Source organism: Patiria miniata, unplaced genomic scaffold (assembly GCF_015706575.1).
Source record: "Patiria miniata isolate m_02_andy unplaced genomic scaffold, ASM1570657v1 HiC_scaffold_25, whole genome shotgun sequence".
NCBI classification, from domain to species: Eukaryota; Metazoa; Echinodermata; class Asteroidea; order Valvatida; family Asterinidae; genus Patiria; species Patiria miniata.
Window position 1 is genome coordinate 13731053 of NW_024037064.1, and position 72089 is coordinate 13803141.

The window sequence follows — 72089 nt, forward strand, 5'->3', positions numbered from 1 at the left end:
ACTACAATGGCAATTAAATCTCCACACAACTCTTTGATTTACCATACACATATGTTGGTTGTTTCTAATTGTATTTTTATGGATAACAATTCAATTTAAGTCTGAAAAATTACATTTTTACATTCATTCAATTCCCTCTCGACCTATTTTACCATTATCATAGAATTTAACAACCAATAGCCACGCATCAGCATAACCTTAAAAAAAATAGTCATTTCACCCTATTTGAATTTCAAGAAGTCAGAAATGTATTTATTTGAATGCATTACAAATGTTACAAATGGAAAACAACGACATATGGCACTTACCATTTCAAAACTGATACCTGGTATTGTATGCAGGGTTTCAAATATTCAATAATGTTTCAATCAAACCTTTTAATAACATGCACATTTAAATGTTTTAAACAGCAACATTGCAACGGCATCAATCATAATCTTGCAACAATGTACATAAGTAAATCTTGCCCCCCCCCCCCGACTTTTCCCGAAATACAGTTGCAAAATAAATTTCCAGACCCGAGCTTCCTTGGCTTTTTAGCCTCGAGTTTTATGCATACAAAGGATCAACCCTCTTCCCTTCAACAATTAGTTTTTTCCATTGAAAATTTAAAAAAAATGGTAAAAATGGTAAAACACCCCCCCCCCCACACCCCCAAAAATTATGACAATTATTGTCCTCCGGAGGCGTAGCCAATAGGCCTCACTCAAATAACGTCAAAACGATATACCGTAAAACGAGGTGAATATATAGGAACACAGAGGTGAATAAAGGGACAAAAAGCAGAAAAGTTTTTGAAATAATTTTTTGTCTAAGTAATAATGCAGATTCTTTTCATTTCTTTTATTTATGTACAACAGGCATACAGCTGTCCAACAATGACTCACAAGACTGGAAACAACTAACATCTACCCCTGTGTGGAAGAAACTCCGACGTCTTGGAATATCTCTCAAATCTCGATGTGGTCAAAACTTTGCATCTATCTTCGGACCCACTGGAGATAACCGTCAGATTTCACATCAAGACCTCAAAAATATGGTCTTGCATGTGAAGTTGGAGAAGGAAATCATTCGCATTAGTCCTTATATATTTTTTTCCTTTTCTTTTATATTTTCAAATTGTTGCTAAACAAGCCAGGTGAATAGGGACAGGATGCCACGTGAATATAAGCCGAAGCCCGGGGCCAAAACATATGTCAAGCACAGTGAAGTGGACATACAATCGGCCGTCGCCGCTGTAATCATGGAATAGCTTCTCCAACTTCACATGCAAGACCATAATGTGAGGTCTTGATGTGAAATCTGATGGCAACCTCCAGTTGGTCCGACGATAGATGCAAAGTTTTGACCACATCGCGATTTGAGAGATATTCCAAGACGTCGGAGTTTCTTCCACACAGGGTTAGGTGTTAGTTGTTTCTTGTCTTATGAGTCATGGTTGGACAGCTGTAGGCCTGTTGTACATAAATAGAAGAAATGAAAAGGATCTGCATTATTACATAGAAAAATTCTATAGATTTATATAATGATCGACATCTGTTGTAAGATGATATTTTTTGTTACTCTTGTTAAAACCATTGTGTCAAAGTACCAAAGTCAGAAGTACAGAGCTGAGTTTACTTTCTAGTATTTTTACCATTGTGATTACCTTACAAGTACCATCAACTTACCATACCATTCATCATTACATTGCCATCACCATAGAAAACCATTCTGATGTAGCATTACACACCAAACAAAACAACTAATTTACCATTCACAGTTGAATTACCATTCAATCCACCACAGAATACCACTGAAATACCATACCATATACCATTCATACCAGCAATACCATTAACTTACCACTAGCCACCATTCATGCTGCCATTCATCTTCCGTTACCATTGCCATCACCATACAAAACCATTATAATCGATGTGGCATTTCACAATGTTAAAATTGCAACTGAATTTCCAGGTATAGTTCCCTTACCTCCTAGTCCACCACAGAATACTATCAACATACCACAGCACATCTTCCACACCAGCAGGTCTATCACTTGTCATTATATCACCATGTGCCATTACCATAGAAAACCATTCTGACACACCACTGAAATCAACGTATTTACTCCACCACAAAATACCACTAACATACTATAGTACACCACTCGACCATATATACATACCATTAAATTACTGCTTACCACCATTCATGCTGTCTGTATTACTGTATATCATTATGATGAAGCATATTTCACACTACCTAAAACAACTTATTTACCATTCATTGTTCCATTACTATTTAGGCCACCACAGAATGCCATTGACATATCATAGCAATGATTTACACCAGCAGGTTTACCACTTGTCATTACATCACCATTTGCCATCACCATAGAAAACCATACTGACACACCATTTGAAACAACTCATTTACCATTCATAGTTCTATTACCATTTAGCCCACTACAAATTACCATTAACATATCGTAGTACACCACTCACACCAACAAGTTTATCTCTGGTCATTTTATTACCATTCACACTACCATACAGATACCATTAACTTACCATTTAGTCAACCATATACCATTTAGGTCACCATGACATACCTTAGCACACCATTCACATCAGCAGTTTACCACTTGTCATTATCTGACCATTAAGACTACCATTAACTTACCATTTAGTCAACCATATACCATTTAGGTCAGCATGACATACCATAGCACACCATTCACATCAGCAGTTTACCACTTGTCGTTATCTGACCATTAAGACTACCACACAAATACCATTAACTTACCATTTAGTCAACCATATACCATTTAGGTCACCATGACATATACCATAGCACACCATTCACATCAGCAATTTACCACTTGTCATTATCTGATCATTAAGACTACCATACAAATACCAGTAACTTACCACTTGCCACCATCCAAACTGTCTGAATTACCATTCATCATTTCATTGAAATTGCCATCACCATTCTGATGTAGAAGTACACACCATTCAAAACAACTTATTTGCCATTCATAGTTCCATTACCATTTACTTTACCACAGATTACCATTCACAATTGCCAGTTTACCACTCGTCATTATATCACCATTAAGAGTACCATATGCCACCATTTGCAATGGCTGAATTACCATTGATCATTGCACGGCTACCACACGACACCATTGCTTTACCATTACATACCATCACATACCACACAATACCACTGAATACCATTGGCCCTTTTTTGTAAGGGTTACAACTTTTTCCTGAAATAATCACCCGTGGATTGATGACATCACTTGAGTGACTTTGTAACTTAAATTCCAAAACATTTTTCTCTCTCCATGTCATTGTTAAGGATACTGTGTTTAAACCAGATTTCCACCCCCAACATTTGCTAAAGTTAAGGGATAAATAACAGTTTTCACACTCTTTCATAAGGTATTCACAGGTAAATCATTTTTATTAATATAATATTATGATTTGATGTGTTATACTAAAATTACAGTTAAAATGTGAAAGTGGAAAGCTACTGTGTCACGCAAGTCACGCATTTGTGCAACGCGAGTCACATTTTCTTCAGGCCATTTCTTACAACAAGGGATATTTGGCACAATACAACTTATGCATGTATTTGGTGAGGGTATTAAGTTCTAAGTTCAGTAAGAATAATTTTTAGAACACTGGTAGATCCATAGGAAAAGCTATTTAAATCAAGGGATGTCAAAAATCCCTTGTTCTATCCTGTCACGCAAGTCACGTCAAAGAAACTGTGATACATGAAAAAATAGCGATTTTAAAGTAATCATATCAAAACTAAACCATAAATTCACAAAGCCCTTACTCAAATACATGCTAATTTGAGTTGAATAAATGCCAGGTTAACGACAGTAATGCATTAACACTTTACATTTTGTTCAAATGTCACGAAAGTCACCATGGAATGGCTGTCATTAGTTGTGTTTGCAGCCAAGTAATCAACAAAACTGCCATCCTGTGATGATGCTTGGTACTGCTGGTAGAGGTCCTTGACAGAAGGTACAAGTGCAGGAGACTGTGCCACTGGTGGAACGTTGACTTATGTCAGGAAAAGGGCTCCTGGATGAGACTCTTTACAAACTTGAAAAAAAAAAACACACAAAGAAACACTGTCTTATGTTAACTTCTAACTAATCATCAAAAATAATTTTCTATATTCCTGACTTTCACTCCAGATAATGGTGATCAACTTTGGCCATCGACAAACCCATCCCTTGCCACCTCATCTTAAAAAGACTTCTCCCTTGACAGTGGCAAGGCATTGAGCAAAGGTTGAGTTTATAAGGGGTAAATTTGCCTAGGGTTGAGCTTACAGAACCCACATACCATCATCTCCTCAACACAAAATATATGTAAAATAAATAGACCAAGAAAGCAACAACATCATGCAAATTTAAACAACTTTATGCAAATTATGATCTGATTTATGTGCATTAACAGAAGTTACCGTTTTCTAAAATGCTGTGAGGTTGACCGATCATGGAATGTAAAAATTTGCAAAATCATAAAAGGCTGTAGTACTGAATGTGAGCATCCTGACTTTCACTCATAAACAGTTTTCAATGTTACTGACTGGCTTTTTGTATCATTAAAACTCGCGTTTGAAATGACATCACCCACACTCTATCCACCTCCTGGATGTTAGCAATAGATGTGGCATTTATCATTTTGGAGGGGGTGAAGTGCTCCGGAGTTGAACCAGGTTTCCTTGGCATTTATCTAACTCGTCCATTTTCACAGGCATTGAGGACTTGCGAGGCTTTGTCCACAGCTCATCGGTGCCAACAGCAGTCCCCTTGTCCGCTCGCCTTTCAACAAATTCACTTATTGCAAACAGTAGAGCAACCACATGTAGAGCAACCACATGATTACACGAACCATAATTTCTATGGAAACAACAACGAAAATAAAACCAATACACACTTTAAAAACTGTAACTGTATAACAGGGGCATCAAAACGCTGCATGTACATTTGTATATCTGTCTCCCTTCAAGTTTAGAATGGTAACACTCGAAAGCATTATGATATAGACATGTATAGAGATGATGGCACACTAGGAAGAACGGTCTTAGTGATTTTACCCTAGTGCTATAGTGTAATAGAAAAAAATCAGGATCTTTAAAGGTTTCCAATGTTAGAGCTCATTCCTTTGAAATTAAAATGGCCGGTTTTAATGCATTTCTATATGCTCCAGACGGATTGCACATAATGCATTTGAAGATATGAATTTTCCCATTTAAACCTCATGGGACATTTTAAGTAACCAAAATTAGGAAGTGAAATGTGCTCAAGCAGACTGGGTCCCCAAGTGCACAAACATACAAAATGAGGCTAATGTTATGCATTCTTCAGGCAAGTTAATAAAATCTGTCTACGTTATTAATAAAAGCATAGACAGATTTTATAGAGACATTGTTCACTTTCGTCTTGTCTACAAATAGAGGAATAGGCCCTAGCCTACTTCCTGAAAAACATATCCAACATATTAATGGGCAAAGAATGTAGTGTCAACATACCATCATTACTTATCTGGTCATGTAAATTCTTTTGAGATGACTGGTCATGATGGAGATCCAAGCAAATGGATGTAGGCTAGGCCTAGGCCTATTTCTTTTTCTCACAAAATTTTATTATTTTTTTCATCACTTCAACTTTCCAGATTCTGTTTTGAAACATTAAAAACAAATATAAATTGTGTCAAAATGTCGATTATTGATTGTTACAACTTCATTGACGCTTTTTTTCAATAACGAAAAATGTAAACTTGGATTATCGTATTATAACTATAGGCCTAAGTATCAGCCTATTAGTAGGCTAGGCCTAAGCCTACTGCTAGTCTAGGCTAGGCCCACCTGAGATTACGCTTTCCACATGACAGTCTTTGAACATCAGAAACCCGTCGTCGCTTTTGTACTTCGATAGCCTTTGTGGTGTCCATGCACAATTCTTGACAAGATATGCAAAGACGTCTCCGAGAGACACGGATGCCATCTCTGTCAAATCAGTACCCAACGAAATATCACGGTCATTCAGGTCCAACACCGTCCCGTCACTCGTCACAACTCTCCGACGTGCCTTCACCGACTCTTCATGATCACTCCCTCAAAAATCTTATACCTCTCCGACGCCTTTTTTTGCCAACTCTTCTAACTCTCCTCTCTTCTTTTGACTGAATTGAATACGCCGCTCTAAAAAAAATTCTTAAGTTGTCTACTGACATTCGCTTAAACCGCGACAAGTAGGGCATGTTTATTTTTTTTGTCGACCGGATGGACTCTCCGTGGCAACCTCTAGGTGGCGCCCTGTATATGGAATCGCCCGCATTCGGTTATTGGACATCAATAGACCGCATAATTTGGTCTGGCAACCAGGTTGCGCACATTGCAGTGATATTTTGCGTGCGTGGAACCAGGTACCATACGTACGTGAACAATAGCCGACTTGGCACCAAGTCTAACAGCCAGGGGGATAAACATTTAATTGCCTAAAATTTCATCCTCTACAACTAGAGGCAGAGGAATATGTAATTGACACACATGCATGCAGGGTTGGAAGAGATCTGGAATCATCATCAAAGTTACAGCCAAGGAAGATCCTCGTGCAAAAATTATGCCAAGACTATGACATCATGATGACGTCATCATCAAGTGATTTATTATGGATTCATGAATAATTAATTTTTCTCATAGACTTTGTACACAGCTTTCTCCACAAGTCTTTTCCTATACAACACTGATATATCTTACTGAGGAGTTCTGAACTTCGGCCGACAATTACTATGAGAAGGAAAAAGAAATCGTATTTTTTTACATTTGCCATTTGATTGAAAATATTCCCAAGAGTCAGAGTATCAAGTAATATTTTATAAAAATGTTTCAGTTTAAAGGCAAATAACGTATTTAAAGGTGCAGTTTTTCTGCTGTGGGATTTAACCCATTGACTTTGTACACGTTTTCAAGCCACCATTTTTATAATTTGGCGATCTGGAATCGTCATCAAAGTTACAGCCAAGGAAGATCCTCGTACAAAAATTATGCCAAGACTATGACGTCACGATTACGTTATTACCTAATTTTTTATTGATTTTTGAAAATTCACGTGCATATTGTGAAGCCTTATATCTAAAGAAAGGTAAGTCCGATTGGGTTGAAACTTGGTATGTAGCTATACCAGGATGTGTTATAGATTAAAAATGAGGTGACGTCATGATGACGTCATCCTGAGATTTTATATGAATATTTATTTTTTTGGACCTTTTAGCCATATCTCCCGAACGCAACATGCAAAATGCAAACTTCTTTTTTGCATTTGGTCTGTTATGTAATAGCTATTCGCACAAAACTAGAAAATGTGTGACGTCATCATGACGTCATCAAAATGCGATTTTTCAAAACTCATATAAGGAAAGGTCCAATTGTCATGAAACTTGGTTGGTAGGTAGTTAATCATTCTAATCATAGTATGCAAAGTTCGAAATGACGTCACGATGACGTCATCAAAAATTTAAAAATAATTGTCGATTTTCAAAGTGCGTTTTCGAGTCTTTGCCAGTAATGAATTTAGATCACTCTTTGTCCAAGCAAAGACCTTGTACACACGCACATACATCGTATTGCCGAGGTCAAATCCTGTCCACAGTGACCGTTTTAGCCGATTTTTCGGCTAACTTTGACAGAGTTTATGTTCATGCATATTCAGGGCATATTATTGATTAAAAAAAATCATAATGCGGAAAAGCCCTATGTTCTGTTGCAAACAGACATAGACCTCTAGTTTTTTATTTCTTTTTGTCGCCAAAATCCCATAGACTTTGTGCACGTTTTTCTGGCCTCCACTTTTGGCATTAATCTTTGTCATACATCATTCAAAGTTAGCATAAGCATAGTCCCTATAGCAAAGATGTGTCCCGAAGATTGACGTCATGGTAACGTCATCGACTATATTATTATAAATTTTTGAATATTTAATTTTTCCCATAGACAAAACACAGCTTATGCTTACGGTAGGTGTTCACTGAGTATAAGGCCTTTTATCGTTTATGCGATAAAAGGGGAATACTTTTGGGACACTCCCTAAAACTTCCTACTTGCCATAACAATCAGTAGCCTATTCAACAAAAGAACACTATCAACGTCCAGCATTTCAATGCCAAATATAATTAACTTTTAGTTAATTATTTTTTACATGTTACATAATTTATTTTACAGTCAATTATCAGTTCATCTGAGCAGAAAGTCTGGAAAAAAAGCAACCCCCCCCCTCCCACCATACAACTTATGGGCTTGAACATTAAGGAAGGAAATGATTATAACCAAACACGTACCTTTATTTTTCCTTAAGTTGTAAAAATTTTTCCAGATCAAGATTTGTCCTTGTTTTTGTTTTTTTTACAGTGTTTTCAGTATAACTATTGCCCCCTTGAGTTTGTCAACGTATTGTCAACTTCAGTTTTTGTGTATTTTTTGCCTTTGAGAAAGGTTCTACTGGGATTGAATGTCAGGTCCTCCTAAGTTTTGCCAATTATATTGTTCAGGCCATTCCAGTTTGTTGCAGTGTGCTATTATTTCATGTAAATCAAATTAAGAGTCCACTGTATATTTACATTTTGCAGTTCTGTTTTTGTGTGTGATATTTAGTCTTTCATCAGCGGGAAACTAAGCTCTCGCATCCGCCAGCTGAGGCTGAAGGAGAACAAAAAACCGAGATCAATGGCCATGGAGCAGGGGATACTACAACACCACCCAAAAACTTCAGGCTGGCAACAAGGTACGTGCTTATTTTATCGGTCAATGTAATTTTTCATCAGTGAAGTAAAAAAAAACAACACATCATACATATACCTCTAGTAGGACTAACACCTGACCAGTGAGAACACTGTTTGCGAGATAGTCACAAAATTTGTATGATATGTAATTTCAGGGAATCGGTGACAAAATATACTGGTCCCTTGAGCGTTTGCTGATTATGAATCCCTGCCTTAATCCCTTCTCTTTGGGAAGTGGTCCAAGTCTGCACACACAGAGAACAGTGATCTTCATTAGATATATCGTCAAATTGAATTGTGCTTGCCAAATTCTGAGGATAATGTTGATATTCTGTACAAAGATGAAATAAACACAAATCCAATGCCTGCTGAAGGGGGGATATATTCAGACCGATTAGTTAGTAAAAAAATATATATGCGCAATAATGTGTTGTTGATTCTTTGTGATGGACCAGATCTTGGTGGACGTTTGCTTACTGAGGAGGAGTTCCTTTCAAGATTAGCAGAACTGAAGCAAGAATGGGAGGCCAAATGAATAGCAGCAAAGCTGAAACTCATCATGGTAGAGCTGCGTCCGAACCTTAGGAAATGGATGGAACTGGAAGACGAAACACCAGAGGTGCTTTTGAAGACAATTGTCTGTCTGCAGGAAGGAAATTATATCAGTTCATTGTGACTGTTCTGAGCAAAGAGTACAGGGTTTTAGATTTGGGATGTAATTTTAGCATCTTTAGAACAAAAGAGATCTCCCTTTGAAAAAAATAATCATCAGTGGAGTCTTAGCTGTAGGCAACTTTTCTAATTAAGCATAGCCACTTGTCAGAGTCGTATGACTGAAGTCCGAAAATAGACTCACTAGTCCAACTCATGGCATGCATGGTGACTTTACTTGACTTAATTCTCAGCAGCAAAAGATTCACACTAGGACCCAACTATTATGACTCGAAACTAAGGACTCATGACTCACTTTTTGAAGTGAATTCAAAATAATCAGCTAAACTGCCCTATCTTGATTTTGTGCAGTTGTAAACTTGTTTGTTTAGTCTCAATTTGTTTTGTAAAGATTACTTTATTTTATTTCCTCCCTTTTTCAGCTCATGGATGAGTTTTACCAACTGATTTAGCCAGATGATCCAGGAAGGGCCAAGGAGATGGTAGACCACAACAGCTTATCTCTCTTCGAGAAGGTAACAAGGATAATAGATTCGGATTCAGTTGAGGTAATTAATTTCAAATTTTGCAATGGTTAGCTGAACAATGTAGAGCAAATGATAAATCATATAATTACTGATGTGTTTACATGAGATATGCAGGAACACTCACAAAAGGTAAACACATTTCAACTTGTTGGATTTGTTCACTACAAGTCTATAACATCAGAAAGAAAGACATTTTTCCTCTGGAGAATACTAAACAATTACTAATTTCACTAACATTCAGAATATCTTTAGTTCCCACAATATTGTTTTAATCTATAGCTACTTTGTGTCACTGAGCAGGCAAAATAATAAAATGTGTCATTTTTGTTTTCTACTTTATAAAAACTGTTTAATGTGGGCAGAGGTTTTGTTGGATGTTTTAATTCAAAAGTGAATAACTTTTGTATTGCTAGAAAAATTGGGAAGGGGGGGGGGGGGGCATGCCCCTAATGCATATTTTGGCACCAAAAACTAAAGATCCGAAAAATCTTACATTATTTCAGCATGCTTCCACTGAGATTCTTCAAGCTCTTGAGCCTAAAGTTGCTGTTCAGAAGGGCAAGGGGACTAAGTCGAGGACTGTCGTGACCGTGTTAGAGGTAAGAATTTCCCATTTTGCTGTGTCTATTACATCCTGTTTAGGGATCGTCTAAAATGTCTAAGGACACATTGAGTCGGAGTCTTTGGTCACCCCCCCCCCCTTCGTGCCCCCTCCCCATTTGAAATTAAGCAGTGCTCTGTTGATGTGAAGGGGACAGGGTCCCCCATATTTCTCAACCACATTTCACTGGACATTTTGTGGAGGCTTGGGTTGGGGTGTTCATCAAATGGAGGTCAAGCGGGTGTATATCCATAATCTAACTACCCTACCAAGTTACTCTGTATAGGAGGCAGTTAGGTCACACTTTTCTCTCACCTCCCCATCTTTGTATTTTTTTTTTTATTATGACCAAACAACTTCGCGGGCCCTTGGACAGCTAGGTGACCCCTCCCCCCCCCCACACACACATGCACACCTTTCATTTGCATCAGGTCAAGTGAGTAAAGACCTTGAATAAGACTCTTACCTGAAAATGGCACAGAGCATTATACAAAGCAACAGTACGGAGCAACTTGGTAGGGTAGTAACATTGGAGATACACCCACTTGATTTCTATGTTAACAGCCCACACCTACCCGCCCCCAGCCTCCTCATAAGGTCCGGTGAACTGTGGTTGAGAATATATTTTCTTAGCGTTCAGGCACTCTCATGAAGATGGTCAGAGCATACTGACCACAATGTCTAGTTTACCTCTGGTTCTTTTCAGAACCATTCTCTTAGTTTGAGAACTTATTCTCACATGGTGTTTCCGCAAACTTTCCATCCATTTCTGAGCAAACCTCACCTAAAATTGCAATCCAAAAGTTAGGTTTTTTTCATAATCTGTGGTTGTCTTGTTTTAAATGTAAATATAATGTAATATGTTTAACTTTCATCACATCCATGTTTAATTTATGCAGGTTGAAGACATTGACATGCCAGATGAATTGCTCTAGCGAAAACTAAAGGTCAAAGAGAAAGCACCATGGCATTAAGGACTGTGACAATGGACAATAGCATTGTAGAAACTTATGAAGATAGTATTATGAAGATTTGGAATTTATTTGTGATATCCACGTGCAAACGATGAAGGTTATGATTTATAAGTGTCAATGTTCTTCATGTTTATGGAAGAAAAAAATCAGTGACAATCATCAGAAGTATATGTTGTAAAAGTACAGCCACCTCATAACTAATTTAATTACATTGAAGTTTGAGTGAACATATGAATTTTGAAAATAAAATGCATTTTGCTTCATTTATTCAACACTGGCTAAATTACAAAACTTATGTTTTGTGAATATTAGGTCAAAAACTTTTTGTAAAACTTTGTCTTAATTTTTCATTTAAAACGCAGAATAGGCCTACTCGTCAATTTGTTTAATTCACTGTTATTAAGATTTGATAAGAAATGTACAATTCTTTTAATGGAAACGTTGATCCTACATAGCTGCTATTGAAAATTAGCTGAGATTTAATCCAAAGCTTTTAACTCTTTCAGTGCCAAATTAGTACATGTACGAGGTATATATATTTGTTAGTCCAATAGCGCCAACCTTACCAATATATCAAGGATATACCAGAGAGTAACAACAACAAATTTAGTGAGTAAAACTTATTTCCTTTTTTTTATACAGAATTTTGAAAAATTAACAAAAACGCTCGAAGTTGGGCGCTTTAGGATTAAACTTTTCAAATTTCGCGGGCACTGAAAGAGTTAATTTCATGTATGCACGCCCATGTCAAATGAGTTTAAAACATGTAACTGTTTAAAATTTAACACCTGTTTGGAAATAAACGTGTTTTGGTGTTCAGAAAGGGTTACCACCCTATAAACGTGTCTTTGTGTCTTGTTATTAACACCTAAACGTGTCTTTGTGTCTTGTTATTAACACCGCAACATGTCTCTGTGTCTGCATTTATAAACACATTAACACCTCTTTGTTAAGACGCCTCCACATGTTTTAGCATTGGATTAACACCACAACGCGTTCATAAAGTGTTACCAGACAGGCGTTTAAAAGGCGTTAAAATATTAACACTTGTTTTTACAGTGTAATGCGTAGTTTGTAATACACGTTTGTCTAAAGTTTTCAAATACGCAAGCCAGTAATAACGTATCGGTAGTGACGTTCAAATCGTGATATTCCCCCATGTTTTTAATGTGGGAGAACGGGGTATTTTCCCCTTTAATGCATTGGATTGTGTAGACTTCTTCGAGTTGTGTCCATACTCTCATGAAGTCCCTTTAATGTTAAGCATTGTATCTGGGCAGATGCCACTCAACCCATGTAAACAACTGTATCCACTCTCAACCATTGGAATATAGTACTTGCATTTGCAAGCTTTGGAAAACATTTTGCTTATCAAATGGGAAAGTCAGCTTTACATAATTGATTATTAATTCTGTTTGAATAGTTTATGGGGCATATTATAACTTTTGTTAATTAAGATAAACACTTACTAAGTGCGGAGTGATAAGTCCGCCCAGCTAGTACGAGTGTGTAACAACTTTTCAGGGTTCTCACTCTCTCTGCTTTTCGCTGTCGATGGGCTAAAAAGACGTGGAAGGTTGCTGGAAATTGCAAGCCAAATTCTTTCTTTTTGGGAGATGATAGGCATCCCGACAGGATGCCAGAAGTAAGTTTATAGTTTATTCCTTCCGATGATGGAACTTTAAGCTGAATGGCTTGATGAGTTAAGCTGGAAAATGTGTGCTTATTGGGTTGTACGAATGACTGTTTTCGTAAATAATAGTGCGTATCGTACACGTGTAACCAACTCGGCCCTATATTGTTTATTGCAGTAGGCGGCTGTGAGTGAGAGCAGTCTGGCTTGGGGGTTGTTTTTTTCTACAAAACTGATGTTCCTACCATGTGCCAATGCTAATGGATGATGTATGAAGACGAACCACGTTTATTAAATGATGAGATAATCAAGTTCAAGGTCAGTGAGTGCAGTCCAGAGTTGTTATTCCATCCCAAGGGTACACACCCTCAACCCCGAGGTGGAGTCCACACCCCCTCCCTGATAGGAGACAATTAGATCCTATTCCATGACATTAACTTTAAACTCGTTCAACGTCAGTTTAGCTCTGTCGTATACGTAGTCCTCTCGCTATATATTTTCGTCTTTTAGGCTGCTGTAAAATTGTTCGATGGGGGATAATCTATCCAACGAAGACGCCATAAAATTAAACGAGTCTATAATTCGCATATTTCCGATCGAAAACGAAATATATTTTTCCGAATTTTTAGCGATCACTTGTATTTCCTTTTCGTCATTGTACTCTGAAATACTATGCATGATCAAGTGTGCGTCGTAATTGTGCAGATTCTGAAAGACGACCGGTATGGGGGTACAACCTGGTTTAACTTGGTTTTACAGTAGGCGTGCGCGGCACCTCTATATTTACCAGTGACGTGGCAGTGATCTCTCACCTTTCTAAATTTGTTGATTTTCTTTTTGCATTCGAGGCATTTAGACTCCGTAAACCCATGTTTGTTTTCGTACTGATGTTCTTTTATTTCTTTTTCTTGTTTTGGTTTTTTTGGGTTTCTGGCACTGACAGTTGCTCGAGTAATTGGGATAAATTGGTTTCTCGCAAATCCAACACCTATTTGTTTTATCATGATTTTCTTTAGCTCACTCGTTAAATTTCATGGGTTGGGTTTTTTTAAATATGCGATTTATGTCGCTTTGTATTTTTTTACATTTTATTTATAAACTTTGTTGCAGCATCTTTACCTCTATAAGTCTCTTGATACGCATTGGTGCCGTCGCATCGGACGACAACTAGCGAATAACCGCTTGTTTTGTGAATGTTTGTCTTTTGCTTGTTTTCCTTTTTATCGTCCGAGTTTTTTTCTAATATCGCTTCAAAGTCGGCGCAAACTACAAACGGTGCTTTTTGTTAATACCTGTAGTTTTTAAATTCTAATATTGGCAAATCGTTTTCGTCGACTATCCACTCATTATTTACATGTTTTCGCTTAGCGGTAGGAAATACAATCTTTGACGGATGTGTATCTATACCATTACAATCGGTCATGTGTCTATCTAATTTTACTTGCGTTCTATAATGACACATGCACCTTCGACAAAAATATTTCTTACTTTTATCTTTTGTAACGTTGTAAATCAATCTCGAAAAATTATTTATCCAGCAAAAGTGATGCTTGTCGCCCTCAGAAAACAAAACAGATCGATAGGTCGTGACTCTGCTTTATAGTTTTTAGACACGTATAACGGATATATTTCCCCCTCATAACCGTATACGTTTATTGTTCAATTATTTTGTCTTTCTCTCTCTGGTATCTGGTCGATCGGTGTTGGAAAGTCTACGCCTTTAAATTTGAGTCCGTTGTCTTTGGTGTTTACAACAGGTTCTTCTTTTTGAATTTTATATTTAGGATCGTTTTTTATATTATTATTTACTTTATCCGTAAACAACCCAAGAGCAGCTCTCAAACACCATCTAAACCACTCGTCGTCTTTGTTTTTAATGTTTATCATCGCCGTTTTCTGTTTAATACATTTTGGTAGGTCAATAAAAGAACTACCCCTCAAAGGTTTCAGACTTTTATCCTTTTTTAATATCTGGTCGATGTCTTTTTTAAAACCTGTTTTATTTGACTTTGATTTAAAACGACTCTCCGGTCCGTAAAATTTGTAGCTTCGATCGTACCATCCGGTTTATTTTTTTCGTATTTTTAATTTGATTGTTAGCTTTACTTTTAAACCTCTTAGCTCTCTCAATTCTGACTTGATTTAATTTACAGTTTGATCTTTGTGCGTATCAAAAAACTTGACTAAATCGTCCTTAAAAAGTCTAGGAATCAGTTCCCAGTTTCTAAAGTTGTTTCTAAATCTCATCGTCGCTCTAAACTCAGCCTCTTGAAAATCCTCGGGTTGCCTAGAGTTTTGAATCGCCGAGAATAAATCTTTTTTCAAAAATCGACCATTATAAACCGACGGGTTATATTCTTAATCGTAATCGTGTACAATCTGTTTGAGCTCATGTAGCGTCTTTTCCTCAAGTTTTTAAATCGAGCTTCGTAGTTTTTATCCCGTTGATGTAGACTTTACGCGTAATAGCAACGTTTTGATTATACAGTATATTATATCGCTGTACGTAATCGCTCAGCGTGGCTTTATTCCATCTAGAGAATCCCTTAACGATTGGCCTGATCATATCGTCACCGACACCACGAAGTAACACTCTACCGTGTTAAAGCATATTTTTTTCGATTTTCAGTTTTTTGGATTTTTAAACATTATTCATCAAGGCCTACCATTGCACGAAGTTTCAAAGCTTCAAGAGCTTTACTTTAATAATTACGCTAAGTATCCATGGCAACTTTTGCGCAAAAGTGACAATTTTCGTTTTCACGAAGTAACACTCAAGTTCCATTTTTCCATTGCAATGCATGGCGCGCACTCTGCTCATAAGTGAGCAAAAACGTTTTCACGAAGTAACACTCTTCTTGTAACAAGTTGTATGAGCGCGCGCGCGCTGACCTGAATTTGCACTTTCCTCGTGTTAAATACATTGAAGAGTGTTACTTCGTGAAAACGAAAATTTACAGTTTCGCAGCTTTTTCGGTTTCACGAACTAACACTCATCGTTTTTCTCTTATTTCTTGTTTATTTAATACACAAATGAGTGAAAAACAGCAGATTTCATAAATTCAATTCATCAAGTGTCCACAACGAGAAACCCAACTGAAAATACTGTCGTTTTGACGCAAAGTGTTGTTTTAGAAGGTGTTCAACTTTAGTTGCCGTTTTCTCCGATTGCTAGTTTTTACTGGTATGTAGATGGGTGTTACTTCGTGGTGTCGGTGACGATATTCGTCATTTATATATATATCAATATAATTTTTTAATTTTTTTTTAAGAGGTCAGACTTTTGGATTTATAAGCATTCAGACTCACCGGCTGGTGAGAGAGAGATCTTCAAGACGAGAGATATTAGTTCCGGTTTTGGCCTGATTCCGAGACTGAGATATTGGGAGAGAGATATATTTGGGGGAGGGGGGGGGGGGTAATTGGGGAGGGGAAGGGGAGGAGGGATTTGGGGAGGGGGATCATTGGGGCGGGGGACGGGTAAAGTCTGGTACCCTTCTACTCATACAAAACAGGAAATCCCCTAAGAAAGTATACTAACACAGGAGAATTTCAAAAATCAAAATTAGGAACTGTTCCTGCTGAAAAATAACATAGAGGTTTCCAACTGAAATTACATCACATCCTTGCTCATGAATGTAGACATTCAAACTAGCATAAAAAAACTTGCAACAAAATACCCTTGAAAACAAAATGAGGTTAAACACATTTTTTCCCTTTTGATTTTTGTCCGACAATGTTATCATGTTGTATATTTCTTGCGCAAATTTTACGAAAAACAAAAGAGAACTGCATGTAATCTGTTTGGAGCAATAGTTGCAATGTCTTCATGCTAGAACAGTGTGGGATCATGTTTAAAACAATTTTTTAAAAAGAGAGTTTGGAATATGAAGCTCTGAACAAAATATGTTTTGTTATTTATGATTAACTACTTTCAAACATTGTAAAATTGAAGTCAACAGTTACTTTGGGCATGGCAGAATCCAACCTCCATGCTTTGGGGAAAATAATCTTATTTCATACGGGTCAATTATTGACAGCATCCTGCTGCCAAGTTGTTGTTTTGCTTTAACCTGTTTCCAGATGAAATACCCAAAATTCTTTTGAATTTTGATATGTAGTAACTGTTGAGAGTTTTTTGTTTTTCTTTGAGGGGAGGGGGGGGGGGGACTGTGAAGCATGCACGGAGTATGTCTTGCTTTATTACGAGCCAATTAAGAAATGGCTGTGTTGACTCGACTCTTTTAAAGTAATTATCGAACTATGGTGAAAGTACCATTATGTTTAAATAACTTCAATTTGGTTTCACACATGCAGGTACAGCCAGTACATATTCTGCATTATTGTATTTTTCTCACTTGTTCAAAGCATACCGTGTTGATGCAATGTACAGAGGCACTTTTAAACCATTCATTTCTTAGTAATCGAAATGGATTTATTGCTACAATTTACAAACTTTATATAAGCGAATATCAAGGTCAAGTACAACATGGGGAAAAGTAGCGATCAGTATACATTTACAGAGAGTGTATTGTTCACAATAATGGAAGTTTGACCAGAGTGACGAACCAAAGCTGAAGTATGTGATTTGTCAAATATGGCCCAGTGCATAAGTATGAGGTACCCCCTGTGGCATAAGGTATGGATTTTATCGAAAATCATCTGGTTCACATGTACTAAGATAAGTTGGGTGTGGAGTCAAATGGTATGTTCTGAATGTATGGTTGTGAGATAATTTAAAATAACTTGTCAAAAAATCAACAACATTACCAATAAAAAGACTGCGTGAGTGCAATTACACTGCAAAAGCGATTTTGTCAATTCCCTTTACTTGACATTTCGAGATCAAAATCTTTACTTGTTGGATGGGTTAATTATTGGGGTGATTGGTAAAAAAAATGAGGGGGGGGGGGGGCGTAGGGGTTTCCCTTGCCTTGGCCAAGTACATGTAGTCTGTATTTTTACAGTGCTTCAGAAAATTATGAGTTGAAAACTTTAAACAAGAGCACAGTGGTTAGATTTCACTTTAATTCCCTCGATTTATATTCCTTATAATTTTACAAATATCCACCAAGGTTAGGATAGTGTAGCACAAGTATAATGACTGCTGGTTTGCAGAATATTACTGCTGAAGAAAATGTTGTTTATTTCCTTTTCATATTTTGATTATGCATGACCATTATATTTAGTTTTTGCTTTGTAACTTGTTTAATTTTGTTGCTTCCTGATATCTTTGTATTTTACTAAGTATTACAAATGTTTGGTTTGCCTATTCACAATATTGTGATACATTATAGGGCTTTGCCAGAGATTGTACGTGTACTTATATGATGATAAGGAGACCAACATAAAGTTGATCCATGTTGCCAGTCACACGCGCGGATCCAGATGGGGGCACACCCGGCCCATGCAGTTTTTTTTTTTATACGAGTCGTCTTAGGGCGGGCGGGCATTATATACATCCATTTGAGAACATGGCTATCTTTTTCGTTTTTTGAGGAGTCATTATGGCGGGCAGACGGGCGGTAATCAAATCAATCGCTTTGAACATAACTATCATACATAATTATCAACAAAAGTATACAATGTATAAGTTTTGAAGGTCGCCTGTCAATCATTGTCTCAACATTTCTTTCAAAGCCAGAATATATTTTTATAAGACACTTTTCTATTTCCCGGCTGGAATAGGGTGCACATTTACAACAGCACTTGCATTTAATGCTTCATGTCAATATATATTCCAAAAAGAGTAGAACATGTACCGGTACACGAAATAATGTAGGCCATGTGGTTTTTTTTAATAAATGAAAAATCCCGGCCTCGGAGAGAGATTTACGTCTGGTTCTCTAAATATTTTTTTGGTAAAGCAAAATGATTAAAAAAAACCCTAGCCCAGTAAAGTTTGCACTCTAAGTTAATTCTTTTGTAGATTCCAGGGGAAATTTTAATACGAATTATGCTTAGTTTTCCTCATTTTAAAAGGAATACGAAAAAGATTATCAACAGCCCTTTGACTTCAAACTTTATTTCAAAATGCATTCCGAAATAATAATATTCTAGAGTAACATTTACAAAAATAATGTAGGCCATGCAGTTAAATGTTTTCAATAAGCGAAGAATAAAATCGTACTACGAAAAAGAGACATCGGGAGCCCTACATTTTAATGAATTATTTGGACTTGGAATATCATCCCCCAATCGTTCATCTGTAGGGAGCTTTCGTTTTACACGACGGATGGCTCTACGACGGTAAAACTTATGACCATGACGCGTCCCGTGTACTAAGTTTCCGTTCTGTGGACAATTCTTTTCGATTTTAACGACGAACTTGTAATTGATCACATGACCAAACGAGTTCGGTATTCAGACTGCGCATGTGCAAGATTTACTGGGTCGCAGGTCATTCTGGATAAACATCTTTCGTTGCGGCGCACGTCGACATGGCGAATCTCCACCGAGTCAGAGAAGCATTAGTTGGTAGTTATTGTTTAAATATCATCAATGAAGTGGAATTTATGCTGCTGTATGACATCAACAAGCCCACCAATCCTGACTTTAAATACTTTGATTATGAAGCGTTTGATTTGGACAACTTTAACGACGATGAATGCATCTCATATTTCAGGTAGGCAGTCTAGCAGTGCAGTATGCACAGGCACTAGCCATATGGGGAGATAGGTCTGGGGTCCAAGAATTATTAAAATTGGGCTGATTTTCACTTGATAATCATCATGATGGTAGATTACTGACCTGGTTTCCTAGCCCCCAAAACTGAATTCTGCTTGAATGTCCAAATATGGCTGCCGTCATGAATATGTCTGTATGTGTACGGATATGTGTGTACACGTCTGGGTATGGTGTATGCATTTGCCCTGTAGACACCGGTACAGAATTCACTTTTTGCGGGATAGTAACTAGGCCTAGGCCTAACTCAGTATCCACCATGCATGGCGATTATCCAGTGATCAGCCTATTCAACAAGTCTTGAACCCTAGACCTTTTTCCCCATTTTATGTCGTGTGGCTGTAACTACGGAGGTAGTCCAGTAATTCAGCCACATTTATGAGGCTATGCACTATGTTACTCATTGTATTAAAACTGCTAGTTAATGTTATTGTTATGTAGCAGTAGCAGAAGAGTAGCAGTTTTATTACATCATCACAGTTCAAGGTCATGATTGATTGTAAACTGACAAATATAATTTATAAATTACAGTTCACAAGGTCCTGGATTTTTGGGCCTATGGGGGGGGGGGGGTTGGAAGTGGAGAGAGGAAGTGAAAATCAAATCCAAACAAAATGATACTTGTTATTTCAAACTAAAAAGTGTGCGTACACTGGACTGGACTGCTTGCTTGCGTACCCTGGGCCCCACGTCACAGCCATGTTTTGTAAGAAGAGGGTCCAGTTGGCCTTTTTTATGTGAAAATGCATTATTTCGGACCTATAGGCTAATCCATGACTCTTGCGTGATCACTGGAGCCAGAAAATGACAGTGTGTAATGTGCAATGTAGAAATTATTTGTATGTGATTTTTTTACGTCAATGAAAGATGTATTTTCACATCCACTATTTGGAAGCTGTATCAATCAATAAATGTGTTGCTGTTGATGTTTACCATTATCTTTTGACAAACTTAGCCATTTTTAGTTTAAACGGTTTCTAGGCCAGCGACAGATTATTTTGTAATACATGTACATTTACAACCCTTGGGCCAAATCAACATAGATTGTTTTTGCTTTCTATCTCTTTCTCAGATTCCTGAAGAACGATTTGTTTCGACTGAAGAATGCGCTTCACGTCCCCAACAGAATTAGATGTGCCAATGGTACTCGGGTTGATGGAATGGAAGCACTATGCATAACCTTGTCAAGATTTGCCTATCCTTGCAGATATGGAGATATGGTCAAAGACTTTGGCAGATCTGTACCCCAGCTGTGCCTCGTCACAAACTTTATGACAGACCATTTGTACGGCTTGTTCAACCATCATTTCCAGACTCTCAATCAGCAGTGGCTTAGTCCAAGGCATCTGGAAGAGTATGCTAGAGCAGTTAGTGATAAGGGTGCAGCCCTCACAAATTGCTGGGGATTTGTAGATGGTACAGTCCGCCCCATATGCCGCCCGACACAGAATCAGCGGGTAATGTTCAATGGACACAAAAGACTGCATGCTCTTAAGTTCCAGTCAGTTACAGCTGCTAATGGAATGATTGCCCATTTGTTCGGCCCAATAGAGCTCTGGTCGAAGGCATGACTGCTACATGCTGAGGTTGTCTGGACTGCTGACAGAACTTGAGCAAAGGTCATATAGTCCAGCTGGTCAAGTTATGAGCATCTATGGGGATCGGGCATATCCGTTAAGAGCACACTTGCAAGCACCATTCAAAGGGAACCTCACACCTGATCAAGAGGCATACAACAAGTCCATGTCAAGTGTCCGTATAACTGTAGAGTTGCTTTTTGGAGATATTGTCAACTTTTTTAAATTTGTAGACTTTAAGAAGTCCCAGAAAGTATGCCTGTCAGCTTGTGGCAAGATCTACGCTGTTTGTGGACTACTGACTAATGCCCATACTTGTTTGTATGGTAACACCACCTCAAGATTTTTTGGAATGGAGCCACCAACGCTGGAGGAGTATTTGCAGGCTGTCAACTAGAGTATGTTTCCCGCCAACATCCTCTTCAGGGCTACATCTGAACCAAATGACCTTTTTTTCAGAGCTAAGTGCATCTTCTAGAGTGATTCTTGATCTTACCTTGGTTTAAAGGTAAAGTCCATCACTTGTAGCTGTCCAAAAAAAAAAAAAACCTTGTTGACATTTGTCACACAATTGTTGGATCTTATAAACCTACATGTATACATGCACTTTTTCTATTTTTGGGGGGATCAAGTTGTAGATACTAATGCAGTACAACTAAACAGGAATTGCCATTAAAAGAGAAAATGGTGATCAAATCTGCCCTTCAAAATGACCCCGTCAGCAATGGGATAAATGTTCGAAAATAATAGGATGTTGATACGATCACTATGGAATAGATGTTGGTCAAATTGCACAGGCAGCTATGGTAATTACATTTATTTTGAAAAATGTTTGTTAGCTTGAATATTGGCTGTCTTTTAGCCCTCCTGAGTTTCTCAACACATACAGTTACACTATCCATCACACATACTGAGAAAAAATCAAATATTCAGTTAACTTGTCGAGAATTTATTAATGTGTTACTTTAACAAGAATTTGTTCATGTAATCTTTTTGTTTCATTAACAAAATTATTAACAGGAAAATACGTAAAACGGCTGCAAACTGCTAACTGACTGGTTGGACCTGAAATTTATTAATCACAAAATTAATGCGTCCTGACATTTTGAACTTAGCGAGTTCTTCAGAGGTTAAAATCAAACATTTTATACTTTAGCTTCTGAAGAACTTGCTGAGTTTGAAACACAAGTATGCATTCATTTTTTATCAAAACATTTATTAAATGTATTCCTTTGTTCGACTGTCAAATCCCATTATGACCAAATATACATAGGAAATTGGCTTTTTTTTCCATTTTGTTCAACACAATAGTAACACCATTCTCTAATTATTCAGCAAATACATGTTTATAAAAGTTGGATTAAGCACTGCAATTATGTCATGTGCATGTATTTGGGGCAAAAATAAGATACAGTATACAGTCGAATACATGTACTAATAAGAAGAGCACTGTTAATACATCCTGCTTATAACAAGGAAAATTTTGGTCCCAAGTCTTTCTTTGTCTTTGTTTTTCCAGTACTGATAATACAAGGTACATGTATCTGTTATAACAAGGTGATTTATTTGTCAAATCACAATGACCTTGAACTGTATTTCAATGTACCACCTATTCTCTGGACATTTTGGTGTAATTTTTCTTTACAAAATTTTTGTGTCAAATAAATGTATAGTGACTAATCATTACAACTGTCATTTTCTATTCAAGTGCACAGTACATGAATTGACAGATGTTCATGAAAGTACATGCTTCAAAGTATTCAAATACCCCTAAACAAACTATCAGTGAAATTTGGCCATTTGGGATATTCAGGGCTCTACTTCTCCTAGTTATAGATGTAATATTTGACTCTATGCAAAATGTTTCGGAATTATATTTTATATATTATTGTTATATAATATGGCAATCATATTTATTATTTATTAATAATTATATTTGTTATATAAGATTTATAGTCAGCCAGAATGATACCTGAAAGGTCAAAGATGCATATACATGTACCTGCAAATGTTACTGTGAACCCAAAGAGTGAGAAAATTATAATAAATACAGCAGTCTGGCAGAATTCTAGTGAAAGTTTTTATTTGAGAATTTTTATAGTGTACTGGTTTGATTCAAATGATTTCCAAGCCAAACAGTTAATTGTCACACTGTCATTAAAATGGTATGACTATTCACAATATTAAACACATTTAACAATAATCAATATTCTGCAGAGAAGACAACATTTTTGTAATTTACATGTCATTGCCAGTTTATGCGAATGCGAAAGCGTATCAAATTTTGAGGTTTCATTGTGACGTTTGACGTTTCCCTGACAAATTCACTTCATTGTGGAATTCGCGTGAAGTATGAACTGGCCTTTAGTGTCCTCGGAACATAATATTAGTGATAAATTGCTTATATGAGTAAAGCTTCTGAACAGAAACAGTAAAACACCAACTTTAATTTTAAAATGTTAGTGGTAAAAATTGTGTATGCACTGAAGCACAGGTATATATCTATTTGCATATACTTGTGCTGACAGAAAGACATGTACATAGGTAAAGCTTGTAACCAAGTACAAGCACCAAGTTGGATACCCACAACTTTCAGTTCAGTCTTTCTTTTCAAGAGATTTGAGCAATGCCATCATAATGGTCTGTGTCTGCTGTGCTTGTTGTTGCATAAACTGCTGCTGTTGAAGGACTAGATGCTGCATTTGTTGCTGCTGTTGTTGCATTTGCTGTTGATGTTGATTTTGCTGCTGTTGCAGAAACTCAAACCTCAGATTCCTTTCTTTTTCTTCTTGCTTTCTTCTTTCCTCTTCCTCTTTCCTTCTCATCATCTCCTCTTTTCTAAATTCTTGATCTAACTCAATTTTTCTCTCTAGAATACTGAAAGTCTCTGTGCCATTGTTTCTCCTCTTCCTCGGTGTGGTACATGTACTTTCACCACTCTGTCTGAAAGACCAATGTTTAATACAAAATAAATTCACATGCTACAAAGACTATAATGGGGTTATTCATATTATGCAACTTTATCTTGGATTTAGAAAATTTAGTTAACTTTGGAATTTAACATTTTATTTGGCCAGTTAGCATACATAAACATGTAAACAATGATATGGTTTCCACTGTTTCTTGTCTAGACACTGAAGTCAATATAGACTAAGTAATATTCAGAAAATCTCTTTTTAGCTGAATTTGGTTTTGAATTGTTCATAGCTAGTCAACAATACCTCTTTTTGGTCTCAGAAAATCTTTCCAACATCAGCTTTTGCATCTCCACTCCATCCAATCTCTTCTTTTCTTCTTCATCCTTTTTCTGAGATGGGATAAGCTCTGCGTCACACTCCATCTCATCCAGCTGCTCGAGTAGATCTCTGATTTCTCTCTGTGTATCTGTCTCCTCTGTGCTGATACCAGATGCAGCCCTGTCTTTGTTGTTTGCGTGTTTCAGTTTTGCTTTCAGCCCCTTGTACTTATCTCGGACAGTTCTTTGGTTGAGGGTTATGGCCGTCTTGAATGCTTCAGTAAGAGGTTGGAGAGCTGTGGCAACCTGCTCCCATACCTTTCCTCTCTCCTGCGTCCCATGTCTGTGCCTGAAGGGGTTTTGCACCACGAGTTCACGGAGTAAACAAACCTCCATACCTTCATTCCATTGTGACTTCTTCCTGGGAAATAAAGTTAGCAAAATCTGTGCTACAAGGAGGAGAACTAAATTGCCATTTCCTGTTTCGGTAAAGGCTTTTTGTTTAGTTCTTCACTTTAATTAACATGCATATGGTCAGTTCAACAATTTTGCACTGACTGAGATAAAAGAAACTTGGTGCACCCATTTCGCAAACTTATTTCATCCAGACTTATCGGTTGCTGTTTTTAGCTGTTCAGTAGTTACTTTTATTTACTTCAAAATCATCAAGATCTTGAGATGAGGATCTAAAACCAACATATGGGATAAGACATTTCAAACACCAATTATAATTGAGATGACACAATGAATGCAGGAAGGAGAGGGGTTGCAGTACATAACATGTGAAAGCTATTTTTTCGGAGTTGTGTGGTTAGTATGCCCTTGCGTTGTCAGGAGACATCAGCTATGTATTTTCTACAATAATTTCAGGTAAACTTGATGAGATGTAATTCAGTGCATGCTGGAGTGGCAAACAGAAAATGGGAGCATTTTTGGTCTGCCAGACAAGGTGTAACATAATATCTAATTAACATACATCTATCAAATTTTCCAAATATACCGGATGTGGGGAAATTACACTTCTGAAAAGTGTCAATTTGGGAATAAGATGAAATGTGAATTATCGTGCAATTGCCCACTTTAATAAGAACAAGGTTGTGAATAACATACTCATCTTGAAATCTATCTTGAACTTACTTCTTATCGGTAGGCTTACTGATCAGCTTCTCTCTACCATCCTCTTCGCCTGCGGGCTTCTTATCTGTCATACTTTCCTGTAATTTTGAAAATGTGATTACACAGTAGGCCCAATCAAACTAAGTCTAATTTTTATAACCATTTGTAGGCCTTTGTTACCTAATTCATGGAGCAGGATAAAAACAGGGCCCCAATTTTTTTTCTAAACATGTTTTTCAATTAATTGTTGTGATTGTGGGTTTATTTTAATTATTAATTTATCTGTTGATTGAATTAGGCCAAAAAAGTCTAGGATAGCTGTAGACTCAATCCAATTTGTATGGTTGCTCACTTCAATCTTTTATTTGCCAGCACAAACAATTCAGTGTACAGGTATATGGGCACCAGTGGGCACGGAGATGAGTTATTAGCAGTATAGTTTACTGGATGATCTGCTTACACTGGATACACTGGATGATCTGGATACAGTTGTACAGCCAAGACAGTTGAACAGCAGTTGTACAAACAGTAAAAACACCCTCCCGATAACACCTCAAACAGCTTCGGTGATTATCCCTCCCTTTTAATGTGAGCTTTAATTAGAAAGGGAAATATAGGGAGAATAAACAATGAGGTCATCAGGAGTAATTGCCATAATTATCATCCCTAAACTAGCTTATCAGTAAGGTGAAACAACACACATGTACAAATGAGAACCAGGTAATAACGGCGATCAGATGAGTCCATGTCCCTACAATAACTTGTATAATAACAGACTGTATCAAAACATGCAGGAAAGCCCATCAAAAAGTCCCAATATTTTCCCACTAAGTATATTTACGCCCCCAAATCTATATCCCTCAGTTAAATAACAATTTATGGAATAATCACTTACCCAACCGAGTATCTCTGAACCCCTATTTGTGTATGAAAATGCTGGTTTTGAACCCTGAAAATCACTTTTAGCGGTGGAGTCAGCCGCGCGGTCACGGCAGAAAGTGCGCCCTCAAGCGAATGCAAGAAACTGAAGCGCGCCCTCAAGCAAGGCATGCAGTGCAGCTGCAACATGGCCGCCCCCAAATTTCAACAAGAAATTTGCAAACTGTAATTGCAATTACAAAAACTTCAAAACTTTTAGTTTAACTTCAAACACTGGAAAATGCAGTTAACACGAAACAACAGGTTTGCTACTCTTGCGCACGCACTCAGTTCCTAATGCCACAGAGCCTAAAGGGAATGGGGATCTGGGTGAGTAAAACCTTGGTCAAACCGGGAGTATCACCTTCGTCATACTTGGCTAGTTTTATGAGCCGGGCAACAGGACGCTTGTAGACTCTGTTGTTCACTTGAACGTTGACCACCCTAACTCGCTTGTCGTCACTGGGAAAGACTTGAGTAACAGTACCCACTGGCCACTGCGACCTTGATAGCTGAGGATCCGCTATCATAACAACATTTCCTTCCGACAGGTTCTCCTCTTCCCTTTGCCACTTCTGGCGGGTTTGAAGGCTAGGAAGATAGGACCTAACGAAGTGACGCCAAAATTGATCAGCTAGCACTTGGCTGTGTCGCCAACTCCTACGACCCCTCAGTTCGCTCTCGTCATAGACTACCATTGGTAGCGCCGGATCCCGTCTTCCCATCAGGAGCATATTTGGAGTAACCGGATCCACGTCGGCTATCTCAGATGAAGCGTATCCAAGAGGTTTTGAATTTAGGATGCCTTCGACCTCCACTAGCACGGTGCGTAACACAGCATCTGTTACTGTCCTATCTCCAAGTACAGCCTTTAGTGCCCCCTTGGCTGACCTGACCTCACGCACCCAGGTACCCCCAAAATAGGGTGCGTTGAGGGGATTGAATTTGAACTTGACTCGATACTTGGCAAGTCGCTGGACAATATCTGGTTCCATTTCCTTCAAGGTCTGCTCGACTTCTGTATTGGCCCCCTAAAAGTTGGTTCCACAGTCACTTAGAAGTTCAAACGGAACTCCTCTGCGGGAGGCAAAGCGCCTGTAGGCCATCAGGAAGTGATCTGGATCAAGGCTCTCGAGAAGGTCAAGATGCACGGCACGAGTGGTCATGCACTTAAAAAGCAACCCCCACCTTTTTTCCTGTCTTCGCCCAATTTTAACTGTCATGGGCCCAAAGCAGTCCATTCCTGTCGAGTAGAAAGGTGGTTTTCCCAAGCGCAACTTGCACTCTGGAAGATCACCCATACGTGGGACCTTGGGTGTTCCTCGCCAGCGACGGCATCCGGGATAAGCATGCAAGATTCCCTTGACCTCGGCGTCGCAAATGGGCAAACACCTGTTCGGTTCCAGCTTGATGACTGAGATAGGCATCAGCGTCCTTTATCAGGAGTTTTGTCACAGGATGATGTTGGTCAAGTACGACTGGATGAGGCTCAATAGAAATTGAGTCGTTTTTGGCTACCCGTCTGAGCCGACCTCCAACTCTGATCAATTTGTCAGCTGGGTCAAGTTCAGGCGCCAATTCCAGCAGACGACTATTACGAGAAAGTTCCCTATTGGATGAAAGTGCAGTGACTTCCTCCTTGAAGGTGTCCTTCTGTGCCTGTCGTAGCAGTAAGATCTCGATCTCACGGCGTTGATCTGGAGTTAAGGTACCCTCGAGCAACTGGTCATCTGTGTAACGCTGCTGTCCAACCGCACTTACCAACTCTCCCCAACTGGGAAAGGCTTTGAAATCAACGTCTACCTCTGAAGTAGGAACTGTGAGTCCGCAGAAGACACTCCTTATTTCATTCTGTTCTACTGATGAGCTGACACGAGTTTGGGCCAAGACACTTGCACTGTCTTTCTGCCATTCCTCTTGTGGATCCAGAAGCCACTTTGGGCCCTCAGTCCACCTTGAGCCTTCTCCCAGCTTGCAAACCGGTAAGCCACGGGTTATATCATCAGCAGGATTGTCCTCACTCCGGACGTAGCGCCACTCAATGTCATCAGTCAATGTTTGTATCTCAGCTATGCGGGTTCCAACAAATACCTTGAAACGGCATGACTCTGACTGAATCCAGCTGAGTACTGTGGTGGAGTCGCTCCACATCAGAGTGTACTGGATCTCAACTGTCAGGGCTTCAAGGACAACTTGACAAATTTGGGCACCAAGGAGAGCTGCCATCAGCTCTTGACGTGGCATGGATAGTAGGCGCTTTGGTGCAACCCGGCATTTGGCCAATACAAAGCTCAAATGGACCTCCCCTTGGCTGTCAACTGTACGCAGGTAGGCAACTGCTCCGTACAGCTTCTCTGACGCATCACAAAATATATGCAGAGACCTCTTTGCTGTTGCTGTGTCAACCGATGGTGGTGTGTAACACCGCGGCAGGCGCATCTGTGGGATGTGTTCCAACTCGGTGCACCACTCCTCCCACCTCTGGGTCAAGCCGGTGTCTGTCACCCTCTCATCCCAATCCAACTTTTCTAACCACAGGTCACGAACCAACAACTTGGCTCTTGCAGTGAACGGTGCAATATCCCCCAGTGGTTCGAACTGACTGGCAAGGACCCTGAGAGCGATGCGCTTAGTCAGCACCTGGTTGTCTGGAACCTTCGCTGGGTGATGCAACTCATCACTCTTCCAGTCCCAACATAATCCCAGAGCCGGTTCCGGATCGCCTTCTTGTAGACCCAGGGACAATGACTGCACCTGACGAGTTGAGCATGCCTCCACAGGAAGACCTTCAAGTGTTTTGGGGTGACTGCTTGCATATTTCACCATCTGAAATCCTACTTCTTGTAGGCATTTGCGTGTGCCAAGAACAAGTTCGGCTGCTTCTTGTTCGCTATCTCGGCTGGCCAGCTGGTTGTCCACATACGTCTCTTTCTCTACTGTATACTGAACCTGTGGATACTGCTCGACCCGGTCCGTAGCAGCTTTCTGAAGGGCGAATGCTGCACAGCAGGGACTGCATGCAGCCCCGAAAGGCAGCACCATCCACTCAAAGACAACCCACTTGTCAAGCTGGTCATCTTTCCAAAGAAATCGGAACATTCGTCGCTCTTCAGGAAGAAGTCTGACTTGATGGAACATGGCGGTAATATCGCCCAACACTGCCACCTTACCCTGACGAAAACGCAAGAGAACATCCAAGAGCGATGGACCTAAAGTTGGACCAGCAAGCAATTCATGGTTGAGGCTCTGTCCACCACACTCAAACGAGCAATTGAAAACGAGACGGTTTTTTCCACTGCTGTGCACAACATGACATGGAATGTACCAACCCTGTTGCTGGTCCGCCGACAAATCATCCACCGGTCCAAGGTTCCTCACTTGTCCCTGGTCTTGGAGCTTCCGGATGTATGAGCGACAATAATCAGACAAATCTGGGTTCCGTTCAATTTTCCTCTGGTTTGAGCGGGCCAATGCCAGTACTGCTTGTGGGAGATTGGAAGGTCTCTTGGTTAGGTTTCCACAAAAGCGGAGTCTCTAGTCGTTTCACACCATCAACTTCAACTTCCTTGGTGTTCTCCTCCAAGATGCTTATGGCCAACTTGTCATTCCTTGAGCGGGTTGCCTGTTTCTCATTTACCTGCGGTAACTTGTCAACTGTCATAAATTGCTCCATCATCTGGTGCAGCTTCTGGTCTGGTTGCTGTAAGGTGCATGAAGTGAACAAAACCCTTTGGCCTTCCAAAGTTTTGCCAGGGATCTGCAGACCTTGGTGACCAAGAACAGTCCAGCCAAACAAGGTGTTCACCGCCACAGGTGAACTAGACTTTGGACCAGAGCGGGCTTCAGATGAGAGCGTGAGTTCAACATGGTCTGCACCGATTAGCACAGACGGTTGAACTCTATGGGCAGAAAACAAGGCTAGCCCTCTTAAGTGAGGCCACTTGTCTTGTAGCTGTTCTGCGGACACACTGTAATCGACCAGTTGAACATCTGGGGCAGTGAATGCACACTGTATAGCATACTTCTCACTGTCTCCCCGAGCCGAGACCTGAAAGTTGACACATTCTCCCTTCCATTTAGTGTCGCCCATCACTGTGGTAATGCAAAGATTCTCTTTGTGGCCTGAAATATCCAACTGTTCCACAACTGACTGGAGAACCATGGTCCTTTCGGCGCATTCATCCAACACGCCGAAGGTGTCGATGCTACCCCCAGGTCCATGAACAGTGAGTGGTACAACTTTGATCAGCACATCACGGTTGTAGTCAACTCTTGGACTGGGCCCAACTCCTGAGCACAATACAGCTTGTTTTACTGTTGGCTCATTGAGTTCGTGGAGACTGGTGCGATGGTCAGCCTGGCATTCTTCACACTTTTTTGGATACAGGCAATCCTTTTCGTGCTTCTTAGCACATTTTCTGCAGCGCTGGTTTGTTGTCAACCACTGGAGTTTCTGGTCCCGTTTCAGTCCCTTGAATTTTTCGCAAGTCTCCAGGTAATGGCCTGTCTCTTTTACTTTGCAGTACAGACAAGTAATCCTCTCAGGAGTCATTGCAGATGTTTTGCTTGGACTTTGGGCCTTAGCCTCCCAGTTGGCCTTCTTATTCTTGATTGTTGGCGAAGCTGCTGCCGACTGAGGACCAGCTTGGGCCATGTAAGACCTCGATGGATGTGGTTGGCTTCCAGAAGACCTCTTCTACCCTTGACTCTTCCACGGTGAGGACTCCCTGGTGGACTTCGACTTGCTTGCCCTTTCTAGGAGGATCAAACCAGCAGGACCGGTCTTCTTTTTTAACCACTGGCTGAGATGATGTACGGTGTATTTCATACCTTGGTCTTGATTCCACATTTTGGAAAGGAATTCTGAATGCAGCCTTTCAGGTAATTTCTTTACCAGTTCAGTGGCATAGCGATGATGCTTAAGTTCATCGCGGAAGTCGAATTTTTCTGCTGTCTCTACTGCAGTAGCTAGCTCATCAGAGAAGTCACGGAGTCCAGACCAATCGTTGTGAGCCAGGACAGGACGAGACTCTAGCTGATCTAGTAGGCCTTGGATTATTCGTGCTGGATCTCCATATGCCTTGTGAAACTGCTTCATTGTGGCGGCATATGCTCCATCTCCCAAGATGAGGTTGCGATCGGCGATAGCAAGTGGACGACCTCCAAGGTGACTTCGCAGGTAGGTGAACTTGGTGGCCTCTGGTAGGTGGCACATAGGGCCCTTCATGATGCTGTCCCACAATGTCCTAAAGGTAACGTACTGCCTAACATCATGCTCACTGTCAAACTTAGGGATGTCCAGCTTCGGGAGACTGTCCCAAATTCCAAAGCCACAGCCGTATGGGCCTGTGAAAGCTGTCACAGGACTGTTACTGGCATTGGCAACAGGAGTTAGGGGCTTGTCCGTCGCTTTGGAAGTTCCCTTAGGACAGCATGAATGATTGTTACCTCTATCACCCTCTGATGGGTCATCATCACCCGAGGAACTTGGTTCACTCTGCTCTTCACCACTGGAAACGTCTGCTCTACTGGTTGGCGGTCCCGGACCCTTGTCGTTCCCTGCAGGCTGCTGACTAGGAGGGCCACGTTGCGTTGAGCACTGACCACCCAATCCTTTTGTTGTTGGTGCGCCACTGGTAGACGGGAACTGTGCAACTGGTACACCATTGAACAAACGAACTGTGGGCAAAGACTGAACTAACATGGTGTTAGGTAAAAATGCGGGAAGATTTGGGTTAAAGGAATGTGGCAAGGAACTTGTTGCTTGCGCGCTCGCCGCCCCGTGAGAAACGTAACTTGTCATGGAGGTGGCAATGCTGGGCTGCAGCAATGGCGCAGACACTGGCATATATGTGCAAGGATTCACTGAGGTATCAGTACCAGCCGGCGTAAACACGGTGGGCTCAGAGATACTTACCCCATTGTTTACCCATGCACTTGTTCTATTTTTGATCGACTCATCCCGACCCGGCAAGTTATGACCTGACTCAATTTGATTTTGCTCTTCTTGTTCAACAACATCAAGTTCATGTTGCAGTCTCTCAGTCTCTACTTGAATCTCTGCCTGCCTATAGTCTGAGTCAATCTCAATTCCCCTCTGCATGGCCTGGAATTGGACCCTTGCTTTCTCCTCATCTGCTTTTCTCCGGAGCTCCTCAAGTTTCCTGCGTGACTCCTGTTCGGCAAGACGCTTTACGATCTCCGACCTGGACGATCTAGCTGAGGAGTTGTGTGAGATTCCACTGCGAATGGAGGGAGGTCGGCCAGGATCCACTGGTCGCTGGGGCTGAAATAATTCTGATTGCTGCTGTAGACTAGGCGGAAGTGTCACCTGGTGATCATGGGCTAAGTGTAGCGGGTAACGCCGATGACGAGCAGGTCGTGACTCTTCGGCTTGGGGTTCTTCAGCTTGGGGTTCTTCAGCTTGGGGTTCACCGTTGACAGACATGTCGATAAATTGCTGGATTGTATCCGGCTCGAAGGACCAATTTTCTGTAGACTCAATCCAATTTGTATGGTTGCTCACTTCAATCTTTTATTTGCCAGCACAAACAATTCAGTGTACAGGTATATGGGCACCAGTGGGCACAGAGATGAGTTATTAGCAGTATAGTTTACTGGATGATCTGCTTACACTGGATACACTGGATGATCTGGATACAGTTGTACAGCCAAGACAGTTGAACAGCAGTTGTACAAACAGTAAAAACACCCTCCCGATAACACCTCAAACAGCTTCGGTGATTATCCCTCCCTTTTAATGTGAGCTTTAATTAGAAAGGGAAATATAGGGAGAATAAACAATGAGGTCATCAGGAGTAATTGCCATAATTATCATCCCTAAACTAGCTTATCAGTAAGGTGAAACAACACACATGTACAAATGAGAACCAGGTAATAACGGCGATCAGATGAGTCCATAATAATAATAATAATAATAGTGGCATCTTATTAAGCGCAAACAGGTCCATCACTAGGTGACGCTCATGGCGCTATACAAAGAGTAAGCACAAACTACAAAACTTAAATGACAAAAATTATAAATAACAAAACTACAAATTATAAATGCTAGGTTCAAGACATATGAATTGCAAGGTGCAGGCCGAAGAGGAGATTAGGATGTGAACAGGTAGGTTTTGAGTTCTTGTTTGAAGGAGATCGAAGAGGGAGCTTGACGGATAGAGAGGGGTAGACAGTTCCAGAGAGTGGGGCCTGCGTGAGAGAAGCTGTGGTCACCCCAAGAGTGTCGGGATCGAGGAACTTGAAGAAGGGAGGAGTCTGATGATCGAAGCCTGCGTGGGGGGTGGTATGCCTGTATTGAGTTTTGTAAGTAGACTGGTGAGGAGCCATGGACTGCGTGGTAGACCAACAACAGAACTTTGAAGGTGATGCGTTTGTCAACGGGCAGCCAGTGAAGAGACTGAAGGACAGGTGTTATGTGACATGCTTTCTTGGTGAGAGTGACTAGTCTGGCTGCGGAATTTTGGAGGCGTTGCAGTTTATTTAGCTGTTGTTGAGGGAGGCTTACAAATATGGAGTTGCAGAAATCAAGGCGTGAAGAAATGAGGGCGTGGACTAGTTGTTCAGTTGCATTCCGACTCAGGTACTTGCGAACAAAACCAAGGTTGCGAAGTTGGTATCTGATTGACCTAGACACATGGGAAACGTGGTCATGGAAGGACATATTGGTGTCGAAGATGACACCAAGATTGCGAGTTTTGGCAGATGAGTAGATACTGCTAGTACCCACTTGTACATGAAAACCCTTCGTATCCACCTTGCCAAGCATTTGCTTTGAGCCCAGAAGAATGAGTTCAGACTTCAAGTGGTTGAGTTTTAGACCGCTAGAGTCCATCCACGTGTTGATGTGTTTGATGCATGCCTCCAGTTGTTTTGCTGCGGATGACATAGCAATGGCAGATGGTGGGAAAGAAACATACAGCTGTATGTCGTCAGCATAACAATGGTATTTGATGTTGTGCGCGTTGATGATATTACCTACAGGTTGAAGATATATTGAAAACAAGAGAGGACCACCGACTGATCCCTGGGGGACACCATAAGCAAGATGGCTAGCTTCAGACTTTGCATTTCCGATGCATACACGCTGAGAGCGATTTGTCAGATAGGACATGAACCACTGCAAAGCTGTTCCGCTGACTCCCAACGAGCATAACTGATCGATGAGGATACGATGGTCTACCGTGTCAAATGCTGAGGACATGTCAAGCAGAACAAGGGCTGTGATGTTTCCATTATCCATTTGTTGAAGTACGTTGTCCGTTAAATTTGTGAGAAGTGTTTCTACGCTATGATTTGAACGGTATGCTGATTGATTGCTGTCAAGTAGCGAATGTTCCTGCAAATGATCTGAGAGACGAGAGAATGCCACACGTTCCAAGACTTTGGAGAGATATGGAAGGTTGGATATTGGACGGTAACTCTGCAAGGAATTTGTGTCCATACCAGGTTTCTTTAATGTTGGTCGAACAATCGCTCTCTTTAGGACTTCAGGAACGACTCCAGTATCCAAGCTCACATTGATGATGTTAGTGATGACTGGGGTAATGGCAGACATACATTTTTTTAGAAGAGAGGTAGGGATCGGGTCTAGCTCACATGACTTTGCTGGTGACCTTGCCATGATGTTGCGAACTTCATCTGTAGATGCAGGAGCAAGAGTGTCTAAGACTGCACGAGTTTTACGTGACGAAGATGTTTGATTGATGGCTGGCAGACTGGCACGAATAGATTCTATCTTGCTGGTGAAGAAGTTGCTGAAACGAGCAGCTAGATCTTCAGCGAAAACATGTGTTGGAAGAGGGGAAGGCTGCTTTCTGTTCAAAAGATCGCTTGCAACTCTGAACAGTCTTTTCGTGTCACCTGAGCAGTCGTTAATTCGTTTCAAGTTGTACCCTGTTTTTGCAGCACGGACTAACGATTGGACTCGCTGACATTGTTGGCGATACAACTGACGATGTATTTCAAGCTTGGAAGATCGCCACTTCCTTTCAAGCTGCCTACGAAGAAGTTTTCCATCTGCTATTTTCTGGGTGTACCATTGAGTATTTGGTCGAATTTTCACTGAACGTTGTTGGACAGGAGCATGTGTGTTCAAAGTAGCTATCAGAATGGAGTTGTAGCTGCCGACAGCCAGATCTGCGTTGCTCACAGTGCATTTCTCTGTGAATGACGCTTCATTCAAATCCTCGATGAAGCAAGCAGGTTGTATAGACTGAATGTTTCGTGACACAACAGACTTCCGGGCAGTTCGCATACTTGGAGTATGTAGGTTGCAAGTAAGGGCGGAGTGATCAGAAATACCACCGATTATGTCAATGTCAGACAGTCCTGTGGGGTCGATCCCTTTCCGTGAAATAAGCAGGTCTAGAGTGTGGCCACGTATATGGGTTGGCTGACGGATGTGTTGCTCAAGGCCATATGCACTTAGAACATCACAGAAACCTCTGGCCTCAGGTGAAGTTGTATCAACGTGGATGTTGAAATCTCCGGAAATAATCAAACTGGCCTTCTTGAAAAGGTAGTTGTCCAGTACATCCGAGAACTCATTTAGAAAATCTTTGAAAGGAGTTGATGATCCTGGAGGTCTGTAGACGACGACCAGGTGTACAGCGTTTGAGTTCTGGATGATATCCATCTGTATCAGTTCAAAGGAACTGATATTATCAAGGGCTGGATGGATTTGTACAGTTAAATCACTCCGATATAGAAAGGCGACACCGCCACCTCGTTTACCTGTCCTTGGTATGTGCTTGAACGTGTATCCTCCAGGGTTGAGTTCTGCAATTACAGCATCATCGTCAGCGGATAGCCATGTCTCGCAGACACCAACAATATCAAATTTATTGTCGATAACAAAGTCAACGAAGGCGTTGGTTTTATTTTTCAGAGATCTTGCGTTGAGCATACATAAGGAGGTAGTATGTTCTGCTTTCGCCGTCTTGTTTGCAGTAAGCTGCACTAGGTTACTTTGGCAACAGTTCGCAGATCCATTGTGTAGATAGTCCGGATGATATTCACCAGTGGAAAAAGAAGTTTGTCTTCCATAACCAATAATTACTGGAATCAAACTTTGGGGAGTCGGCCTCCTTCTGTGAATCCCTGCTTTGCAACCTCTACGAGATCGTCTGCGTAGAGTTGTGCGTTTTCGAGGGTCATCTGTCTTTGTGACGTCCACTGGTGCATGAATCATGCATGGTGTCCGTCTGATGTTTAAATATGTGATTTTCCTGCATATCTGTGGCTGGAGTGGACATGTGGTGTAGAAATCAGGCCCTTGGTACAGGGAATAGAGCTCTGTAGGTTGGTACTTTAATTGAAGACAGAATGCCTGGGCAGAAGTCATCATTACTGTCCCTTGCTGACAATTGGCTAATCCATGTAGGTGTTGAGGCACAATGCATTCACCATGAGGATTAGGCGCAGGGCCATTGTAAGTGCTTGACTTCTTGATCTCTATTGTTGGTGGTGGTCCATTGTAAATGCTTGTCTTCTTGATTGCTGTTGTTGGTGGTGGTCCATTGTAAGTGCTTGTCTTCTTGATCGCTATTGTTGGTGATCGGTGTTGTGTGGAAGCTGGAGCGTGGGCTGCTGTACTGATGATCAAAGTACACAGCAATGTCCAGAAAAAGATCCCAAATATTCTCCAAAATGGGATCATATCACAGTAAGTTTGGCGAACCATGCTGATCAGCAGTTCCTAATCTGTATCTTGGTGTAAAAATCATGATAGAAATTGCAGAAGAATAGGTCGATCAAAGTCAGAGATCGGAGCCTGAAGTGGAGCTGCCAAATAGTAGCGCTGCCAATAACTTGTATAATAACTTGTATAATAACAGACTGTATCAAAACATGCAGGAAAGCCCATCAAAAAGTCCCAATATTTTCCCACTAAGTACATTTACGCCCCCAAATCTATATCCCTCAGTTAAATAACAATTCATGGAATAATCACTTACCCAACCGAGTATCTCTGAACCCCTATTTGTGTATGAAAATGCTGGTTTTGAACCCTGAAAATCACTTTTAGCGGTGGAGTCAGCCGCGCGGTCACGGCAGAAAGTGCGCCCTCAAGCGAATGCAAGAAACTGAAGCGCGCCCTCAAGCAAGGCATGCAGTGCAGCTGCAACAATAGCCCTGCCTAGGCCTAGGCCTGCCCAATCCTTTTCCCCCTTTTATTGGGGGGGGGGGGGCAAGCCCGTGATTAGAATGCCTACATTACTTTTACTTTAGGCCAGTGGTTAGTAGCGGTGGCGCCTGTGTAGGATACTTTTCGTAACAAGTTTAAGGCCCATCATTTTCAATGCACACTGTATGCTGTAGGCAGGCCTAGGCCTACTTTTAATATGGTGACGTACAGTTGACTTCGAAGTTCACGAAGTTGCAAAATACACTGAGTTTAGAACACCATCACAAACCTGTGTAGTAACCACGCGAGACACCTTACAATCTTTGAAAGGATAGGATAGGCCTAGGGCCTAGTAACAGTCAGCTAGGCCAACCACTTATTCATTTATTTACATTAAACCGATGATGAAAACTTACCGTATAAATACTCTCCAACACTTTTGTGGCATCCATCTTGCCTGCAATACGTCAAAAGTTTGGGTCGTAGGTCAAAGCTGGATATGCGCGCGCTAAACGTTGCCGTTTTCAGCACAACGCAGATTCGTGCAGAGTACCGTCGTAGAAAACGAGGGTCGACGAACACTCAAAGTCGACGCATGCGCAGATGGCTCGAGGCCTCATTTTCACCGTCGTAGAGCCATCCGTCGTGTAAAACGAAAGCTCCCTAATGTAGGCCACCGAACGTTAAGGCCTTTGAGAATTTGCCACCAGTAATTGGAAGATTCTTTAGATGATAAACAGTGATGATAGTATCTCAGCCAATGAAATGAGCCGGTTCCCGGCAATAAATATACCATTGGTTGCTTTCATCAAGGACCGTCTGCTTTCATGAATATGACTTCCTTCCACGCGCAACTGGAGTGATTAGCTATCTGAGCCACAGGTGCATGGCTGCATGCCCATCACATTCCAACCTGGTTGCTTAGAAATACTGTTGCTAGGAGGCGCCCCTGTGATGCCTGGGACTGCCGGTTGCGTAGCCAGAAATCTTGTATGTTACTATTTTGAAACCTTGTATGCTGCCGCTTTCGGGAAATTTGTGCGGACAAAGTTTTTCATCATTTGGAAATTGGAATTTGGATGCAGTTTGCATTTCCGTTAAATAAAAGGTTTTTTTTATAGAAAATCGGAGCCTCCCCCCAAAAATTACAAATAAATGATTTTCAGGCCTTGACATTTCTTGAAGTGATTCGACAACACTTGCAGAATGCAGACGATTCATTTCGTCTTAAACTATTTAGCCTGCAGACTTCAAAAGAACATGGGAAAAAATGGTGGTTGAAGTGTATACAAGTGTATATACAAAGTAAGTATATATGTGACTGCAGTTGCCACACATTATACTGAGACACAGGCGAGCTAGATTTACACCATAAACAAACCCACCACACACACACACCCATGTTTTACTATATGCCTGAGGACAACCTATTGTGTTTCCCTTTGTCCCTCTAATATAACACTTTCCCATAGACTAAGCACATAACCGTACGATCGAGGACCGGTTTTAACAATAGGCACCGTCGTCCGAGGATCAAAGGCCCCTTTGTGCTCCTTTTGTTGTCTATCCTCGAGCGAAATACAATACAAGAGCACACACACACAAACGGGATGATAATGGAGAAAATACGAATTGAACTAAAATCACCAATTATATTACATGGTAAAAGAAAGAAAATACCAGGAGAGGGGCAAAACGAAAAGGATATTATTAATTATGATGGAAGGAGAAAAAAAATGAAACGACAATAACATCAACCAAAATGTGGTGGGGTGGGGGTAGGGGCTGCTTGGGGCAGGCTGTCCCCTAATGAAATTATTATTTTTTTTTTTTTCTAAATACTTTTCTAGAAACGTATGTTTTAATAGTAAACATGACTCTTTTTGGCTCGCTCGCTCCGCTCGCTCGCAAAATAACACGTGTTCATTTTTTTTTCATCCGGGGGCTGTCATCAGCACCTTCTAATTTTGAGGTTCATTTTCAACTAACATCAACAGTGACTTTAAATTCTATATTTGATAGAAAAAAATAAGTGTTATCAAAATTAAAAAATAAACATTGTGAATTTTGCTCTTAAGTGTGCGTTTATGAGAAGACCATGCAAAATCCTGAAAAATCGACAAGGTTGGGGGGTCAGCAAATTAAGTTCAAATCTTGGCCATTTGATCCCCACCTGAGACGATACCACTCGGTGGAATAGCTCGATAACGGGCACCGACAATTTTGAGCAAAAAGGGTGACTTCCGGGGAGTAAATTTGTGTTGTTTCTGGTGTACAGTTATAGCCTCGTTTATACCCTTAAACTAAATCGTTTACTGTCGACCTACATATCAAAAGAAAGGGTTTAATCTCCTCTAAACGATGAAATATAAATCTTTGATATGCAAGCATTCACTGCGGAGATAAAGGCGTAAGAAAAACACGTATCAGCTCTATTACGAAATGAAGTCCTTTACGCGGTAAACCGTAACTTAATTAATGCAGGGCTGAGAGTCAACAAACTTAGAGGAATATAGTTCAGATATCTGACTACAATAATACAAAATAAAAAAACTGTCAGCTCGTCTCGTTTTTGTTTGCTCACGGTCAACAAAGTTGAAAAATTACTAATTTTCAAGACCAAACCTACATAGCCCCCTAGACAGTTTCGAGTGCAATTGGTTGCCCTTAATTGACATTTTGCAGGAATTGTTGTAAGAGCGTAACAAAATCTACATTTTGCAGACTTCACCTATTGGGTGGGTGGGTGGGTGAGCGCACTGATCCGGTAGGAGGGGAACGTCCTGTTGCCGCTCACCCAGTTAGCGCGCGGTATCGAAAGAGGGCGCCCTCGCATAACACAACCGTCAACATGGCAGCCATGGACATGCCGTCTGTGCGGCTGCAATGTGATTTTAGTAATTTTGAATATAGCAAAGCCATCGAATGTGGTGTAAATCACTCTTATCTGCGCGAACTAAATACAGTGCAACTTAATCGATGCACAAAAGACATACGGAGCCATTTGCAGAAGTGGAAAGTCGCTGCATATGATATATGATGTGAATGTCGAGTGGAAACTGATCCTCTTGCGATGTGGTTTGTTCGACGTCGATGCATACACTGATAAAACAATATGTCCAACGCATAGATACAAGTTAGGGTTGAGTGGTACATCATCAAGGAAATGTTGTCATTCACTTCATAAAGGGAAAGGCAAACTGTGGGGCGCTGTGGCCCAATGGTTACGGTGTTCGACTCGTGTGCCGTGGTACATGGGTTGGAATCCAGACCGTGGGAACATGGTGCTTGTGCTCTTGAGCAAGGCACTTTACCATTATTGCTTCGTCCTTCGGATGGGACGTTAAGCTGAAGGTCCCGTGTGTTGTGTAATGCACGTTAAAGAACCCAGTAACACTTGTCACTAAGAGAAGGGGGTTTGCCCCGGTGTTTCTGGCAGTGCCAGCAATTATGCGCCGCAGCACCTTGTAAACCCTTATAAGGTGCAACATAATGGGTCTCACAATGTTCATATACTTCATTTACCTGGCTTGGTTGCATTCTCCCCCAGCGCTTTGTATCCTCTGGCAAAAAGCGCTATATAAATATAATTATTATAATTATTCCGTGATGTAAATAAGGCAACTAGCCGTGAGATCATAGATGTTTGATCGATGGGGTACCCTGATCACTGTTGGAACAGGTAAGAAGACAGAAAATGAGAATTCAAACAAAAATACATTTCTGAAATGAATTAATCATGGTCTTGGTCCATTTCTGATCAACTGACTTTGTTCCTGGGTAGGTTATATCAATTAAATCCCTTATCATGCAGTTGACTTGGGACCAGTGAAATGTATTATTGTGTGAAAATTAATACTGGTTGTCACAGCTCTGGACCACACACATGGTTTTCGGCAGTGGACACACATGGTGGATATTTAGCGGGAGCTGGATTTTGAAAAAAAAATTTGCACTTACATTGTTTTGTTTTTTACTTTTATTCACGAGATGTGACTCATCAGACCATTTACAACTTTAAGAACAATTTCAGATTGGTTTCCCCGTTTATACACATCCTCCAGAGCCAGCCACGTCAGAAAAAGAAAAAGTAAAAAGTGCAATTAAATACAGGCAATATACAATAATTAAAGAAGATTTCTTATTTTTTATTTATTTATTATTATTATTATTTGGGGGGGGGGGGAATTTATATGACACGGGTTTTGTTCAAGGCATCTATTGCTTGATATTGTTGGCTACATACGCCCCACGTTATATCTTTTACTTTTAAGAAATATTAAGCCTGCTGCGGCCTTAAAGCTATAGTCCATCATTTGCAGCCATCCGAAAAGTAACTGGCGTAATTATTGTTGAAAAACAGACTTGGTTGAAAGAAAGTAAGGGAACTAAACTTCCTGTGAAATTATTCCTTCTGAGAAGCTGTCATTTTGAAGTAATCAACGAAAGAAGGCATTTCCAACGGTGATTCTTAAGAAGCACCGTAGGAAAATTTAAATTAGTAGTTCGTTTTGTTATTCAGCGCAGCGCGCACAAGTATTGGAACGACGCACACGCGCGCGGAGTTGTCATAATTCGTCGGATCAGTGCGCTACATCGCGTATAGCTGCAATTCAAAACAATTCAAAACATGATTCAGTAACTTTTGATTTGAAATTGAGATCTTAGAATGCTGTTTTTCTCGGAATGTACAGCTGAAGCTTAGCTGAAACTTCATCAGGTTAGTTGTCCAGTATCCTTCATAAGATTTTGAACCCTTTTGTTGCTTCAAACGAACAAAATGCACAAATTACAAATGATGGACTATAGCTTTAACACTTTGTTAATTCTCACTGTTCATATGACTTTCAGGTATCTGTAGAGGTTGTCTATCTTAGCACAAACAAACAGTTACGCACCAGACAGCGGAACAATTACCATCTAGCGATGTGCTCTCTAAGGAACAAGAAGAGCAGCAGTGTACAATCAGTGATTTCACATCTCTGACTGGTGTACCATCTCTCCAACCCACCGACACAGAGTGCACTTCAGTTCATGAGGTAATGAGAGTGAACTAAGAATGGACCTTGACATATTGCATCTCATTTATCACAGATGAATCGTAAGCACTCTTGAGTACATAATTTTGTATTTCAACCCTGCTATATGTAGCACGCATCTCACTGTTTTTATTTTCTTATGATTATTTCTAGCATACATCTGAGTCCTCATCAACTGATGGAGATATTACACATGATGTAAGTGCACTTGACTCTTCTTGGGCTCCAACCCCCTGACCAAAGAATGTGGAGCTGCAATCCCTGAACACTTTCCTTTCTCAGGGTGGAATGTCTGCTGGTCTGTCATTAGAAGAAGCATCTGATAGCACCATCCGTTATTATAGAAGGAAGGCAAAGGAAGCCTTTGGTTTAGTTCTTCGTTGTTCAGCACCAGGTCAAGAAGATGGGCTCATGAAGATTACAATCCGTGAAACAACTGCTGAATCATCACAAAGTGGTCAACATTTTGATAGTAGTACCCGTTTTCATTTTTTTTTATTGCATCCTTTTTTACCAACATTTTTGCATTAGTGGTTCCATGTTCTCTTCCTTTAGTGTTTTGTGTTTAAACAAAAGGTTACCATGGTTTGTTATTGGAAGACAGTGACTGTTCTTGTTTTTTTTATGTTAATTTAAGAAGGAAAACAATTTGCTTGATTTATATTCAATTGTTTTTTCGAGTTTGATCGTTAGGTTGTTCCATATGTCATTCTATTTTGATACTGTGTTGGTTCAGTTTTCTTCTGTCAACTTCCATTTAAGTTTAAAGTTCAATTTAGTTTTGTACAGTTTACTCTCTACCATTTTACTTATTTGGTTGTGTGGATAACAGGTTAAAGGTTTGGGAAAAATTTAATTTGAATCCATTTTGATTATTGTGAATAGTTTTCTTCACATTTTGGTTGGTGAAATAAATCATTCTTTTTTGTTGTCTTTCTAACAATGTGTTTGTCATTGTGTAGGTCTATTTCATTTTTGACAGCGAGTACCCCAACATTTAGCGTTTTTCTCATTCAATTTATTATTTTCCAAGTTTAGTAATTTTCCGGGTTACATTAACATGCCAAAAAATAACAGAATTGTCAACCAAGCCTCATCATTCCCACATTCGGTGCACAATATGTGGCAGGGTGTACCCCCCCCCCCCCATTGTGTCTTCATTGACATTGTGTTCTGGTAATCTCAGGAATTCTTAAGATGATTATTGGGGGATACTTCTGTTAACAAAAAGACAAGCGTGTGTTGAGTATAGGAATATTTGTGGGGACTCCCTCTGTCACAAATCGGGCAGGGTACACATTCCATCCTGGACTCTGAAAGGTGGCGGCCATATTGATTTAAAGTGAACCCCCCTACCCTAAAAATGGGATAAATTAAGGGATTATAGCACCCCTTATGGCGTCTCCAGTATAAAAATAGGTTTTAATTTTATTGATCATGAAAAAATATACACGTTTGCCAATTTTCATAACATTCAAGCAAAAAGACAAAAATTATGTGAAAAAATACACTTTTTGACCAAAAAGATGCAAAATAACTACCCTCTGTTAAAGATTTTTAAAAACATTTCTGACGTCATTATTTACAAATTGGAAATATAAAATAGCAAAATTTCATGAAAATTGGTTGTCGACTTTTGAAAAAACAGAAAAGGGGGTGGGGGCACTGTATAGGGTTAAAGCAGGCTCCTGCCATTTCATACTAAAAACTGCTCACAATGTTTTTATTCTTGATACTTAAAGACCATGATAAGAACTCTCTTTCACCTGAGTGTCATTGTTCAAAGACCTGCACTAATGACGCTACGGCGACTTAAAGATAGCTATTTCTATGACTCTACTTTGGGGGTACCCTTAGTGCCGTTGCCTCCTAAGAGCATTTTTTCCCTAAATTTTGAGTTCCAGGTTTAGGTCAGAATACAACCTCAGGACCCTGCAAATTTCATTTCTTTGCTGCTTTCCCCTGTTGAGCAGCAAACGTTTAAACTTTTGTACCCCAAAATCATAAAAATCACCATTTTTCAGTAGGAAAAAAACACATTTTTGGCTCTTTATACTGCTACGGAGGTCAGATTGGCCCAATATTTTGTACAACCTCCAGGCTACCTATGACCCACCTACCCCCCAAATGTTAACCAAATCCGCCAACCCACACCTTGACACGGTCTGCATGGTCCTCTCGTGGACATACTCTTAATGGCTTAAAATACTTATGATGTAGAAGAGAACATCTAAAATCGTAAAGCTACCAGTACCCTCAACCCCGCCCGCAAGGGATTTCGCGCTTGTCTCGTTATGTGTGCCCCCCTTTTTGAAAATCCTGGATCCGCCCCTGTGTACTCAAAGAGCCAATTACACAAAACACGAATAAGACATGAATACACGACAAGAAGAAAAAAAATAAATGAGAAATTGAATGGCAAAGCATTAAAAGATTTTGGGTACCTTCCATGGCTTCACTGCATTCGTCATCATCATCATAATCATCATCATCATCTAATGATGATTCTGGAACATAGTCCTCTCCTGAGGAAGCTGTTGGATAAATACATGATTATTGTGAAATTTAAGTTCCTATTTAGATTTGACATGCAAACAGAGAGGTTCTAACTTCCCTAAGAGATGTGCCAAGGTTAGATTTTATTAAATTAACTTATTAGCTTCAGTAATATCTTATTACAGGTGTGCATTAAACAGGGCTACCATATCTTAACATAACAGATCAGTTTGGCCATCAAAATATTTGCATCTTGCAGCAGCATCACTGTGTGTACCCATATACACTGTAGGAGAACATCTGTCAGTAGCAGAAATTAAAAAAAACCTTGGACAGTCCGTGGCTTCTGAATGGCCAAGACTCGATTACATGGGGGTGTATTAATATGTGATATAAAGACCAGCTTCCAGAACGAGCGAACAAATGACCCTAGAACCAGCAATTCATCCAGCAACATCCCAGCTAACCAAAAAACGTTGCAAAAGCGTTCTCAATACATTACGGTAATGTTCCCGAGACGTTTGAAAATAACGTTATGGGAACGTAATTGTGTAGAGTTCTCTTGACGTTCTTTGGACGTTACAAAAAAAACGTTACGAAATAACATTTGTACAACCTTCACAGGACGTTGGCAAGAGACGTTCTTGTAACGTTACAGGCAAACGTTACGAAATAACATTCATACCACCTTCAGAGGACGTTGGCAAGATCGAAAAATCTACTGTTTGAACTCTCATTATGTGCACTGTGACAAAGTAATGAAAAAAGACAAATACGACAAACTGAATTAACTTATCAGCCATTTTATTTAACTTTTTTATTATATAATAACTAAAGTTGAACCCTGATAAGAAGAGCCCTCTGATACATTCCGCTTATATAACAAGCAAAATATTAGGCCCAACAGTTTGTTTTCCAATAGTGCAAATACAAAGTACCGTACTTGTTAAAGGGAATATACATCATTTGCTTTTGCTTTAATTTTCAGAAATTGATGGAATTGGGGGGTTGGAAATATATAGCAAATATAGTTACACTGACTTTTTTGAGGTTTTGGGTTCGAAAATGCTATAAAAACCAAGACAAACAATCATTTTTCTGTAGTCTGGTTCCCTGACTCCATTTAAGAAGAAACAGAGCAGTTTACATACATTGGGGAATTGTAAGGTCAGGGAACCAGTCTAGCTGGCTTGTACCCGTTCATCGGTGTGTAATCGATTGCAAACAAGTGCGATGTCAACTGGGGCCAGTATTTGAAAAAAAAGCCAGTTTTTTCCAACGCTGGTCGGCCGATCAGCGTTGGAAATTGATACAAAAATACCATTTTTCCTGAAAATGACAGTATACCAGGTGCCATGATTTTACAGGATGCTTTACACTTTCATTCACCAACAGTCCAGCAAGGTATTTCAAAATGATTTGGTAGTTTTATTTTTTGATGTTTGCAAATGTTGTATTTTCCCTTTATATAACAATGTAATTTGTAAAGTCTCATCGACCGTGTTATAAAGGTGTGTATATCAAACACTTATACGAATACAAAAAAAACTTAACTACGATGCTATTTTTTGCAATTCAAGCAGAACCATATAACACATATGCTTCATGGTCGTTAAATGGACAGAATGTTTCAATCTGACGCCACTTTTTTCTTCATATACAGGTACATGTATCATCTCGATAGGTCTGAGAAACATAACGGGACTGAGAAACATTTTCAATTCTGCTAGGAAACACTTGATACATGTTCTTGATTCGCCATAGATGACCGCTGAGATGGCGTCAGGATACTAAAGTCTTCCCACTCTTGAATTTATTTAATGAAATGGAGGCCATTCAACGTCTTTCAAAATGATGTCAAATTTGGCTCCTACGTCATAGGCTACTAATCGGAGATTGATACTGCTTAAGTGTGTTAAAGTTCGCTGGTCATGCATGCTTATTCATAGTTCATTAACCTCCATGTATATCTCAAACAACTACAAATTACAAGTAAAATAATACAATGTACATGCAAGTCTTCGGGATTTTTCATAAAGGCCAATAATAACACTAAATATCGTATTAACAACTATGTCCAGACAAACATCTTCACTAACTTTTTAATTACCACCTGTAAAAATATACACTGTTTGGCAAGTTGGTTTTGGGTTTGAAAGCGAAACTACCTTTTACTTCGTAGTATAATGAGTCAATGTTGAATACCCAAATAAATATATTCGTCCTAGTAAGAAAAAAGGAGCACTACATTTTTTTATGTCTGATTTTCTTTTATTGAGGAAGAAGTAAGTTGGCACACTTAACACAATTTGGCAAGTTGGTTTTAGGTTTGGAATCCCAAATATATTTGATGTGTACTAGTTAGGTTAGTACTAGTCATATATTGAAGTAGATTAGCACACCATACTCTACACGTAAATGGATACTGTTTGGCAAGTTGGTTTAAGTTTGAAAGCCCAAATATATCCTAATTCTTCCAAGTATTAGAGTAAATAATGTAGCACCATCTTTTATGTGCTCTTATGTACATATTGAGGAAGAAGTAGATTAGCACACTTAACATATACATGAACACTTTTTGGCAAGATTGTTTCAGGTCTGGAAGCTCAAATATATTCTATTTTTTTTTGGGGGGGGGGGGTTGTTGTTTCCAATCCTGGCCTGAGGGCCCAATGCCCAGGCAATTTGATTGAAAAAAACATTATTTTAAAAACGAAACATTAAATCTTGTTAACACTGTCTGTTTGGCAAGTTTTTGTTTTGGTTTGCAAGCCAATCTTTTTTTTTCAGTATAATAGAACTTTTTTTGGATGTCTACTTTCATGTAAATTCCATAGGAGTCAGCAAAATTATGAACATCATGATGAATTAATGAAATATGCAGTCTTTAACACACACACATACGACAAATTCTGATTATAATGAAACTTGGCATGTGTTGGATATCCACTAGAAATGCCAAAATGAAGTGAGGTCATTATGACTTCATGAGCCATTCTATTGACTCTTAAATGTTTGCCAAATGCAGACAATTTACGTTATTGAAATTGGGATCAAACAAACACCCTAAATGGGGCCCTCAGACCAGGATTGGAACGCTAATTCCGCAATTCACGTTATTGAAATTGGGATCAAACAAACACCCTAAATTACTAAATTACCAATCATTTTCAGTTTGGATCTGCTAGTCATCAAAGTCGGCGTTGTTGACCTCATCTGGTGTTGCTGCTGTCTTGTTGGCATCAGGATTCTGTGAAGTTAAAAGATAAAAGAACTTTTCAAACATCGTAATAAATACACAAAAAAATGGACACCAAAAGAAAACTTGACATTTTTGGAAACTTGAAATAATTTTTACCCAATCCGCTCCTTGCAGGAACAAAAGATAGCATTTTTTTTTACATAGTAACAACGTCCCTTTTTCTAGGGTGTGCATCGGTTCATACAAGTTTGGTGTTGGACTCGTGACAACATGTCGCCAGTTAGTCTTTGCCTGTGCACAATGCACCAGGTTGAAATTTTCCCTACCAACAGCCCTTGTCTAAATTTGTAGGGGGGGGGGGGGTACTTGTAGCCAGAGCGGACAGTTGCGGTCAATGAAAAGTACAGTCCGGTTTTTTTTCGCAGTGTTTCAAATGCATCATATCTGGTTGAAATAATACGTTTCCTGAAATCAAAGTAGACAATATTCAAGTGTTCTACATGTATATGTTATACGTGTACATGTACATGTATTTGACCTATAGAAGAACAATACAAAACAATGGACATGCCAAAAAGTGAACACCTTTTATTGACTGTCAGGATAGTTTTTGTTTTCAAGCTAAAGTATTATCAACCAAATTCCAATGTGCACAGTCGACTCTCGTAAATAAACAATAAACTGGCACTGTAGAGCTGATTAAGTTGTATTATATATCTTGACATACAGATCCTTGTCATATGCTTGGTGGAACTCACATCACGTGATATTCGTTAATTACTCCCATTCACGCCGGGGCTCAAAAATTCCCATTCGCCCATGGGGAATTGGAAATACTATTTGACAGTTATAAGATCATCTTTGTTCTATGCCGCGGTATTAGTGCAAATGCATGCTGGTGTGCGCGTTCGTCAATGCGCGTAGCGTGTATGGACCGTTCCGGCCTGTTAATCAAACAGTGCGCGTTAGCCAATTAGATAACGCATTTTGGTCAGGTGACCACGGAAACTTGACAACCGTTGCTAACTGTCGTGATCCGCCATGACCTCGGTCAAACTCGGTCACATGCAGTGTAAAAACGTACACAAACCAATGGGGGTCGACGGTGCGCGGCATCGTTTTTCAACGTAAAATGGGGCTTTCTGTGAATTTAAAAACATGGTCAAAATATGTTGCTACGGTACATGTAAGTCAGACACCAGGCATCCGGATCCACGTCATAAAGTAATCTTTTTCCCTTTCCCAAAAACAAAATCAAACCGTGAAAAATGTTTACGATGGATTAAAGCCTGTGGACGTCCCCATTCAGATCTGAATGTGTACAAAATCAACAAGGACAAATACGTGTGTTCCAAGGTAGGAGTTTGGTCATCAGTCAGTCATGTCAGTCAGTACTCTCAGCAAATTTCTTTTCAGGGGGCCGGGGTGTTAAGAAATTACAATGCAGGATAGTCCAACTAGAACTAGTCTGGGTCGCTAGGTCTTCGAATTTTAGTTTTGGTCTGTGTCATAGCGACAGACATGATGACACTTTGGACAGTCACAGAACACAGACACTTTTTAGACCAAACCTAAAATTCGGAAAAAAGTAGTTCTAGCACTAAGCATAGAATTTAGAGTGGAGTGGGTCTAGATAATAAGTACCACAATAAAAGCAACTCATAATAACAAATTTCATTTTATAAATTATAAATTTAATAAATCTTTAAAATTACCAAGCTTGGCAATATTGCAAAAACCCTGTATGTGGTCTACAGAATTGAGATTCTATAATATAAACAATAAGTTGACATTATTGAGTTATTGTTGGAATATAAATAAAGAAGAAAAGAGTTCCATACACGGACAACGCTCATTTTTCCCTATAGTGACCTATCAGCCATGAAAAGCAATGACATGTCCTAAAAAGTCAAATTTAGCTGTGAAAAACTTAAAGCATTGATTCACTGGTACTTGGTACTTAAAAAACACTGTTAAGTGTTGTCTGAGTATGGAACTCTTTCTGTTATTTTCATTTGAAAATACCCAATGAGCTGGCCCAGTTCAAATTTACAATGAGCTTTAGACTTTTACAGGTTCAGGGTTTTAAATAAAAACAAAACCAAATTATAAACTTTAGTACCGGTACCACATCTTTCCACATCATTTCAAAGAACCAAGCTCAATCTATCCAGACCCCATACCGGCAGATGGGAGTGCCATCTTTAAAGCCAGGAGGCCTCCACTCAAACGTATTCTTAACCTAGAAAACAGGTAGGTTAATGTGGCAATTGTGCAAAGCTTCCATTTCCATTATGAACATCTTCTGAAGGCTCTGTGGCACAGTTTAAAATATTTTAAACAAATTACTGGGAAGAACGAATTCTCATGCAATTAACCCTCCTATGCAAACACACATCCTGTGCTACATTGTTTGTGCAGTCAATTACATTATCAGTCAAGTGACTGATGGAAGTTAAGAACTTCCAGCCTCCATAAGCAAGGTTGACTGGCTGTGACTGCTTTCGTAACTTGATACAGATGTGCCACCACCTTCCTGCTTTTGTCTGTTGACTGGATTTGATCAGTCAGAGTGCCTGCTTGGAATAATCTGACTGTTTATGACTTCCTGTGTAAAGGCATCGCAGGGGAAGTGGAAGGAAATTTTGACTGACTTTGACTGCCTAAAAAGAAGGAGGGTTTTAATGGAAAAAATTCATCATTAAATTACATTTCATGACATCTTAATAAATCTATGTTGCATCCAATCAAATGGCAGCGCAGTGAGCAGTCAGCATGCACATGTTTTCATTTAATGCACACATGCTCAAAAACTTCTCAAAATTTGGTCTGTAATCTTCTTCAACATTGAAATATTCTGATGGAAAGAGTTCCATACACAGACAACACTTGACACCCTGTGCACAAAACCTAGGAGACTGCTCTAAAAAAATCTCAGTAGCGTTTCCTAAGTAAATGCTTCGATTTTCGCACTGCTAAATTCAACTTTTAAGGACGTGTTATTTCTATGATTGTTTTATGGGTTTTTTTTTACAGTGGGCAGTCATCTGATGAAAGGAATCAAAAGGAATTATCGAGTGTACCTGACAAAAAGCCTGCTGAAGTTAAACATGGCATGTGTAAGTTTCTCTCATTTTCAAGTATTAGCTAGAAATGGTGTTACATGCTCCTTGTAGAATAAAGCCAGTTTACTGAGCATGGCTTCCCACACTGCTGTATCTGGCACTATTCTTTCAACATGGATATCTTTGCTTGTAAAAACAACAAAGTCACATAATGGGGCTCCAGTCACCATCAGTTGACCCTGAACTTGATGAAAGTACTGGTGGGTCTTCTTTAGTTGCAAGCCATTGCCAGACTTTGCCATGTAGAAGTTGGGGATTCCATCTACTGCCTCTGCAACAGTCATGTTTCTTGCACTGTATGGGCAATTTACCTCCAGAATTCCTGTTTGACCCGCATCGCACACCTTACCATCAGGTGTAGCCCCCAGGAAACTAAAGGCTGGGTTTACTTCAAGGCCACAATCGTGTATGTGAAGGTTGGTCTTGTTCACATACGCCTCCTTTGCAGTACTCTCATGTTTTTTGCCGTATGATACTGCTTCACTGTGTATGACCTGTGGAGAGCACAAGCTAGTTAAAAACTTAGTGTTTACATCCTTTTTTCTTGTGATTACCCAACCAAACTGGGAAGCAGTCAGTCTCTGTTCTCTGCATTTATACCATAGACTGCAGTTTGCCTGTTGAACAGTTGCTTGTTCCAGTGCCTCTGCTTCCTCTTGGGTTATAGCTGTAGCAGTATTATTATCAGCATAATCGGAGTTGAGGATAAGTGTGGTTTGAAGGGGGAACCTTGTGTTTCCACAGAGTGCCTCAGTTGGCGTTGTTACTGTGCTTGATGTTTCCGCCAAGTCATTTATCTGTAGAAAAAATAAATAAAAAAATAAAAATAAAAATTAGTGTTTTTCTTTCTTTATTTGCAGTACAATCTGGTCTTGAACTACTGTCAGCAGCTTCAACAATTCGTGACTTGGAAAGAGAAAATGCAGGTTTGAAGAAGGATCTTGCTGCCAAGGTGTTGGGGTGCATGAGGGGGAGAAAACCGTGAACAGGCCATCATCAAGTAAGCCATCAGACAAGTGTTTTAACTGTGAACCTTTCAGTTTTGAGACTGTTTTGAAATCTAATGTTAAGGATCTTCTTAAATACTACACAGGGTTCCAACACACAACTTTCACTGTGTTGTTTGAGTTCCTCATTCCTGATGTCAAAAGGAATCCCCTAGAGTACAAAGAAAGAAAATCAGCATGCATGAAATTGCCTTTGAAAGACCAGCTGTTCTTAGTTTTGTGTAGATTGCGGAATGGATTCCATTTGAAGGATCTTGCTTTCAGGTTCCATGTTAGTATTCAGATTGCTAGCATTATTTTTAATACTTGGATCAGGTATATGTCCTTAAGGCTGGGCTGTCTGTCATTGTGGCCACACAGAGATGTCCTGATTGAGCGCATGCCCAAGAGGTTTAGAGAAGAATTTCCCACAACACTTGTCATCATGGATTGCACAGAGCTTAAATGTGAAAGGCCGACTTCTCTCAAAACTCAGTCACAGTGTTACTCCGAGTACAAATCTAGCCCTAACCTGAAAGCTTTGGTTGTCACAGATCCCTCTGGCTCGTTCATGTTTACAACTAGTCTTTTCACTGGGTCTATATCTGATAATGAATTATTCCAGAAAGGTCATGTTTTCCAACTCCTTCAAGATTTGATTAAAGATGGGAAAGTCCAGGTCGGTGATGGAGTCATGGTCGATAAAGGTTTTCGAATTGATAAGGAGGTAAGAAAAATTGGTCTGGAATTGAACATGCCTCCATTAGCTTCCATGTCTTCACAAATGAAACCAACCGACGTCATGCTTACCAGAAAAATTGCCAGTCACCGGGTACATATTGAGAGAGCAATCCAAAGAATCAAGAGTTTCAAGTTAGTTGCCAGGACAATTCCAGTAAGTATATTTGGGAATATTAATGAGATATGGTTGGTGTGCTGCTATTTGACAACCTTTCAGGATGTTTTAGTGAAGGAAGAGTAATTTACATGTGTCCAAAGTTGGCATCAATTTATTCAACTATCTCCATTAAATATAACTGCTTAATCACTTGTAAAGGGAATATGCAACATTTGCTTTAGCTGTATATTACTATTCGGAAAAGGATTGATTTGGGGGCTAGTATTTCATATAAATAATTTACAGCGGAGTCTGGTTCTCTGACCCAACTTCAGTTGAAAAAGAGCAATTTTGTTTGCAAATGTTGTATGTTGCCTATTTAGCTGTTTCCAATTTCAATTGGGAACAGCTATTGTTTTAGTTAAGAATCCCCCCCCCCCTTCTTTTCTTCTTCCACTTTTTCCCCATAGGTTTAACACACGTTTTTTGTACAATCCACTTTGGAAACTTTTTTTTATCCGATCAATTTTATAATTACACTATTAACCATTATCTGAAGTTGTGCGACATCCATTTAAATGTCCGTCATAGATGTCATAGATGAAAAATTGATATGACGTCATCATGATATCATATGTTATGTAATAGTGACTTGAAATATATAGGCCTAGACCTATATCTTGAGATCTGTCTAGTTGTTTGGCCTGAAATGCTGCATATATAGTTATACATTCTAAAGTTATATTTATTTGTAAGGTACAGTGACGATAAATGTCATAATTCTCTTGATGCGACGTCATGAATATTTAATGAGGCAATTTTGTTGCCACCATATCTCAACAGTACAGTAAGCTATGATTCCAATTTTTTGCACGTTGCATTATACTGGTCTGAAAGTGTGTCGGCTGCAATTTCAAGGTCATGTGACCCTTAAAGACTTGATCTCCTCTGAACTTGTCCTAGGGGCGTATCAGACAGTTCAGCATCCTCGTGAAGGAGGTAGTTTAGTGGTGTGTTTGCTAGGGCCTTCAGTTGCTCTTGATTTCACCACAAGTAGGCAGCAACACACTGGAAAAAAGTGGGGGGAAAGAGATAATAATAAACGGCCCAAAAAATCTGGAGCCCGGGCGAGTCTTGCCGAGTATTTGGAAGTGCTAAGAAAGAAAATGGTACAAAGGCCGAGTTGAAATTTGAGCAGTTGTGCTTGGATCGTGAGAAAGATTTAATCTGGAAAAACGAGAAAGAGAACAACGAATGGAAAGAGATGCTGCAACAATGGAGCTCTTAAAAACATTAATCGTAGACAAAAAGAACCAATCAGCTACCAAAACAAGTGAAAAATGAAGGGGTCAGACTTGTCATCCACTCAGAAAAAGCAAAAAAGAAAAATAGTTTGATTTGCTTGACATACTGCTACTGCAGTTTGAGGATACTTGTTGAGAAAGGAAATGAAAAGAAAAAAAAATGCCAAACTACTAAAGTATACTACTTTTCAGTAGCTCAAGTAGATTATTTGTTAGATAGTTGTGCTTTCAAACCTAAATCACTCCTGGGTGTGTGTGAGGGGGCGGGGTGGTTCAGGCCTTTCTTTTTCTTTACGTCCGACAATAAACCCTTAACCCTCTGTGCTTGATGCTGGAGACTAACACTTGAAAAAAATCACTACAGTTTGCACTTTTCATTTTGAATTTCCAACGTTAATCGTCTCAAGGATATATTAACATTAAGGTCTCTAGGTTTGGAGGCAATCAGATTCTTGTTCAATCAGATTCTTGTTCAGATTTAATCAGCTTTGCCTGGCAGTATGGGCCTGGTTCTTATTTTGCATAAATTTGCTTAGGGAGTGATGTAACTGGTCCCATCATTCAAAGCCGACATTACCTGCGACTTCACTCCTACACCAAATTTATACAAAAACATGATGTGCGTGCATACCAGTAGTTGGGGGGGGGGGGACTGTCTGGTACACTTTGACCTTGGCATAGAAATATGTAAAGGTCTCATAAATATGTAGATACAGATATAAATAAGAATGAATGGGGTTAGGAATTTCTGGTACAGTTTGACCCCTATTTGAATGGATGGGATGAATAGGAAATAGGTGAGGGTAAGGAACCGAGTACAGTTTGACCTATTCTATGGGAAAGATTGCATATATGTATGGGGGTGAAATATAAAAAAAATTATAGTATATTTTAACCTTAGCCCTAACAGTATACATGTAGTTATGTATTTACACGTGTATTGCATGCGGTTACGCAACCCGAACACGACCAGCTGTGGTCGCAGTAGTTAATCCTCTCGGACAATAGACAGTACCGTGGCACAGGAAGTGAGCATCGATCCCAGATAATCTCTTCGGACAATGGACTGTTGACGCACGTGCGCTCGCGTGTGGTAAGTAGGTATTCTGTCGGACAATGGGACTGTAAGTGGCCGGAAGTAATTATTGATCACGCCGTTGGGGTTAGCCGGGACAGATCAATATTTCTTGAAAGGGCCTGCGGTGGCGCTCGTGGTGTGAGGCATAGTTTTTGATCAATCGGAGGTCCAAGATAACTAATAATCCATGCGTATGTACGGAGACTGGTCGTCGTTCCACGATGATACGCAATTTATTATCTCCGGGCACCAATGTTCCTCTTGTTATTCGATACAATACCAATGAAACTATTCTACACTGCCACCAAAATCATCCAAGTAAAATATTTATCTATGCACGGTGATCGTAGAAAATGGAAGGTTTTGGCATCAGCCAGAGCGAATGCAAGTACACATGCACCTGTGACATTCTACTGTATACATTACACTCGTCCGATCAGATGGCGCTTAATCCATAAAGGCTTATTTATCGATTAGGCTCTATATCTTTAAGTCTACAGATGCGCGTACAATAAGGAATGGATTCAGTGGTTTAAAAAGCGTCATTATAGCCATAACACAAACGTTGGTTTTTAAAGGGACACTACGGCCTGGACAGTGCCCGATTGAGCAATGCTTCTCGAATGATGTTTATCGGAAAGAGCATTGTATAACACAACCATCGTTTAAATCTGGGCGTTTTGTGTTATTCCGTGCAAGAACGAATTTCAGGGTTCCCCATTTGCGACCCCACCCCCCAAAACGAACAACCGATAGTTAAGTAAAGTGTTCGCCTTTTCCGGGCGAATGAGAAACTACATTGGCGTTCGACAGGAAACACGTATGCGTACACCGTCATGCATCCGATGAGAACCGTGTTTTTTTTATCCTTTCTCAGGAACGATAACACATTATGGTTTAATTAGATGTTTGAAAATAAGAATCAAAACATGAAATTTTCCGGGATTTCACACCTTAATACCCCTTTACCGCTGTCTGTACAGGAATGCACTGAACCCTAGTTGTACCACAGTGCCGGACTTCTTTACAATAATCAATTAACATCGTTTTTCCTGTCGAACGCCAATGTAGTTTCTCATACGCCCGGAGAAAGCGAACACTTTACTTAACTATCGGTAGTTTTTTGGAGGTGGGGTCGCAAATGGGGAACCCTGAAATTCGTTCTTGCACGGAATAACACAAAACGCCCAGATTTAAACGATAGTTGTGTTATACAATGCTCTTTCCGATAAACATCATGCATTGCTCAATCGGGCACTGTCCAGGCCGTAGTGTCCCTTTAAAAACCAACGTTTTTGTTATGGCTATAATGACGCTTTTTAAACCACTGAATCCATTCCTTATTGTACGCGCATCTGTAGACTTAAAGATATAGAGCCTATTCGATAAATAAGCCTTCATGGATTAAGCGCAATCTTATCGGACGAGTGTAATGTATACAGTAGAATGTCACAGGTGCATGTGTACTTGCATTCGATCTGGCTGATGCCAAAACCTTCCATTTTCTACGATCACCTCGCATAGATATATTTTACTTGGATGATTTTGGTGGCAGTGTAGAATAGTGTCGTTGGTATTGTATCGAATAACAAGAGGAACATTGGTGCCCGGAGATAATGAATTGCGTATCATCGTGGAACGACGACCAGTCTCCGTACATACGCATGGATTATTAGTTATCTTGGACCTCCGATTGATCAAAAACTATGCCTCACACCACGAGCGCCACCGCAGGCCCTTTCAAGAAATATTGATCTGTCCCGGCTAACCCCCACGGCGTGATCAATAATTACTTCCGGCCACTTGCAGTCCCATTGTCCGACAGAATACCCACTTACCACACGCGAGCGCACGTGCGTCAACAGTCCATTGTCCGAAAAGATTATCTGGGATCGATGCTCACTTCCTGTGCCACGGTACTGTCTATTGTCCGAGAGGATTAACTACTGCGACCACAGCTGGTTGTGTTCGGGCTGCGTAACCGCATGCAATACACGTGTAAATAGATAACTACATGTATACTGTTAGGGCTAAGGTTAAAATATACTATAATTTTTTTATATTTCACCCCCATACATATATGCAATCTTTCCCATAGAATAGGTCAAACTGTACTCGGTTCCTTACCCTCACCTATTTCCTATTCATCCCATCCATTCAAATAGGGGTCAAACTGTACCAGAAATTCCTAACCCCATTCATTCATATTTATATCTGTATCTACATATTTACATATTTCTATGCCCAAGGTAGAAGTGTACCAGACAGTCCCCCCCCCCCCCGACTTCTCATACCACTGGGCAGAAACATACTGTTTTGGTTAAGGCGTGACGTCAGAGGGTACATCGTCTACTCACAAAGTATTTCAGCCATTGTTTTTTTTTTCTGAATGCTCTTTTGAGTTAAAAATAAAAAGGGGCTCTAAAGTCAAATTTTGTTTAGTGCTGCACTCAATTTCAAGATAGAGCCCTTAAGTGGCAAAATAACAAAAAGTCTCTAACCTTACATTAAAAATGGTGTAAATTTACGCTGTAAATTGTCATTTTACTTGATGCTCTTTTAGAGTGAAATTTGAAACTGGACTTCATTTGCGGTAGAAAAAAAATGGATCTGTACATTCCATTCATTAATTTTTCGTCGTAATTTCGTCAAAAAGTCAAAATTCAAGCCGTTTCGATTAAACATCATGGAGATTCGGGAATGAACTTTAAAAAAATCCTGTATAAAAATGTACAAGCCCATTCATCTGTGACTTCATTTTTAATAAACTTTCGCAATCAATTGTATTTACACCATTTTATTGTGAGGTATAAAACTGGAAAATTCTCTCTGACGACCCAACAGTAAAATGGGTACGTGATTCGTTCAGGGAAGGAAAGACGGCGAGAGGAGAGGACTGGGCCCCATCACTCATATGCCGCGCCCAAGACACAGTGGACCTCTAACATCCCACTGCCCCTACGGCCAGTAATGGCTATGGGTACCTTTACATAAAGCTCATTATTTTTTTCCATAAAAATAATAAATATTTTTTTTCCACTTTCAAACTACTCTGAATGAGTGCAAAACAAAACTGAATTTGACCTTAGATCCCATCTTTAGGAATTCCCAGTGTTTCTTCAGAGATTGGTTTAGCCTTTGGAAAATGTAATCGTGAGTGCAGTGGAGAACTAAAAGTCCCAGTGACAAATTTATGCGACATCGTGTTTGTGAAGCTTTCATGCTATAGACCTTTATCATGTTGCCACCATCTTGGTCATGTTCCTTGTATCCACTTACAGTAATGAATGCTAATATTCAACGTACAACAAGGAACCAGACTCTTTCCCTTCTAGCCTCGTTTTGGTTACATTGATTTGAATGGGAGAAAATCAAGATGGCTGCACCATGATAAAGGTCTATAGACCTTTCTTTTGCAAGGTCACAGCTGCGAGGTTTTCCAATCTTGGTTGGCAAAATACAGTCCTTGATATTTTTTTTCAAAAAGCAACACAATAACCCAAATAAGTGATAAATCACTGATTCCCCAAAACAAGATGAAAATACATATGTTATTGATAATGTTTCATTGAAAAGAGTCTTAATTTCCAATCCGGTTATAAATTTTGTGATGCTCAATGCCACCCATACAAAATGGTGGTCAATGTTTGTAAACAATTTAAAGAAAGCTAGGGCTATTCAACATCAGTCACTGTCATTGTTCAGAGTTGTGAGTTTATGCTCTTGCCAAAGTTGATGTTTTTGCCACTTTGTCAATTAAAATAAAAAAGTTGGATTTCACAGACTGATGTGGGCTAAAACTAGTGAGTTTTGTTTTGATTTGTTTAAAAACTTCTGCCCAGAACTATGTAAGTGCAATAGACAAAAAATGTATGCTACACTAAAACCTTTCACAGTATTACTCAGTTTGTTTATGGAGCAAAATTGAAAAGCAAACTTGTAAAATGTGAATATTTTCTGACTGACCATGCAGGTACTTACATTGATGCTTACGTGCCAAATTGCCAAACAGTGGGTGTTCATAAAAATGCATGGCACGATCTTTGGCCGATTTGAACAAACAAAATTTGATTTAAAAATCAGATATTTTGATGGGGTCTCTGAAAATTCATTCACTCGTAAAATTTTATTTATTTATGATTGGGGCCAAAGATCGGGCCATGCAACTTTAATATACAATTTCACCCTGTGGATTACTGTCAAAGGATGTACATGTATTATTAATTTTGGTTCGCAAAAACAACCTTTACTTTTTTTCAAGTGAGGTACTCTTCCAAAGAAGGGGGTTCAAGTCCAAAGTACTGGCTAATTTAACTGCTGAACAGACAAGTATGACAGTTTGTAAGCAACGCATCCACCAAATAGTACTTTGCCACTGGCTGGAGGAGTACTTTATAAGATTTTTCCTGAAATCGAGGAATGCAAATTGGGTTAGAATTTTCCCAAACTGCCACTCAACAGCTTCTCGAACCACGATTGAAGTGTTGCTGCTCTTCAGTTAGGTCTGCACCCCTGAATGGACACAGAAGGTAGTTTCGTAATGGGTATGAAGTGTCTCCGTACAAGGCAAACGGTAAATTTTTGGCATCTACCAGACCATCAAGATTGTCACCGAGTCCACTTTCATGACGCAGTGCACACTCATGGGCCAAACATATTAGCAATCATGCCATCTGGTACGACAACTGACTGGAATTTCAGGGAGTGAATCCGCCTACGCCCATTGTAACACAATCTCTGGTTCCGTGTAGGTCTGCATATTTGCCGTACAGTTCCATCAACAAATCCGAAGCAGTTATTTAGAGGAGCACCTTTCCTGTGGAATGCATTTGCATACTCCTGCAATCTATTGTTTATCCATGGTCGGTTTAAGTTCGTCAAGAGGTGTCCATGCACATAAAAGAGGTGGTTCAGAGTAGTGTTGATTATCAAAGATAAGGTAGATTTCGGACGGCTAAAAAAGGCTCCAAATCAACAAGTCTATTTGGATACACAAACCTTTTGAGGAGGACACATAACGCATCCCGCCCAATAACAACTGTTCTGTTCGGGCAAACAAACTGGTCAGGCAAACGCAGTGATGTGGCCAGTCGTCGGATCGATTGTTTGTCGAATCTGAAGCTGCTCAGACACTGAACATCTGATAAACCTTCTAAGCGAAACCTTTTGAAATCAGTATCATACGTTGTCGTCCCAAAATTCGGGAGAAGACACATGAAAACCATATCTTCGTCGTCTTTTTCGACAGCAATCTGCATCATCGCATCTCGCTCCCCGGGCGTCGCCATGTTGAATGCTAGCACCCCCAAGTGACACGTAGCACTATTAAGTATTAGGACCGGCCTTTGCTTGCGAAACAAAATCTAAACGCGCGTTTAACGTGAACGGCTACGGTTATCATATCCGTATCTGTATCCGTATCCGTAGACTTGCGAAACCTCCCTAATAACAGATGGGTGTGTGACCAGTTACAGGACCATCACTGTGTGGACCCACATAGTAAGACATAATGCCAATAACAGATGGGTGTGTGACCAGTTACAGGACCATTACTATGTGGACCCATGTAGTATGACATATGCCAATAACAGATGGGTGTGTGACCAGTTACAGGACCATCACTGTGTGGACCCATGTAGTATGACATATGCCAATAACAGTGGGTGTGTGACCAGTTACAGGACCATCACTATGTGGACCCATATAGTATGACATATGCCAATAACAGATGGGTGTGTGACCAGTTACAGGACCATCACTGTGTGGACCCATGTAGTATGACTTATGCCAATATCAGATGGGTGTGTGATCAGTTACAGGACTATCACTATGTGGACCCATATAGTAAGACATATGCCAATAACAGATGGGTGTGTGACCAGTTACAGGACCATCACTGTGTGGACCCATGTAGTATGACATATGCCAATAACAGTGGGTGTGTGACCAGTTACAGGACCATCACTATGTGGACCCATATAGTATGACATATGCCAATAACAGATGGGTGAGTGACCAGTTACAGGACCATCACTATATGTGGACCCATGTAGTAAGACATATGCCAATAACAGATGGGTGTGTGACCAGTTACAGGACCATCACTATGTGGACCCATGTAGTAAGACATATGCCAATAACAGATGGGTGTGTGACCAGTTACAGGACCATCACTATGTGGACCCATATAGTAAGACATATGCCAATAACAGATGGGTGTGTGACCAGTTACAGGACCATCACTGTGTGGACCCATGTAGTATGACTTATGCCAATATCAGATGGGTGTGTGATCAGTTACAGGACTATCACTATGTGGATCCATATAGTATGACATATGCCAATATCAGATGGGTGTGTGATCAGTTACAGGACCATCACTATGTGGACCCATATAGTAAGACATATGCCAATAACAGTGGGTGTGTGACCAGTTACAGGACCATCACTGTGTGGACCCATGTAGTATGACTTATGCCAATATCAGATGGGTGTGTGATCAGTTACAGGACTATCACTATGTGGATCCATATAGTATGACATATGCCAATAACAGTGGGTGTGTGACCAGTTACAGGACCATCACTGTGTGGACCCATGTAGTATGACATATGCCAATATCAGATGGTTGTGTGATCAGTTACAGGACCATCACTATGTGGACCCATATAGTAAGACATATGCCAATAACAGATGGGTGTGTGATCAGTTACAGGACCATCACTGTGTTTGTCCCATGTAGTAAGACATACCGGTATGTGATCAGCTATACCCAGGTCGAAATAAAATAGAGAAAAACATTTAATCCCTATTGACATTACATTTAAAAAAAAATCAATTTCTTTCCATTGTATTTCGCCAACCCCAAAAAATAGCGAAAAAATAGAATAGTGAAAAAAATGTCTTTTTAAAAAATAGAGGTAAAATAGAGCCCTTTGTGAAGCACAGCTGAAGTTGAGATGTGTGCAATGGGGGCAAGTATATATGAGGTTAAAATGCATCCAAATCACTGTAATGGAGCTGACCCACACTGAATCCTGGAATAAAAAAGTACAATATATTGTACTCGCAATAAGCATTTCACCTGAGTTATTAATATCTATTTTCCACTTAAACACGCATATAATTAAGCTTGTCTTTTACGCAAAGGAAAACAAATTCAATAATTTCCAATACCAACGGCATTTTAGTAGCCTCCACCAAACAATATAGCACATTGGAAAATGTTTGAAAGATATTGCCTGATAAGCTTTGCCAGTTTCCATGTGCCCATGTCAAAGGTCATTCTGCATGTTCTGGGGTCCAATGTGTCCCTGTTACTGTACATTCGCAACATGTACAGGTAGCATACAAAAAAATTACATGTAATTTTGAAAGGCTCACTCGATTTTCAAGACCCATAGGTTTTCTGCACAGACCAGAAACCAAACTGTAGGGTTTTTTTTGGGGGGGGGGGTCGCAGAAATGAATTAATCTACTAGTGCTTTAAATGATAAATTAATCCTTGATCAGATACTAGGACTTAATTGCCCCCTCCCCCTTTTTTCACCAGGTTACATTTTCACAGGAAAGTGTCATCAATATTGTTATAATAATGACTGTAACATTTGTTGCACAATACATGAAGACAAATCCGTGAACGTGAGAAAAAAATTGTCTAATCAGAGGTCCAGTCGACTCGGGCACATTTATACCACGACAACAGTTTAGCTGTTAATGAAATGGATAATTCCAAACCTTTCTCCATAGCAGTCCTAACACTCCATAATCGTATCTCAGCTCTGTCCCTGGGGGGGACATCCCTGGTGGCAAATAAACACAAGTGGTTCCTAACCACCTGCATTTTGCAGTTCGCCTCCTTTGCAACATCATCGTTCACCATTCTGCCCAGGTCACTGGATCTGGTTGGTAGCATCCACACTAATCAAAATGAATACTAAGCATTAACCTTTCGCTTAAGAAAATTAACCCGCGTCCACAATCTACCAATTCCAATACATGTGTATGATATCACATCCTAGACAGTTGGGATGAATAATTCTGTGGGGCTCTACCCTTTTTAGTTAACTGTCAAAGCCAATACACAAGCCTTTTCCCATTGCCAACTTTAAAGTTCAAACTATGAACACTATAAACACTTTTCACGGGAAACCTTTCACCTGTGAATGTATTAAAGAAAATTTACATAGCCTTGCAGTAAATCCCTTTGTAAATATTTCTTGAAGTTTTAAAATATATATACATGCCTGGGCTGTTATACAGAAAGCAGCATTTTGGAAAGTTACTGTCATTACATATGTAAGACAAAAATAATACCACACATAAGACGGTAAAATGGCAAAAACATGAGGCTTGTTGCAATGTACAGTATTGTTTCATAAAGTCACAGCTAGGCCATCTTGATTTCTGGGGATGGAAGCTCTTGACTGCCATTACCCAGTTTTGATAAGTAAAATACCTTTAAAAGTAACTTAAAAAAAAACACGTAGTAGGAACAATGACTTCATTACAACTAGTACAATTTTATAGAAGCAAATAAAGGAGAAATATATGTGTTCTAGTAATGAACAATGAACTTACTACATCATGTGTTCAACTTAACCATTTTTTCGCCGCATGCTTGAAGAACAACATAAAGCTACCCTCCGCAGGAGAATACTTCCTTATTTTCTATGTGTTCTCCTTTGTATTCAAGAAGAAATCCCCCTCTTTTAAGGAGTTTCGTTTTAAACACACCATGTCCCTTAAAAGAAAATAGATTCAATTGCTATTAAAGATGAATTGTGTGCCCTTTTTGGATGGAACTCCTAAAAAATTGATTTTCCAATTGATAAGTTTCTAGGATTTCAATTTGTTATGAGCTTTCCAATGAGCCACCAAGAGGCTTTGTGTGCAAGACTTACAGGCTTTAAATGAGGACAGGGAGCTTGTGTGCATTTTTCAATTAATCAGGAATAATTTCATCAATATGCTACAAAATGCTTCTATAGTACATGTACATGTAAAGTACTGTAAGTTATTGATTTGTGGTAGCACCATGTTGATACGTATTTTTTGGGACCAAGTACTTTCGGAGAGTGTTGCTCTGCCTGTCGACAGTACACATGTACATATGTAGTAATTGTACACGTCCTTTTGATACCCAAAGTAAAGCTTAGTCAGTAACTACAAGATGAACTACATGTATTTCTTCCACTCATCTCAAGTTTCTTACCAAAATTTGCATTGATGAAGAGACAAGTCAGCCCACTTTTGTCTTTTCCACTTTCGATGTACTGTTGCGGCTCGACTAATGGAGTTCTACCAAAACAGGCATGACTTCTCAGGCCAGTACGACTTTTCAGAGCCCTCAGCACATGCATACATGTATCACTGTTAAGAACGGTCCTTTTAAGGTAAATACTAAATGCATCCATGTATAAATGAATTTATTTACAATGTACAGGTACCACAACCATACACAAATTTTGTTTGCCTTTCACTGTAATATAAGTTCAAGGTTAATCACTTAATTGCAAATCCCACTGATTTTCAACAAATTACAGAGGCACTGATGAGGGAAGGGAAAGGGGCATACAAGACCTACATGCACATGTGTGGTAGGGCAATTCATCAGTAGGTTGCATTACACTTTTCAGTGTCACTTCATTGTCTTGCTGCCATCAGTGTTGTAAGGGTCAGTCTTAGGCTACCAGTACACTGTACACCGATTTACCCCTTGAACCCAAGTTTATTGGACAGTTATTGACTTTGCACTGTACATGCCATGGGCAGTATATGTAAAAGAAAAATGATCAGTTGCATTTAATACTCAAAAAGGATATGGTAAAAAAAAAGATAGACTAACCACAATTCAAAGGCTTTCTCAAACCAAAAATGTTTAGTTTCAATACTTATAAATACCGCGTACGGTGGCTTCCATTATAAAGGAGTCTCAACTAGGTTACCTTGTATTTAAAATGGTAGACAACTTGAGTATTTATTTGAAAATACATGCATTGTGTCATACATGTAGCTTTGAAGGTGCATGTAATCATACTCATGTAGGCCTACTGATTTCCTCATCATACCTTTGTACCTGAAGAATAAAATCCCTGCCCTCTTTTCACAAAGCCCATTAGCAGCATCATTTTAGTAAGCTGTTAACGTACATGTACTAGTACAAAGTGTATCTTACATGTGCAGGTTTATACTGGTACACGAGCAGTATTGTCCAGAGATTGAGGTCCACAAATCAGAGTATATGTAGGGATTTTTTTTTTTTAAGCATGAAGCCCTCACAGTTTGGGGTCAAGGGTCTGATCAAAATCCACCAACATTTTGGATTGTAGATCCTCTGCAGTATAATCTGAGCCAAACTTTTTGATCACTAGTTTGGCCTCTTTTTGAGATTTGTTTTGCCTTCTTTTAATTAACCCCAACCTTACCGCATACTACAAAATGCTACTAGTAGTAATTTTCGGTGTTACTAATTATTATTATGTAGTACTCGGTACCTTAGCCCAAAGTAAGGTCTGGGACGTTAAGATTCAATTGTTTATGTACCAGTAATTTTAATACAGAAGTTAACAGTAAACAAATTAAAGTGGACTTTGTAAAACTTAAGGGACACTACTTATTTTAATTGCTTCTCTTTTGAACAGTATAACTTACCGTATTTTCTTGGAAATTATTGAAATTTGCATCAGAAATATTTCTCTTGGTTTCGCAACTAAAGTATAACTTGAACCTATTTTTACATCAACAAAGCAACATATCTAGAGCATGTAGTGCCTTGAGGCCTTTTCTCACTAGAAATTTCCCCTCAAAATCGGAAACGCCCTTGACGACGTATTTAAAGTCGCCATCTTCTTCATTTTACAATTGGATGTGTAGGCCCTATGCGAAGACATTTTATCATTTGAATAAATGATCAAATGCTTTATTATCAGAATTTCTCAGTTGGTGTTTTTTACTTACGCATGTGTGACAAAATGCTTAGGAAATTGCCACATAAGCACACTTGTATATCACACATCAAATTAATTAACTGCTGTGTACATCCCATTCACAATAAGAAATCAGCTGTGTTACATACATGTACGATTTACTAATTATCTTTGCTATCGAAGTCCCACATTAGAATTCCACTATTTGGAAACACACTGTGCAGGCATGCATGCATGCATGCATGCATGCATATATCTGTGTAAAAATTTACTGCACAAAATGCCATTGCAAACCTTGTGGCAACACAGGATAGTGAGCTATCTTGAGCAGCCAATCAGCTGCTGAGTTGGCAAACTTTTTCATGAATATACATTTCTACTTGTAGGCTGTGTGTGTGCGTGTGTGTGTGTGTTAAGCTTTGAGTGAAGTTCCACTTATAAAAGGACATTGCACTTTGTGACACAGAAAACCATTGTATCTTTAGCTGTGTGTTTTTGCCTCACTGAAAGATCACTTTCTTTTCCCACCAAAGTCAACCAGTAGTATAAGAAGTTGCCCCATTGGCTGAAAGTTTGATGTAACATGAGTTCTCATTGGTCTAATCCTTCTGTTTCTATTGGCTGACACAGTATGCATAAATTAACACAGGATCCTGTTTACAATCCTGTGTTTTTCACAAAAAGTAAAATGGCATTTTAAGTAGGAAATCCTAAACCAAATGTAAACATACATGCATGGAAAGAAAGCTGTTAAAAAGTACTTTACAAACATGAGAAAAGTTTTCCACTTGAGAAGCTGATACTGTGCAGAATCTTTTATTTTCCATCCCATTTGTAATGGCATTTGTTCAAGTCAACATATTTACCCATCCTCACACTCTGTCCTTTACAGAAAATTGCTACAAATGTATTGATCTTTCAGTGAGGCAAAAACACACAGCTAAAGATACAATGGTTTTCTGTGTCACAAAGTGCAATGTCCTTTTATAAGTGGAACTTCACTCAAAGCTTAACACACACACACACACACACAGCCTACAAGTAGAAATGTATATTCATGAAAAAGTTTGCCAACTCAGCAGCTGATTGGCTGCTCAAGATAGCTCACTATCCTGTGTTGCCACAAGGTTTGCAATGGCATTTTGTGCAGTAAATTTTTACACAGATATATGCATGCATGCATGCATGCATGCATGCCTGCACAGTGTGTTTCCAAATAGTAGAATTCTAATGTGGGACTTCGATAGCAAAGATAATTAGTAAATCGTACATGTATGTAACACAGCTGATTTCTTATTGTGAATGGGATGTACACAGCAGTTAATTAATTTGATGTGTGATATACAAGTGTGCTTATGTGGCAATTTCCTAAGCATTTTGTCACACATGCGTAAGTAAATAACACCAACTGAGAAATTCTGATAATAAAGCATTTGATCTTTTATTCAAATGATAAAATGTCTTAGCATAGGGCCTACACATCCAATTGTAAAATGAAGAAGATGGCGACTTTAAATTCGTCGTCAAGGGCGTTTCCGATTTTGAGGGGAAATTTCTAGTGAGAAAAGGCCTCAAGGCACTACATGTTATAGATATGTTGCTTTGTTGATGTAAAAATAGGTTCAAGTTATACTTTAGTTGCGAAACCAAGAGAAATATTTCTGATGCAAATTTCAATAATTTCCAAGAAAATACGGTAAGTTATACTGTTCAAAAGAGAAGCAATTAAAATAAGTAGTGTCCCTTAAGTTTTACAAAGTCCACTTTAATTTGTTTACTGTTAACTTCTGTATTAAAATTACTGGTACATAAACAATTGAATCTTAACGTCCCAGACCTTACTTTGGGCTAAGGTACCGAGTACTACATAATAATAATTAGTAACACCGAAAATTACTACTAGTAGCATTTTGTAGTATGCGGTAAGGTTGGGGTTAATTAAAAGAAGGCAAAACAAATCTCAAAAAGAGGCCAAAACTAGTGATCAAAAAGTTTGGCTCAGATTATACTGCAGAGGATCTACAATCCAAAATGTTGGTGGATTTTGATCAGACCCTTGACCCCAAACTGTGAGGGCTTCATGCTTAAAAAAAAAATCCCTACATATACTCTGATTTGTGGACCTCAATCTCTGGACAATACTGCTCGATGTCCAGTCAGCAGACCATTTGCCTTTAAATTCCTGTCTTGGTCAGCCAAAGCAATCATACATAGTTGCTGGTCCTCATTTTTTCAAAATAATGAGGACCAACAACTATATGTGATTGCTGTGGCTGACCAAGTGAGGATTAGAAGGCATCTTGTCTGCTGACTGGACATCTTTCTCAAGACATTAAGGACCAGCAACTTTGTGTAACAACCTAATAACCAATTCAATCCGTAATTGGTCATCACTTCTTCAGAAAATAAAGAATGGAAATTTAAAGCCTTAATTTTCAGGCAGGAAGAAAAAAATTGCAAGGAATATTTTCTTAAAAAAGTTATGACAAGAATTAGGGCCACCAACTATATATGATTGCTGTGGCTCATCAAGAGAGATATTGGAAGGCGTATGGTCAGCTGACTGGACATCTTACTCAAGACAATGAGGAACAGCAACTATGTGTGATTGCTGTGGCTGACCAAGAGAGAAATTTAAAGGCATATGGTCTGCTGACTGGATATCTTTCTCAAGACAATGAGGACCAGCAACTATGTATGATTGCTTTGGCTGACCAAGACAGGGATTTTAAGGCAAATGGTCTGCTGACTGGACATCTTTCTCAAGACATTAAGGACCAGCAACTTTGTGTGATTGCTGTGGCTGACCAAGAGAGAAATTTAAAGGCATATGGTCTGCTGACTGGACATCTTTCTCAAGACAATAAGGACCAGCAACTCTGTGTGATTGCTGTGGCTCATCACAAGAGGTTTTTAAAGGCGTTTGGTCTGTTGGCTGCACATCGTTCTCAAGATATTGAGGGCCACCAACTATGTGTGATTGCAGTGGCTGAGCAAGAGAGGAATTGGAAGGCATATGGTCTGCTTACTGGGCATTTTCTCAGGATAATGAGGACCAGCAACTATATGTGATTGCTGTGGCTGACCAAGAGAGGAATTGGAAGGCATCTTCTCTGCTGACTGGATATCTTTATCAAGACAATGAGGACCAGCAACTATGAGTGATTGCTATGGCTGTCAGGCGAGCCCTCAGATTAGAATCCCTCCCCGGACCGTTCGGGGTTGAGCCCGCCCAGTATGTTGAAGGGATTGGGACCTTGCATGGAACCGATCGGCCTGGATTAACTCCACCATGCTTCTGCACCATGGCTCTGGCTCATCACAAAGGAACCAATTTGCGACGCGCTAATCCCCCAGTAGGCAACAATGACTGTGATGAGCTTCATAGAAGTTGCCGCTGGTAATCCCAGTAGGCCGAATAATCCTCCAACAATGGCCAGACTTCAATTTATGTTGCCTATTGTGAAACCCTGAGTCACCAGTTTGGACCGATTGGGGCGTCACGCTTCAGTGACCGGGTGGCTTCTGGCTTCGTACCGATTGGGGTGAAAGAAATTAGCATACCGGACCCGGTACCCGAACGGTCTGTTATCTGATGGCTCGCCTGACCAAGAGAGGAATCGGAAGGCATATGGTCTGTAGACTGGACATCTTTCTCAAGACAATGAGGACCAGCAACTATGTGTGATTACTGTAGCTGACCAAGACAGGAATTGAGGGCATATCCTCTGCTGACTGGATATCTTTATCGAGACAATGAGGACCAGCACTAACTATGTGTGATTGGTGGGGCTGACTAAGAAAGGAATTAGAAGGAGTATGGTCTGCTGACTGGACATCTTTCTCAAGACAAACAGGACCAGCAACTATGTGTGATTGGTGTGGCTGACCAAGAGAGGAATTGGAAGGCACATGGTCTGCTGAATGACATCTTTATCAAGACAATGAGGACCAGAAACTATGTGTGATTTCTGTGGCTGACCAAGAGAGGAACTTGAAGGCATATGGTCGTATATTCTTATCTAAAACCAAAAGAAAAAAAACAACAAAAGAGTTGTTTTTCTTTATAAACATTTAAACATCGAACTAAAATAACCAATGCAATCCATTATTCGTCATCACATTTTCAGAAAATGAGGAATGGACAGTTCAAACCTCTATTTCCAGGTAGGAATTAACAAATATAGTACATGTATAATGGATTTTTTTTGTTAAAAGTTAAAGCTCCCTCAATTATGATGTAGTGAAAACGTGATTAAGCCTACCACAAACTAAAAGATTGGATTGACATTCGTGTATCTCAAATAAGAACACAATGACATCATCCAGATGTTACATATATTATCGTCTAAAAGAGGTGTTTCAATTAATGTCGAAACAAAAATCATTCAATCATATCCCTCATCAATTCCTCAAATAATACAGAATGGAAATTTTCTGCTTCTTTTTGCAGGTAGGAATGAAAGAACAATTAAAATTACAGTTGTTTTCTTTGAAATTTAAAGCTGCCTTAATTGTTTCAAACTATGACGTATTGGAAAAACGTCATTGTGCAACACATTTTGTAAGCCTACCACAAACTGAATAATGCAAAAATACATTTGTGTATATCATATAACAACATGATGACATCATCCTCATGTCACGCACATTCTCATCAAATACACAAAAAAAACACCAAAAAGTTGTATTGAGAAACATCTAACAACCAATTCAATCCATTATTGGTCATCACTTCTTCAGAAAATAAAGAATGGAAAGTTAAAGCCTTTATTTTCAGGCAGGAATTAAAAAATTGTAAAGAATATTTTCTTAAAAAGTTAAGACAAGAATTAGGGCCACCAACTATTATTTTTGCTGTGGCTCATCAAGTGAGGAATTGGAAGGCGTATAGTTCAGCTGACTGGACATCTTACTCAAGACAATGAGGACCAGCACTAGTACTATGTATAATTGCTGTGGCTCAGCAAGAGAGGAATTGGAAGGCGTATGGTCAGCTGACTGGACATCTTACTCAAGACAATGAGGACCAGCACTTGTACAATGTGTGATTGGTGTGGCTCAGCAAGAGAGGAATTGGAAGGCATCTTGTCTGCTGACTGCACATCTTTCTCAAGACAATGAGGAACAGCAACTATGTGTGTTTGCTGTGGCTGACCAAGTGAGGAATTTAAAGGCATATGGTCTGCTGACTGGACATCTTTCTCAA

General features: G+C 39.7%; 5 protein-coding genes across 5 annotated transcripts; 1 reads left to right on the top strand and 4 right to left on the bottom strand.

Moving 5' to 3' along the window:
- Window positions 1-24063: 24063 nt before the first annotated feature.
- Window positions 24064-25909, bottom strand: LOC119733095 (golgin subfamily A member 6-like protein 7). Its single transcript, XM_038206675.1, has 3 exons — window positions 25839-25909; window positions 24688-25122; window positions 24064-24409 (listed from the first exon to the last, which is right to left on the bottom strand). The coding sequence occupies exons 1-3, from the start codon at window positions 25907-25909 to the stop codon at window positions 24064-24066; spliced, it is 852 nt and encodes a 283-aa protein (XP_038062603.1).
- Window positions 25910-27022: 1113 nt separating this feature from the next.
- On the bottom strand, window positions 27023-27730 carry LOC119733096. The gene has a single exon (XM_038206676.1). It carries the CDS (start codon window positions 27728-27730, stop codon window positions 27023-27025), a length of 708 nt encoding a protein of 235 aa, XP_038062604.1.
- Window positions 27731-28028: 298 nt separating this feature from the next.
- LOC119733097 lies at window positions 28029-29873 on the bottom strand. Its single transcript, XM_038206677.1, has one exon. The coding sequence runs from the start codon at window positions 29871-29873 to the stop codon at window positions 28029-28031; it is 1845 nt and encodes a 614-aa protein (XP_038062605.1).
- Window positions 29874-31431: 1558 nt separating this feature from the next.
- LOC119733098 lies at window positions 31432-33321 on the bottom strand. Its single transcript, XM_038206678.1, has one exon. The coding sequence runs from the start codon at window positions 33181-33183 to the stop codon at window positions 31432-31434; it is 1752 nt and encodes a 583-aa protein (XP_038062606.1). The 5' UTR covers window positions 33184-33321.
- Window positions 33322-49549: 16228 nt separating this feature from the next.
- Window positions 49550-52761, top strand: LOC119733458. Its single transcript, XM_038207018.1, has 4 exons — window positions 49550-49977; window positions 50765-50874; window positions 51658-51740; window positions 52607-52761. Exons 1-4 carry the CDS (start codon window positions 49780-49782, stop codon window positions 52729-52731), a joined length of 516 nt encoding a protein of 171 aa, XP_038062946.1. The 5' UTR covers window positions 49550-49779; the 3' UTR covers window positions 52732-52761.
- Window positions 52762-72089: the final 19328 nt, after the last annotated feature.

Excerpts from the sequence above, each read along its gene's own strand:
- LOC119733095 (XM_038206675.1), bottom strand. The coding sequence starts at position 25,909 with ATGACAGATAAGAAGCCCGCAGGCGAAGAGGATGGTAGAGAGAAGCTG. Across the intron at positions 25,123-25,838 it reads AGTAAGCCTACCGATAAGAA|GAAGAAGTCACAATGGAATG; the intron begins GTAAGTTCAAGA and ends TTTATTTCCCAG. Across the intron at positions 24,410-24,687 it reads TTTTCTGAGACCAAAAAGAG|ACAGAGTGGTGAAAGTACAT; the intron begins GTATTGTTGACT and ends TTGGTCTTTCAG.
- LOC119733096 (XM_038206676.1), bottom strand. The coding sequence starts at position 27,730 with ATGGAACCAGATATTGTCCAGCGACTTGCCAAGTATCGAGTCAAGTTC.
- LOC119733097 (XM_038206677.1), bottom strand. The coding sequence starts at position 29,873 with ATGTTCCATCAAGTCAGACTTCTTCCTGAAGAGCGACGAATGTTCCGA.
- LOC119733098 (XM_038206678.1), bottom strand. The coding sequence starts at position 33,183 with ATGTCTGTCAACGGTGAACCCCAAGCTGAAGAACCCCAAGCTGAAGAA.
- LOC119733458 (XM_038207018.1), top strand. The coding sequence starts at position 49,780 with ATGGTCAAAATATGTTGCTACGGTACATGTAAGTCAGACACCAGGCAT. Across the intron at positions 50,875-51,657 it reads ATTCTTAACCTAGAAAACAG|TGGGCAGTCATCTGATGAAA; the intron begins GTAGGTTAATGT and ends TTTTTTTTACAG. Across the intron at positions 51,741-52,606 it reads TGAAGTTAAACATGGCATGT|TACAATCTGGTCTTGAACTA; the intron begins GTAAGTTTCTCT and ends CTTTATTTGCAG.